This window comes from Lampetra planeri, chromosome 40, assembly GCF_965212315.1.
Source record: "Lampetra planeri chromosome 40, kcLamPlan1.2.h2, whole genome shotgun sequence".
Lineage (NCBI taxonomy): Eukaryota > Metazoa > Chordata > Hyperoartia > Petromyzontiformes > Petromyzontidae > Lampetra > Lampetra planeri.
This window is the reverse complement of record NC_136146.1, coordinates 5,622,413-5,689,244: the sequence shown is the minus strand read 5'-3', so window position 1 is coordinate 5,689,244 and position 66,832 is coordinate 5,622,413. Positions and strand designations below refer to the sequence as shown.

The window sequence follows — 66,832 nt, the reverse complement described above, 5'->3', positions numbered from 1 at the left end:
AAACGTCGTGAGAATTATTTTATTGTGTTTTATTTTTATTATTTTATTACTTCCCTTCTACGTGACTTTACCGAAAGAACCAAGAAGATGAATCCCTGCAGTCACGAAAGCTTTAAATCGAAATTTATACACGCAGTTATGGACTCACACACACAGACATCGACTTTAGATACACACACATGGAGTTACATGGAGTTACATGGACTAACACACAACACATGCACCTACACACACACACGCAAAGAAATGTGGTATGAAGAAGGATAATTGCCCGAAACCTAACCAGTCACATAGTTTGACCTTTTAAGGCAGTATACTCTTTGGTTCTTTCGGTAAAGTCACGTAGGTAGTAAAAAAATAAGAGATCACGCACGACGTTTAGATCGCAAAACAAAGACCGTCATCAGGTGAGACAATCACAGCCAATCAAATGAGACAATCAACTGCCTGCTTCAGCAGTTTCCCTGCTGTGATTTTCTCACCTGATGACAATTGCTTGTGTTGCAATCATATTCTTAGGTTTTTTCGGTAAAGTCACGTAGGTAAAAAAATTTATAAAAGTAATTTTACTTTTATTAATTTAAAATTTTTACCTACGTGACTTTACCGAAAGAACCAAAGAGTATGGATTCCTGCAGTTACGAAAGCTCCAAATCCAGATTTTAAGGCAGTGTTATTGACGAATGTGTTGAGTTTGATTAGACCAGACAGTCAATTTTATTGAATCTCAGAGGTAGCTCTGTGATGTCCACCTTTGTAGGCCGTTCTCCAACACGAAGGCTCTTGCGAGACATCGTAATGGATACCTGTTCTCATAACATAGCTGGTTGTGATGGTCCATTGGGGCCACGTCGGTGGGAGTACCCACACTTTACCCCACCCCATGCGGAAATTACATTGAAATCGACCAACTGTGGTTGGGAGGGAGGGGAGGGGGTGATTTAACAACGTAAATGGAAACATAAGTTGACTAATATAGATCAATTATTACTTAGCAGTGTAGCTTGTACGCCAGTGGAAGTGCCGAATGCTGATGATCCTTACTCCAAAGCAGCTGAGCAGCGTTCCGGAAAACATCTCGTGGGAAATAAAGCCATGCATGTGTGTATGGTGGGCTTCTTTCGCACCGTACATATCCAACCGTGCTAATCGGATATGCGGCTTTAGGGCAACAAACTAAACACAAAAAGCAGTTTCAAAGAAAAGAGTCTGTAACCTAGCTTTAAAAGTGCCCACGCACTGCGTAACTCCCAGCGCATGTGTAGAATGTTCTTAGAGTGAACATGCCGGGAGCAGAGAATGCGTATTTCGTGATTAAAGCCGAAGTTGCACCCCCTGGTGACATTCCTGACCACACACGAGGCCTCGGCAAGGTAAAAGGTAAAAACAACGAGCCTACCTTTACCCTACCTTTCACCTTACCACAATACAATCACTCTACCCTTACCTTTTATCTTTTAGCAAGGTAGGGGAAAGGTCAAAAGCAACGTGTCTCCCTTTACCCTACCTTTTACCCTTACCCCATACAAATTACCCGATTACATGGTAATTACTGCGGCACTACACATGAGGGTTTATAACAGGTCAATGCTAGGTAGAGCGCTTTATTCATATATAATTCTCTCGATGATTCAAATTTTAAATGGAGGCGACGGACTGCACCACGGAGCTTTTAGCGAGCGGTAAACAATGTATTTACCGGGTAATACTTCACGCTACCTTTACCCTACCCTTTACCCTACCCCTTGGCATGTCGACACCTTTACCCTTTACCCTTCTACCCGGTAAAACGGGTAAATTACCTTACCTTGCCGAGGGCGGCCACACACCTGTCCGTCTGGTTTGACGAGAAAAGGGACAACATTTACGTAAATGCTTCCTGGTTTTCGTGTGCTGCAGAGGGCCTGCGTGTATGGGTGTTTACAGAGTTCGAGCAATACGATCATTTCAGAAGAAACGAAAACGAGCAAACCATTTAGAGGCGGGGGGTTTACTCAAAACTGTAACGAGTAAAACGATAAATATGATGTACTGGTAGGTGTCGGGTCTGTTTCATAGTCGAGTCTAAGTTGGTTATCAGCTTCACAGAGCCGGTCATGCTGAATCTGAGTCGGGCCTTCGTGTTTGCCATCAGCGCAATGTGCTTCCACCGCATGTGCGCGGTGACTCTTGATGCAATTCTTGATTCTTACGACTGCTCCAAGCAGGTAAGCTTGAAATGCACTTTTTCTTGGTTCTTTCGGTAAAGTCACGTAGAAGGGAAGTAATAAAATTAAAAAAATTAAACATAATAAAATAAAATAATTCTCACGACGTTTCGGCTACAACGCAGCAGCCGTCTTCAGGTGAAGAATGAAGACGGCTGCTTGCGTTGTAGCCGAAACGTCGTGAGAATTATTTTATTTTATTATGTTTTATTTTTATTATTATATTACTTCCCTTCTACGTGACTTTACCGAAAGAACCAAGAAGATGAATCCCTGCAGTCACGAAAACTTTAAATCGAAATTAAAATGCACTGTTAACCATCACGCACATCCCTCCCTCCCTACCTCCATATACAAACGTATGTTTATAAATAACGCGTAATATTGATGTGTGCACGGATATGTTTGTGCAAGTGTCTTCAAGTGAATGTGTAACCAACGCTGTTTCTGTCGCCTGTCGTTTGATCGCGGCTGGCAGGATGTCAACTGCACGATACAAAGTAAGTGAATTCGTATTTGCACAAACGCCATGTGTGTTGCGTCGCGAACCTGTGTAAGACGGGATATTGTTATTAGTATCCGTCGAGACACATTCAACATGTATACCCAGTCTAAACAACTACGTTCAGCCCGTTTGCCAGTCCACTGCTGGATGAGTGTCCCTCCCCACGTAGTGTAGGCAATGACCATACTTCACCACGCTTGTGACTGCGGGGTGGTGAAGGTCGGGGTAGAGTCGAGTACGTAACATTTTGCTCTACTGCCCTCCACCGTTGACAATGCCTACTGCACTTGCTTTTGGGAATGGTGATCACTCATCCAAGAATGATACAGGCCCCAAACTGCTTGGCATTCTGAGGGTTTGACAGGGTCTGGGATATTCCTGGGCGATTTGGTCATAATTCTTTAACAATTAATAATAGTTTAATTTTATTTCTAGTCCTTTACACTGTACCTCTAGTAATGGAATACTATGCAGCCATTATACTAATGGAAATAAGTGAATTCCGATTGGATGTGTCAGGACAAAAATAGTCATTGTGTCTACAAGTATTTCAAGATAGTTGTGTAACTACTCTCCTGCAAGACCAGTATGGTGACTTAAAGCTTTCGTGACTGCAGGAATACATATTCCATTCTTGGCTGAGTGATCACCAGGTGAGAAGACGATTGTTTGTGTTGCGATCTAAACGTCGTGATATTTGTATTATTTTTCTATCTACGTGGCTTTACCGAAAGACCCATAGAATATGAATACCAGTATGGTGGATATTGAAAGTACAACCGTCAAAATGTTATACCACACTGCTTTTGAGTGGTACCCTAAACAGCAAGGCCGTAATTATTATAGTATATTAAAATGTCCCCCCGATATATTGCTATAAAATAGATTTCTGTTTATATGATTGTGGTTATGGTTGTACTTTATTAATCAATAATCTCCAGAGGTGTGGACTCGAGTCATGTGACTTGGACTCGAGTCAGACTCGAGTCATGAATTTGATGACTTGCGACTCGACTTGGACTTGCATAACAATGACTTTGTCCCACCTATGAGATGTGGACTCGAGTCATGAGATGTGGACTCGAGTCATGTGACTTGGACTCGAGTCAGACTCGAGTCATGAATTTGATGACTTGCGACTCGACTTGGACTTGCATAACAATGACTTTGTCCCACCTCTGAGATGTGGACTCGAGTCATGTGACTTGGACTCGAGTCAGACTCGAGTCATGAATTTGATGACTTGCGACTCGACTTGGACTTGCATAACAATGACTTTGTCCCACCTCTGATAATCTCTGCCATTACATACAATGAAATAAGAAAAGGTAAAAAAAGAAAAAACAGAGCAATGTAATACAATACACTATTAGACATTATTGTAAAAAATAAATAAAAAGTCCATCCCGTGTGTTAGTGAATTTTTTTTATATTTTAGTCAGGAAATTCGTTTTCAAATTTAGATTTGTTTTTTTCTGGGGGAGACCCCCAGACCCCTGAAAGATTTGGTCCCCCCCACTGTTGACTCCATGGCTACGGCCTTGCCCTAAACAGTATTAACAAAAAAAGAGCACAACTTGCCCAAGTTCGCGGTGCTGATAATGCGAGTGCTGAACACTATCCGAGATGGCCCCATGTCTCCCCTCTCCACTACTTTCATCAAAACCCTCACCGATCAGTGGGGTCCAGATGTCTTGTGACCCCCCCCCCCCCCATTTAACTCTCGAAAACGTAATATATATTTTTTAAGTAAGGTTTCTTTAAAGCATAAATTAATATGTAAAGGAGAGGGAAAACAATTATTAAATTGTTAAGGGTGTTATTTAATTTGGGGGACTGGTCACAAGATATATGGACCACACTGTAGAGCAGGGGTGGGAAATCTTTTTTCTGCCAAGGGCCATTTGGATATTTATAACATCATTCGCGGGCCATACAAAATGATCAACTTAAAAATTAGCCTGTTATATTTGGTCAAACATTTAATTAACTCACCCCTAATGTGATGGCTGGAACTGCTTCTCTTTGGCGAGGCGTGTGATGATGTTAGCCGGTGTTGATGATGTTGCTACTCGCAACTGCTTTTCCAGGTTTGCTCCTAGATTCATTGAATTTCGAGTCCCGCCTGCGGTTGCCTTGGCAGGGCCACACCAAATCATTTTGCGGGCCTCACACGGCCCGCGGGCCGGACGTTGCCCCCCTCTGCTGTAGAGTGTGGTCAAACGACCTCCTTGAAATTATGCGGCCTTCATCCAGCAATGGATTAGCACAGTGCTGTTCTTAATTCTAGATTTGAAGCTTTCGTGACTGCAAGGAATCATCTTCTTAGGTTTTTTCGGTAAAGTCACGTAGAAAGTAAAATAAAATAAAAACAAAAATCACGACGTTTCGGAGGCAACACAAGTCTCCGTCATCAGGTGGGACCGTCACAGCCAGATTAGCTGTATCACTTGATAGACTTGTGTTGCCTCCGAAACGTCGTGATTTTTGTTTTTATTTTATTCTACTTTCTACGTGACTTTACCGAAAAAACCTAAGAAGAAGTGCTGTTCTTGTTTTGTAATGTTATGTATAAAGTGTTTAATACCATCGAGCTGAAATAATTATATAGCACCGCTAACGTTTCGTCTTAACACATCAGCTATAATAGTAATGTATTGCATTTACAAATTATGAACCCCTTTTTACACGCTTTTTATTAACTTTTTATGTCCGTTGTTGTTGTCGTTGTTGCATCCTCAAATCTTGTTACTCAATTTTTACCCACTTCCCAATGTGGTATCGACTGCAAACTTGGTATACTTATGTCATACTGAGGACAATACTATATTATATGATAAAAAAATATATATATTTATTTTAAAACATTCTTTTTTGTATGTTATATTTCGGCTTGGGTCTAATTGTCCACGCTCAACTGACGTTGGCTGTAAATCAGCACAGTCCCTTACGTTATGGCAAGCTTCGGGGCCACTTCCTGGAGTCGTGAAGTTCTCCCATTACTAGTACGGTACATTTAATTAAAGTTAAAAAAAATGTGTTTCCATTTGTTTGCCTTATAGCTCTTCCACCAAGGGATGACGGTTCTGTCTTGTGGACTCCTGGTCGACCATGGTTAGTGGTCCTTGAGTGGTCCTTGAGTCGTCAAGGGACAAACGCAAGCTTGGATGCCTACCCCACCATGCTGACTCCTGTCTTGAACATCACTTGGTGGCTGCCTTATGATGGTCGGTGCAGATTTATTTGTTCACATATGTATGTGTTGGAATTAATAGTGAATTTGCCACTTTTTAACTGAGAAATGTAGAAAATTACCGTAGTTCGATGCAATTGCATAGTCAAGGGTTAAGTCGAATGATTTAAGGAATGAGTCCTTCCACAGTTGTCAAGGCAATATTTTCTCTTCACCTGAAGACGGCTGCTTGCGTTGTAGCCGAAACGTCGTGAGAATTATTTTATTGTGTTTTGTTTTTCATTGTTTTGTTGCTTCCCTTCTGCGTGACTTTACTGAAAGAACCAAGAAGAAGGCAATATTTGTTTAACACGTCGGCTTTCGTGACCAATGTCATCCATGATAGAGTTTTTTTTGGGTTAGATCGCAGAAATATATAAATCGATGTAACCCCGAATAGTTGGCTGTGTTGGGTGGTGGTGGGTTTTAACGACACATTTATATATTTACGCGATCTAACCCAAAAAACCTCTTATGGAAGTCAAGATTCGTTTTGATTTACCAATCGGGAACTCAAGCGACTATGATTGTCTCATTTTCCAGAGTGACCTTGACCTGGGGCATGAATCTGTCAGTAGGAAAATTGTATTACTACGTGTAATCCCAATTGAGTGACGTGCGGGTCATTTTCACATTTGGCAAAAATGGACCCTTACAACGGCATGCAATGGTTTATTCTTGCAAATGACGTTGGGGAATTTTTAAGGTTCACTATGAAGCTGCTGGTGTGTAGTGAATGATGGTTATTTCACCCACAGTAATTACCAGGGTGGCCACTGAACCTGAACCACTAAGCCATGTCACCTCCCCAACCACTACAATTTCCATCGAGAATATTTAAGACAATGAGTACGATCTTGAAGTATCTCATGTAAAAACACACATGCCGTGCTGTTGTGGCACATCATTGACAACAGCATACATATATAGCACCTAAGTTGTTTCTGAACGTAAAAATACATGTTGTTATCATTTGTGTGCTGTTGCCAATATCATCTGAAAATCCAGCAGCAGTTGTTTAACAAATCTAACTCGTTTGATGAGACCCAGAAGGTTGAAAGTGGTCCAGAGTTTTTTGTTTGCTTAAGCAAATGCTGCTGGACATAACATGACTTCAAAGAAGGGTCATGGGCTGATGAACAAAACATTCCTACATTTCCGTATAGTAATGAATGTGATAGCTGGTTGTTGGGACTTCACATGCATTATTTATAGTGGCTTAAAGTGTGTGGAAATGAAGTGATATAATACGGCCGAATGTTTTCTGTGATATTTTCAGACAGCATTGTTGCGCTCCAGGGAACCGAAGTTTGTGTGACAACCGGAAATGAAAATGTAACCAGATGTGTTTGGTTTGTTTATTCCAGCACACCTACAAGGGTAAGATCATTGAGAGCTTCCTTAATGTAATTCACAAAATAGCAACAACATGCACTGAAATAGGATACGACGTGTTTACAAATCAATGTTTTACTTGTGGTGGCTTCATAGACTGGCACATAGTGACTATACGATTAGGAATTTAATAAAGGAATAAAATACAATTTGTGGGTAGGCCTTCATCCAGCAGTAAATATGCAATATCTGGGCTGATCATGATTATCACTTTGGATTCATGAACTCTCTACAAATAACCACATCTCAAATTTTTTGTACAAACATGGGACATGTGTACGTGTGAAAGAGTTTGAAATTAGTTTTTCTTTTAGAGCACAGAATTTATTTTTGAATTTCACAGGTCCGAGAGGGAATTGAGTCAACATTTATAGCAGCAGTGTGAATTCAGACACGCCGTGGAGAGAGAGAGAGAGTTATAGGCAGAAGATAAAAGTCTTGAGCTTCGACTTTAACATGTTCTCGGCGAGTACGCGTGGCCAGAAGAAAGGTATCCAAGGGAGGGAATGGAACGGTGAGGGTGATGGTGGTGATGGTAACGTTAACCATTTCCCACAACGCAATGATTTGTAGCGATTTTATTCAAGAAACTCTTTTTTTATATTGTAGATAATTTAGGGGCCCAAGTGCCTGTATGGGACAAGTGAACTCATGACATACTCTTAGGTTTTTTCGGTAAAGTCACGTAGGTAAAAAATAAAATTAAAATTAATAAAAGTTTTTTTTATTTTTATTTTATTTTTTACCTACGTGACTTTACCGAAAAAACCTAGGAGTATGAATCCTTGCAGTCACGAAAGCTCAAATCTAGAATGAACTCATTACATTTCACCTACATGAATCGAAAAACATTAATTCTGACATAAGTGATCCTAATGCATGTGACTCAAGCTCAAAAATCGATACAAATGGATGAATCCATCCATCATTACATTCCAAATATCAAGGCCAAACCTATCTTGCTTCATTCACTTTTTGTCCTCAACAATTGGCAGTTTGTCCTGGAACATCTTGATAATCCCAGAAGTCTTCTCATGGCAATCTCTATAGATATAAATAAAATATAACATACGTGGGTTATTGACTTTTTTCTGGGAAAACCCTTGAAATTCTCCACATTTCTTTTTGCAGTTGGAGAGTTTTTCATTTCACGGGTTTGCAGTGGAACCATACAAGCGTTACCGCGTAGACGTTTGTAACTTTCCCAAACCCGTTCCACTGGAGCCAGAAACCATTGTTCGGAGCTACTTCACCTTGCCAGGTAAAAACAAAACCCACCTGTAATCGCACCTCTTACAGCATGTCTCAGATGTTCATGAGCACTTCATACGCTTGGGGTGCCTGGGTCGATCAGAGGTCGGAGCGCTGAGCTGGCACCACGGAGGTCCTGGGTTTGAATCCAGGCAGCTGCCTGTGCTTAAGCCGGGTCCTCAATGTAGTGAGTTGGTGGTCTCAGCCCAGTCATCAATTGACTGCACACAAACAAAAACCCACCACATTAAATTTTGTTAATCATAATAATGGAATTCATAACGCGCCAGATTTTGCAGACAAGTCAACAACTCAGAGGCGTGGAGCCAAGCTTAGGGCTGCTCGAAAGCCTGACCGAACAGGCCTTTAGATCTACATCATGAGACCTCCTTTTCCAGTACCAAAATATAAGAAGAGGTTTTTCCCCTTTTTTCTGGCAACAAAACTGAACCCTTTTTACAAGGAAGCATGTGTACATTAACCACAATACTTGTGGTCAGAATGCAAACACAAAACACACTCTGATAATATATGCATTGTCTTTGAAACTGATTAGTCCACACCAGAGACAGCTTTCTTTTGAGCCTCGTCTCAAACGGTGTTAGACCAGAGGACGCCAAAAGGCGTACAGCTCAAAGAAAATGCGCTATCAAAGTAATGAGAGCTCGGGATAAGCATTACACCTCCTTTGCCAGTACCAAAATATTTGCATTCTGACCACAAGTTTTGTGGTTAATGCAGTCACATGATTCCTCGTAAAAAGGTTTCAGTTTTGTTGCCAGAAAAAAGGGGACAAACCTATTCTTAGGCCTTTAGATGTTTCTTAAAAGTCAGAGTGCATTTGATGTTGCGGACGTGCAAAGGGATTGAGTTCCACACTGAAGGGGGACAAGAGTTCTGCAGTTAATTTGACAAATTTGCGGCTCTGATAATGATAATATTTTTTGGACTGTCACGTGACAAAGCTCACTACAGAGGTCGCAATCGGGTACCCGATACCAGTACCCTACCCGATACTCGGCTACCCGTACCCGGTCGGGTACGGGTACCCGTTTGCGACCCTGGTGCGGCCGGGTACGGGTACGGGTAGGCCGTGAGTCACTGGTGAGTAACCGTTTGTCACTCATTTCCCAACGTCTTGTCTCTTCTCACAATTCAAGTTCCTAGAATCAACCCACCCGCGCCTGCAACATGGCCTCATCCCAGAGGTCGCAATCGGGTACCCGATACCGGTACCGTACCCGTACCCAGCCGGGTATGGGTACGGGTACAGTTTGCGACCCTGGTGCGGCCGGGTACGGTTACGGGTAAGGAATCAAAACCCGTTTGTGACCTCTGGCTCACTCTCACATGCAGAGTGAGGAAGAAAGTGCTGCCCCTTGTATTGTGTCGCCAGAGATCATTCTCAGAGTTTCCTCTTTGATATCCACTTCCGTGAGCCGTTTTCCAACACGAATGGTTGCACTTCAAGAGACCCGAAAGAATGCCCTGTGTCGTGAACTCACACCGAGAGCACAATCGGGATACCGTTGTAAAAATAAATAAGTAACAAACGTTACACACTAAATAGATGCGGCGGCGCTACGTGGAGTTGGATGGGTGAGAAATGCGGTGCAAATTGTAAAAACAATACAGTTACAGCGCATGGATTTGCAGCAAACATCACTGTGATATCGAAATACTACGTGACATAATTCGCTATACATACCACGATTATCACATCCGTTTTTCTGAACATTTCTATGTTGTGCTCAAATTATTTTCTTAAATATTTTATTTCTTGACGATCTATAAATAACTATAATCGATTAAACGAGTGCTTTGCTTAATGTATTTTTTTCAGAGTGTCCTACAAGGCATTTACGTGGCATTATCACTTGACATTTTTCCTTAAATATGTTCGTGTGGCCTTAACAGCGTGTTCATTATCAGAATTACAGATTGTATTAGCAGACATGTCCCAATGTTGGACCCTCTTGCCACACACACAAAAAAACCTCAGCAAGGTTCCCTTGGATAAATAAAGATTTACTTTCGTTATATTTACATGACCACACAGAGGCCACCAATGATTAATGTTTCACGTGTGAGTGTCTAGCCACTCAGAGCGCCATTGCCGTGCCAAATGCACGGGACTTGACCAAGGCCGAGTTTCAGGAAATCCAGTTCGCCGAATCCGGCTACAATGTAGCACCGTTATCGTGCTGCATTTCTACTTGGCCGCGATGGAATATTCTGTCGAGTTGAAAGGTGACGGTGGTGGTTATTGTCACAGTATCATTTACAGGCCCATCTGATGTTGGGTGGACAAGTCAAGGACAAATGCTCCATACGTCTACGTAAAAACCAACTTAAATGGGGGGAAATTCAGATGACTCGGTGAAACGCTTTCATAATTTTTTCTTGCCAACTCATACATTCTGCACGTGCCCCAATTGTGTGCTCGGCCACATTTTTTTTCTCGTTCCCGGTTATTGCTCAAGCTTGGGCTAGACTATAGATGACTTAAACGAGATAGGAATGCCTATACTTGTGTCGGGTTAACCATGGTTAATTACTGCCAATACAGTGAGGGAAAAAAGTATTTGATCCCCTGCTGATTTGGTACGTTTGCCCACTGACAAAGAAATGATCAGTCTATAATTTTAATGGTAGGTTTATTTGAACAGTGAGAGACAGAATGACAACAAAATCCAGGAAAACGCGTGTCAAAAATGTTATAAATTGATTTGCATTTTAATGACGGAAATAAGTATTTGACCCCTCTGCAAAACTTGGCTTAGCACTTTGTGGTAAAACCCTTGTTGGCAATCACAGAGGTCAGCCGTTTCTTGTAGTTGGCCACCAGGTTTGCACACATCTCAGGAGGGATTTTGTCCCACTCCTCTTTGCAGATCTTCTCCAAGTCATTAAGGTTTCGAGGCTGACGTTTGGCAACTCGAACCTTCAGCTCCCTCCACATATTTTCTATGGGATTAAGGTCTGGAGACTGGCTAGGCCACTCCAGGACCTTAATGTGCTTCTTCTTGAGCCACTCCTTTGTTGCCTTGGCCGTGTGTTTTGGGTCATTGTCATGCTGGAATACCCATCCACGACCCATTTTCAATGCCCTGGCTGAGTGTGCTCCTAATCTCAGCTCGTTACCTGTATAAAAGACACCTGGGAGCCAGAAATCTTTCTGATTGAGAGGGGGTCAAATACTTATTTCCCTCATTAAAATGCAAATCAATTTATAACATTTTTGACATGCCTTTTTCTGGATTTTGTTGTTGTTCGTCTGTCTCTCACTGTTCAAATAAACCTACCATTAAAATTATAGACTGATCATTTCTTTGTAAGTGGGCAAACGTACAAAATCAGCAGGGGATCTAATACTCTTTTTCCTCACTGTAGCTCTCCGACGTGTTTTTTTTATGCTTATGTAGTGGATTCAACCGAATCGCAAACGTACTTCTTAGAGGCAACACATTTATTAATACCAACACATAACACAAAGGGGTTACTGCCCCTTCACCAGATAACCTATTGTGGTGGACCACCAGGCTAGCTACGCTCGTCACTGGGAGTAGCTACAACGGACAGGACCCTAGCTGGGGTCCTCGCCCACGTGTTGGTGACTTCTTCTTGGCCGTAGATCGTAGATCTTCAGACGACGGCAGCAACGCTGAACCCCGGTCCCTGTGCGGACCCTGGTTTATACGCTGCCGAGTCGTGGCTGGCCCCGCCCTTGGCCACGACCACCTTCGAGAAACCTCTTTCAGTTTCTCGACCCTTCCCGTAGGATCTCACCCTGACACGTGACCACCCCCAAGCCCTCACCTGGGGCCCTTGTGTAGATCTTTCTGGTCACGTGCCATCCGGGGTCAACCAGAGTGCTATGGCCTAGGGCAGGGGTTCCCAACCCCTGGGCCGCGGACCGGTACCGGTCCGCGGCCTGTTAGGAACCGGGCCGCACAGCAGCAGGAGGTGAGAGCGGTGAGTCCGCGCGTGGCCCGCCCCCATTGTTTTATTATTTACCACTTCCATCCGCGCCACAAGCTCTAACCCCTAGCCACAATGAGTAATAAACAAACGTCGCTGGGGAGCTTCTTTGAAAAGGAGGAATGACTCAATGATGACCCCCCCCCCCCCCCGGTCCGTGAAAAAATTGTCTTCCACGAAACCGGTCCCTGGTGCCAAGAAGGTTGGGGACCGCTGGCCTAGGGTAACCTCATCCCATGGCTGATACTCCCACACTCCCTCCTGTAGGAGTCGGCACTACACGCCACGCGAGGTGCCACCAGAGGTCGCAACCGGGTACCCGATACCCACACCCTACCCGATACCCGGCTACCCGTGCGGCCAGGTACGGGTAGGCCGTGAGTCACTGGTGAGTAGCCGTTTGTCACTCATTTCGGGTAGGGTACGGGTACGGGTAGGGAACGGCTACCCGTACCCGGCCGGGTACGGGTACGGGTACCCATTTGCGACCCTGGTGCGGCCGGGTACGGGTAAGGAATCAAAACCCGTTTGCGACCTCTGGGTGCTACTGAGCGCTATCCCAGCGCTCACCGAGCCCCGGCTAGGGCTGGTACTACACCCACCTACGGGGTGTCCGTGATGACACGCCGTGCCTCGCTAGGACCGGCATTACACAGCGACATACACGATGTCACTACATCTTCTTGGTTCTTTCGGTAAAGTCACGTAGAATGGAAATAATATAGTAAAAATAATAAAAACATAATAAAATAATATATTATTTTATTTTATTACTTTATTATGTTTTTTAAATAAAATAATAAAAATAAACATAATAAAATAATATATTATAATATATTATATTATTTTATTATGTTTTATTTTTATTATTTTATTATTTCCATTCTACGTGACTTTACCGAAAGAACCAAGAAGATGAATCCCTGCAGTCACGAAAGCTTTAAATCGAGATGTCACTACACTTGGAGTAAAGCGTGGGTCATCACGCTGAACAATACATAGCACGACTATGAGACCGCATTGCAGAGCTATGCAGCACAATCGCGATTCTGACCCAGTGGAGAGACACGTTACTGGAATTATATCAAAGAAGAAAGAAAATTAATTTGGGAGACTGGGAGAGGAACCCATTGATCAAAAACTTTCACAGGCTTTAAGACGTAATTTTAACTACTGCATTCAGAAACGTGAGTGGGTTTGCGCAGAACGTGTAGCAAGAAGAGACAATGTCTGACAGTCAAGACGAACGATGGGGTGGCAGCTAAGGGAAGAAAGCTGCTATAGAGATCGTCCGCAGTGGAAATGGAGCGATGAACACAACTTGTGTGCGGGTGCTGGGTGGATTATGACGTTCAAGGAGCATGGAGGATGGCTACAACTTGGGAAGGCGTTCACCCTGCAATGGCCAACGACGATTTTTTATTTAGTTTTAACGACATTTTTTTCACTCCACTCATTGCATGTTTCGATTTTTCTGAAGAGACGTGAGTTATTTATTTAAGGATACGTGTGTAATGTTTTTTTTCTAATCAAATGCAGTGCCAGAAACATGTTGTTCTGGGAGGTTTCTGATCTGACACAAGTGTTAGCATATCCTTTTGATTTGTTTAAGCTCATGAATTCCACCAAATTCAAGACGGCAACTGCTGATAAATGCACTGTGATAAAGATGTTCAAAACAAATATCTTTAAAGTCGACGATTCACGAATGTCCTTCAATTCTATTAAACATTCACAGGCTGTGAGGATAATGTGATGAAAACTTCAACCCAGTGTATTCTGAACGGTGAGTAAACTGCATTTAAAACTCAGATTTTAAACACACGACAAGGAATTAAAGTATAACACTGTACAGTTTTAAAATTAACAATGAAATAACAGTGGGCTTAATTTGGTCTTTACTCGCTCTAAAACGTATCCAAAATGTAGGTTGTCACATATATAATCTCACATCACCATCATCATCATGGATGATTACATCACAAGATCTTGAGATGGTGGCGAATTGGGATGGCCTTCATGCAGTGGTGGATTGTCAATGGCTAATGCTGGTGAAATATGATGTCATAGTTTAATTCAGTATTCATTAAAACCTCAGATAAAATAAATGAATTGGGCTATCTGAATTTGTTTTATTAGTTTACAATTCCCCCCCCCATCCGCCAAAATTGTGGCCAAAATTGGAACAGTTTATAGGTACAGTAAACCCTTAATATTAGCACATTTTATAATCGCGGAGAATATGGTTTCGAGTATTTGGCTGCTATAAAGTTCCATGTGATGAGCCAATTCGTTGAGCTATCATCTGTAGCCAGGACGCTTCTAAAAATAATAACTAGAGCTCAGTGGGCCCTACCTGGTAAAATTAAAAAAAAAGTTTAGTTTTGTATATATAGATAAGAAGACTGAGATGGCATGTGGTTCATTCGAAGAGTAAAAACACATGACTGAAATTCATAATCAACGTTTTTGGGTTTAGATCGCGTTATTTATAAATGTGTCGTAACCCTCCACCACCCGACACGGCCAATCAGTAAAAAAGTGTCACGTTTCAAAACACCGGTGGGCTAAAGCAGTGAACTAATTGTCTTTTGTCAACGTGACACTTTTTTACTGATTGGCCGTGTCGGGTGGTGGAGGGTTACGACACATTTATAAATAACGCGATCTAAACCCAAAAACGTTGATTATGAATAATATTGGTCGCGAAAAGCCTACGTGTTAAACTGACATGACTGAAAATCAAATGTTTATGTGTTCCTCGTATCACTACCAGGGAGCATGTGGTCACCAAATATAAGCATCCACCTGAATGACAGTGGGGCATCAGTGAAATTCTCAGCAGTGAACCTATCGAGGAGGTATCACGTCACGCTGGAGAGCTGCGGACAAATCCACAAGGCGTCTGTGATCGGGGTGAGTTTTAAACGATCATGCCCAATTCGATGCGCTCTGTGAGTCTTGTACAGAGTGGCGGCTGGCCAGTTGGAGCCGGAGCCCCAATATTGAAAAAATTAACCCGTAAAAACAAAGTTTTTCACTATAAATCCTTTATATGCGTGGCGGCTAGAGTTCTCTCGTCCTCTGGCTTGAGATGGCTGCCACCTATGGGTCAGATGATTGCCTGCCACCATTAAGCAATTGGTAATTAAATATAATTAATTTTTTCCTAAAAAGTGTAACATTTTGGAAAAAAAATTCACGAAAATTAATTGTCACGCACAACGAGTCTGTGTGGCAAATGTCAGCTCGATTGGATCTCGGGAAGTGGGTTAAAAAACGACCTAAAGATTTGCACGGTCGTAAGCGCGCAAGCAAGTGAACTTAATATAAAGGATTTAAAAAGGATAAAAAGTAAACAATACTTTCACATTTTAAAAGTCAATAAACTGCGCATTGTTGAACTGTTTTCACCAGATGAAGTACGGTATTTACTAAGGTGGCTGATCATAGGTGTACTAGCTAGCCCCTGGTCAACACACGTGACTGATTGTGCTATTATGGGACTTGGCCCCCACCACCTAATAGTGGTGAAATGTTAACTCCCTCACCTAGTATACAGGAGCGCGTAGGTTCGATCCCGACCCTGACGCCCGTAATATTTGGAGTTTGCATGTTCTCTCTGCGGTCGTGTGGATTTTTATCTGGGTCCTCCACATTTAGAAACGTACATTTTAGAGTATTTGGCTGCTATAAATATACACATGATCAGCTACTTTGTTGAGCTATCATTTGTGGCCAGGTCGCTTCTGAAAAAATGAGCTGTCCAGGTCAGTGGGTCTTACCTGGTAAAAATAAAATAAAAAGGGTAAAGTCACGTAGAAGGGAAGTAAATAAATAATAAAAATAAAACATAATTAAATAATTCTCACGACGTTTCGGCCACAACGCAAGCAACCAGGTCTGTCGAGGCTTGCGTTGTGGCCGAAACGTCGTGATAATTATTTTATTATGTTTTATTTTTATTATTTTATTACTTCCCTTCTACGTGACTTTACCGAAAGAACCAAGAAGATGAATCCCTGCAGTCACGAAAGCTTTAAATCGAAAAATAAAAAGTGTAGTTTAGTTTCGTGATGCAGTGATTGCACTGCGCGCACTACACCAATGCGTCAGCCAGAGAGTGCTTGTGCAAGAGCTGTTATCTATCTTGGGTAATAAATGGACAAGCGAGCCCACGGGCCCCTTACCTGCTGTGCACACGTGCCGCACACGTGCCACACACGTGCTTTTCAGTAACAGCACTATCTGTACTTGAAGAAGATACATTCACACCTTCTCTGCCCCCCCCCCCCATTCTCACCTCCACAATCACAGGCTTCTGTGCTCCCCCAATAGGCGACATATATACTCACTGGCCACCACTGTATGTAAATAGCAAAATTCAATGATTGCCATTGGTTATTTTAAATGTCTAATTTATTGTTAACGTTCATGGCAATTAGTAAAACATTTACTGTATATAGCGCAATGTGGTTATGTTCCTTGTAACCAAACACACTTTCTGCTTGATGTTGACTTACAACAAAATAAAAATGCTTTCAAGAAGAAAATTTAAACATCAGCCAATGGGCGTTAGAAGATGCTTCGCACTCAAACAGTTGTCGTTTATGAAACATCGTTAGAAATGTGGTGTAGTTCTCATGTCAAAGCACAAATTATTTTTAGTCTGCTGTATAGCCTTACAATTGACAGCATGAACAAATCCCTTAACCTATCCAGCTGTAAGCAACAAATTAAACATAAATTACATCTGTTCACGGATTAACCCGTTTCAAAAGTGTTGGAATGTAGCATGATTATAATAAAAATGTCAATAACTCAGTGCTTAGCGGTGCGTGGGAATGAATTCAAATGTTGGCTGAAGATTATTTAAATATTGTGAGGGCATTGTACCCATTAATATCAGATTTGTTTACGATGTGACCTCAAATGACAAATCCCATCCGTCCATGCTGCTGACACCCTGCCCCTGTTCAAGTTTAAGTTCAAGACTTTCCCTTCTCCTCTTCCTTGGACTGTTTGTTCTCTGATAATACATTTTTTTTAAATAAAAAAAACCCTCCTTTCCCTGACATGTACATGTCCCACTTTGTGTCCAACATCTTAAACTGTGGCTGCATGTAGCAGCGCTATTAAGTGAAAAAAAATCGGGTCGCTGGATTGAGAACCGAGTGCCAACCACTTCCCCAATCGCTGAGTTCGATTCCCGACCATGACTAATATCACTGGCGAGTTATACCAGAACTGGCCATGGGCCTCCCCAACTTCATTAACCCGGCGTGGTGAGGCGGAGCCAAACAACCTTTCACCACTGGCAGGGCTTGGAGAGGCCTTCATCCAGCTAATATACGTCCGTCAATCTTCATGCCCTGTCGCAATACGCACTGTAAAAGGGTCACCGTGGGTAATGTCAAGGTGCGGGTGCGTCTTTCTGTTATTAGGCAGTGCTAGTGCTTCGAGTGTTTTTTTTTGTTAGTGTGTGCCTGAATGCAATGTTATATTTAATAGGGGATCGGAAAATATCGACAGGTGACCTTTCCCGGTGTTACACCGACACCAAGCTGTCGCACATTTGAAGCGAAGGTATGCAAATACACAACAGAGTACAGCATTGTCAACACCATACCACAACACTTTCACTTGCATTATCGATATGTATGGTTGTGACGTTATCATTTTTCGCTATATCAGATTTTACCACGTGACAACTTTTGCAATATCACTTCCCCATAACCTTGTAATTATATTTGTCAACACTATGATGCTATTGTGCATTTCTGTACTTCCAGTATAAATAAAGGGTTTAACATGTAGGCTTTCGCGACCAATATTATTCATAATAAAGGTTTCTGGGTTAGATCGCGTTAGTATAAATGTGTCAACCCCCCTCCACCACTGCAGTTCACGCAATTGAAGCCTGGCAATTTTTTTTTTAAATCATTACAATATTTTATGCTTATTTAGTGCACGCACTTTCTGTTGTACAAATATTGTTAAATACAAGACGAAATTCTAGATTTGAAGCTTTCGTGACTGCAAGGAATCATCTTCTTAGGTTTTTTCGGTAAAGTCACGTAGAAAGTAAAATAAAATAAAAAACAAAAATCACGACGTTTCGGAGGCAACACAAGTCTCCGTCATCAGGTGGGACCGTCACAGCCAGATTAGCTGTATCAAGTGAGGCAATGATTCAAGATGTAATCCCTTAAAAGCGAGTTGAGGGGGGAGGGAGGGGGGAGCTCATCAGACTATGGTAGCCAATGAAAGGAACGTATCGGGAGGGAGGGGGGGCGAGGCCAAAAGGGTGGGCGATGGACGTGGAAGCGCTTGTGCGCAAGCGGCCAATTACTGCACACGCCAACACAATGGAGCGATTGTGCGCAAGCGGCCAGCCACTGCACCCGCTTGCGCACAATCGCTCCATTGTGTTGGCGTGTGCAGTAATTGGCCGCTTGCGCACAAGCGCTTCCACGTCCATCGCCCACCCTTTTGGCCTCGCCCCCCCTCCCTCCCGATACGTTCCTTTCATTGGCTACCATAGTCTGATGAGCTCCCCCCTCCCTCCCCCCTCAACTCGCTTTTAAGGGATTACATCTTGAATCATTGCCTCACTTGATACAGCTAATCTGGCTGTGACGGTCCCACCTGATGACGGAGACTTGTGTTGCCTCCGAAACGTCGTGATTTTTGTTTTTTATTTTATTTTACTTTCTACGTGACTTTACCAAAAAAACCTAAGAAGATGATTACAAGACGAAATTTATAACAATATGCGAACAATGACTAATTTCTGTTTTAAATCCACACGGACAGATAAAACCTTACTTTGACATATGCAAAGATGACTGCACAGAAAGAACAATGTTGCTGACTCTTACAGGTAAACCCTTTTGCTTATCGTTTGCTCTTTTTGCCTGCTTCACCTGCTATTCGAGAAGTCTTAGTGCATACGCTTCGTTTGGAGGGAGTGACAACCTAATCGGTAAATGGACCAAATCTCAAAGCACCTGATCCTGTGAGATCTCTGAAGCTAAGCTAGATTTGAGCCTGGCTAGTACTGGAATGGGTGTGACCCCCACGACTTGCCAGGCGTTGTAGACATGAGTCTGTGAGGTGTGGTCAGGAGATGGAGAGTGCAGAAAGATCACCTGCCTCGGATGTGCGATGGTTTTACCCCCAAACTTTTTCTTCGGTTTCCTCTCACACGCCATTTCAACATTCATAGAATTGGCCAAACATCCCAATGCAGGACCCCCACCCCCCTCCTCCAGGAATTAGTCTTGAGAATCGGTGATGCTTTCCTGGGTAAACAATTGGACTTATTATAAATATCCACATAAAATCAATTGTCATTTTGCAATTTTTGGCAAATGCTTGATAAAATATAAAGGTGCAGCCTTACAATTGCATGTTCATGCCACTGCTGGGGTAGAACATCCATAATATGGAGCTATAGAGAGCCACACTAGAGGTTATTTTGCCTACTCTTCCCAACTAGCTAGAGTTGGGGGTCCTCTACCTCTGGCTAGAGGTACCCACGCAGTACCTATCGAACAAATCCCTTGTATCTAGTATACCCATTTATACTGCTGGGGCTGAACTCAACGTGACCATATATACAGTATGTCAGTTCATTCTAGATTTGAAGTTTTCGTGACTGCAAGAATCCATACTCTTTGGTTCTTTCGGTAAAGTCACGTAGGTAAAAAAATGAAATAAAAATTTATAAAAAATAAAACAATAAAAATCACGACGTTTCGGAGGCAACACAAGCTTCCGTCTTCAGGTGAAACCGTCACAGCAAAATATCTGTACCTTACATAATTTCATTTTTTGACCTATGTGACTTTACCGAAAGAACTAAGAGTTGAGGATGTAATTAACTCGGTAAAATAGACTAGTAGCCCGGTAAATAAGATGGAACAACTATGAACCGTTAAATTTTACTTTGTTAATAACATCTTTCCAATGATTGCTCAATTTGTATCCGTCTTCTCGGTTGAAGTTATGTCTATGTTTGTATATCTGGATGGCTTCATGAACAAATCTTTGATGGTAGCCAGACGGCTTGCAGAGCACCTTGGTCTCGGAGAAAACAATATGATGAGAGCCCACAGCGTTATAGCAATGATCAGCAACGGCGGAGGAATTAGTTATGCCGTGTTTCAGATCTGACTCATGCTCGCGGATCCGGTCAGAGACATCCCCAATGTAGTTTGTTCTATTTTTTGTTCTATTTTTTTTATCAGTATGTCAGTTCACCAATTTTTCTTCTGCCATGCTCTTTTCAGATCAAAACTCCACAACGCCGCCTCCTCCCACAAATAATATCTTTGCAAAAGTAGCCATTGCTGTTACATTATGTCTTGTTATGACATTTGCCATGGGTGTGATACTCTACTGCAAACGTGGTAAGTTATGGTAATCAACATGCTTTACTTTATAGCTGGGATATTTATCTTCACTTGTTATATAGGCGATGTTATCGCTGATGCATTGCTTAGTACACTGAACTGAACTACGAACTTGGCTACCTGAGGTCGATTCCTGGCCATGGCTATCATCGGTAATAAGACATCTAAATCAGTCTTGAGCCCCTACCTTTGTCAAACTGTGGTTATCAACATGGCAAAGTAAAATCAAACAACCCGCATGACTGACGCCGCATGGGGTGGCCTAGATACAGCAATGGTTTGACAAAGGGATGTAAATTATTCTTTATATTCGATTATTGTGCCCTTTGAAGATAAATAGTTTTTTATTCAGGGCCTCAATATGTGAAACAATCACTCGATGTGCTTTTATTCACGACTGGCTGATGCGTTTGCAACGTTGCAACTTGTCTTTCTAACCACAAACTCGTTATGCCTTGCTGTGTTGCATTATGGGTAAACGCATATACCGTATTGTCACACGTGAATAACCAACACGGTTGTGCTTATGTATGTTTTTGCCCGTAATGCTCCACAGCAATACATAATGAGTGTGTGTGTGTAAGTATTGCTTCTTTCATTGAATGGGGCCCCACAGTTTATATGGAGTGCTCTTGCCAATAGCATCTGTTATTCCAGTGACATTAGTTTAACAAGCCTGAATGCTAATGCTGCTTGATAATGTTGGTCTGGAAAGCCAAGAGGCTGATGGACAGTTAAATATGTATAATTATGTTAGGAGATAGAATGGAGTTCTGCTTATATTTGCCTTATTTCCAAACAAAGCAACCCATAAATTTTGATTTAAAGCGTTCGTGACTGCAGGGATTCATATTCTTGGTTCTTTCGGTAAAGTCACGTAGAAGGGAAATAATAAAATAATAAAAATATAAAACTATAAAAATTGTATTAAAGTAATAAAATAAAAAAACACAATTTTTATTTTATTTTATTATTTCCCTTCTACGTGACTTTACCGAAAGCACCAATAATATAAAGCAACCCATCTTCTCTTTTTGCAGATGCCATAAGAAATGGATTTTGCAGACCGACCACAACAGTGGAAGAAGAGAAAACTGAGATCCCTGTTGCACAACTGCCGCCAAAGCTGCAGCCCAGAAAAGTGTTCATCGTCTACTCGAACGACCACAAATTGTTCAGAGACATTGTCCTGCACTTTGCAGCGTTCCTGCAGAGCAAGTGCGGCATGGCGGTATCGCTGGACCTGTGGGAAGAGCAACAGGTAGCAAAGACAGGGAGGATGCAGTGGCTGATGCAGCAGTTGGATCAAAGCAAGGACTCAACGGCCAAAGTCATTGTGCTGTTCTCTCGGGGGTCGCAGATGAAGTGGAGAGCGCTGTGCGACTCCACACAAGTGGAATTTCGGGAAGATCTCAAATCCCTCGTCGGAGACATGTACAGTCCCGCCCTCAGCCTCATCTGCGATGGAATTCTGCGGCCGGCCACGTTCGAAAAGTATATCGTGGCGTACTTTGAGGACGTAAGCAGCGAGAGGGATATCCCCAGTTTCTTCAACATGACGCTCAAGTATAAGCTCATGAAACATTTCAAGGAACTTTTCTTCAGGATCCAGGACAAGGAGCAGTACGAGCCAGGAATCACGTACGGAACGCACGGAATCTCTGCAGAAGACTTTTTTGAAGAGCCGTGCGGGAGACGCCTGCTAGAGGCCATACACGCATTCAAACTATTTCAGAAGTCAAACCCAGACTGGTTTGAGAACAGCAAAGGTGACAAAGAACTGGATAAGGCCACATGGGAAGGAAACAATATGTATTTGAGTGCAGCAGGCATCAAGCAGAACATTCCTCTTTTTGAACCAAATGACGGATGCGATTTGGTTATCCGTAACAGTCCAAATTTAAGTAACGACTCCACTGACATGCTTAAGGCTAGCCTTACACAGTTTTCACATGACTCAGGAGTATCTGGGATAGAGAATACATACCCCAATGAACAGCTGCCATTGCTGTTTGTTTCTCCAGCTGAAAACGATATCCCTGAATGTTCAGCGCGTGTGCATTATTCTAATCAAGTTAACGATATCGCACCGCACACAAGTCAAGACCTGTTGATCAACCCTGATGATCTCGGTGCCAATGGTAGCGACCAGCAGTTTGGGGAAATTTCATCTAATGCCCTCTTTCTTTTGGAAGGTTTTCAGAGAAGCCTTGTCAATGAAAACAGTAACTCTGATCTGGGCGAGTGTGTGGAAAGGCCTGGTTTGTGTGAACCACAGCGTCACATAATCCCCGCATTGCAAACCAGCGATGGACCAATGTACAATTCATTTGACGGAAGAAATGATGTACACATTGACGTTTCCGTACCATCTTACGAATGTCCCGGAGAATTATGCAGTTACCCATATAATACAGAGTCGAACATGATGAAGGAACTGATTCAGCTGCAGCAGCAAGTGCTGCAAAACAGCATTGCCAATATATAACGAACTCCCAAAACTACGTGTCCACACTAGTTTATCCACCAGATTAACAACTGTACCTTCGTGAGCACACAGTAAATGTCTACCTTCTGTCATCTGTATGCATGTATGTTGAAGTTCTTTTGCATCATGCGTAGCCCACGTGCTAATCGGAGGTACTGGGGAAGGACAACAAATTATACACAAAAAGCAGTTCTAAAGAAATTAGTTTTCAATCGAGATTTAAAAGTCCATAGCTCGAGTGGATTCCTAATATCAGAAGGAAGAGCATTCCGGACAGCCGCAGAAACGCATCTGAAAGCGCGCAATGCAGCGACTGTCTTTTTCCCTTGAAATAAGAGTGCCACGGTGGTATACGGGAGGTCGTGGGTTTGATCTCGACCATGACGCCTGTATATTTGGATTTTGCATGTTCTCCCCGTGGTCACGTGTATTTTTCTCCAGGTCCTCCGGTTATTCCATCCACATTTAGAAACATTCGTTTAAAGTATTGGCTGCTATAAATTTCCACATGATCTGCCTCTTCGTTGAGCTATCAGTGGGTCTTTCCTGGTAAAATGTAAATAGTTTAGTTGAGTTCAATGGCTAGCCAAAAGCCACTGCGAGGATGACCGGAGTTTTCGTGATGGGGATGACCGGAGTGTGTGCGATGGCATTAATTGTGTCATAGGCAGTGGTGGCCACTCGTCATTCGGAGACGGTGGAGCCAGTCCTTACTGGTGGTTCCAGGCCTTACTCGTGCTGCCAGGCCTAACTGGTGATACCAGGCCTTACTCGTGCTGCCAGGCCTAACTGGTGATACCAGGCCTTACTGGTGGTGCCAGGCATAAGCAAAGAAAACAAATCCATAGGGCCTAAAGCAGCCCATGGGCCCCCAGATTAGCATTTATAACAATATTAGTCGTTTACATTTATCTGGCACTTAATTTCCTCAGAAACTCAATGTGCCTTGCATCACATCTCATCTCAAACATGTTAAGGGCATCCCCAGTGGCAGCTGTCCCTGTGTGGCAGAGAGGGATTCAGCACGGGCCTGCGAGTGGGCATTAGTATGCCAGTAGAGGGCGATGACTGCTGCTATGTGTAATCCCAATTGAGCAATTTGGATTCATAAAATATATATGTAGTGGTGAACCAGATGTGAGCTTGAATTCAAATCGGAGAAAACAGCGAGCTAATGAATGTAAAACGCCTATTAAAATATCTCTCACTTCTAGTCTGTCGTTCATCTCCCGTCTAACTACATCTTTGTTTCTGTCTACATTTGTCCTCGTCTCACTGCATCTCTACCTCTTGTCTATATCTCTTCTATCATCTCACGAGCAGCGTATATGTCAAAAGGACCGCTGCAGCTCACCCCCCCCCCCCCCCAACTATCATTTATTTTTTCAGGTGCTCAATGGGCAAGCGCCACTCGTGTAATATGCTACTTTATTGTCTCTAAGTTGGTGTGTGGTATTTAATATTTATGTGCATGTGAAAGGTGTTACACTTGTTGCTGCTAACCAATAATATTGATCTACATTGTTGTGATAGTTGGCAATACAATGGAATATTGCGGACTGCTCTATTTGAACGCATCACGAATGCATGTCGCTACGTTTTCCAGTTTAAAAGAAATACAGGACTGAATAAATTGGCAATAACATTTGAATAACATATACGTCCGGGTACGTGTGACTTCGCAAGCAAATGTGTGATCAGTAGGCTACTAATTACAAATACAGTACATGTGTAGCGTCGGTGTCAGGCATTGTAGATAGCATTAAGCACACTTACCTATAGTAGCAAACATGTGTCCATAGGGGGCGGTAACCCGGGATGGGCAGGATGAGCCGGGCCGCTGGGACACTCAGCTCTCCCAACCCCAAGAGAGGGGATGGGGGGAGATATTCCAGAGCCCCCGAGAGAGTTCCAGAAGAGGGGCGTGGCCAGGGCCACGGGTATAAAAGCCGGACCTCTGGACGAGTCTGGCAGTCTTCTTCAAGCGGAAGAAAGAAGACCAGCTAGGCTAGGACCCTGGGAACCTCTGGGACCCGCCGTCTTTCTAAGGGCCGGGGCTGTAGTGGGCCAGTGGTCGGGACCCGAGGAACTTGGCTGGGTCGAGTCAGATAGCCTCCCCCTAGGTCCCCTTAGCCGGAGGAACGTGAGTGTAGTCCCAGTGATTAGGACACGCTAGCACGGAGGCTGTACCTCCTTGGGTATCGGGTAGAGGGGCCGCTATTCCTCTGTTAGGGACCCGTGTATCCCGCAGTTGTATTGAATAAACGTGTTGCCTCAAGCGCTCTGTCTCCGGTCTCCCTGAAACCCACTACACATGCAACTCAAAAACAATGATCTTTGCATGCTTTGCGCTACAAATATATATGCCAAAAATGACAAATGTCGGTGGGTATTTATGATGCAGGTAGTAGGTAGGTATTTATTATGCTAGTACTTGGTAGGTATTTATGATGTAGGTACTAGGTGGGTATTTATGATGTAGGTACTAGGTGGGTATTTATGATGTAGGTACTAGGTAGGTATTTATGTCATACTAACCTGGTAAAGTAACCCGTCTGTGCTGTTGGAGATTGTGAATGGGAATGTTGAGGAGGTGTCACAGAATAACTAAATAACCCACTGTTAATAATCACCTTCAATAACCCAACCTAACTTCATTGATATTAGGTGCTGGAAGTAAAGGTGCAGCCCCTGAAATTCCTCGTCTCATTCCACTGCTGGCGGAAGCGTTGAGGTGGATGGATTATAAGAAACTTGCTCCATCGTTTCAGCTACCGAGCCGTGAGGTCGAACCAGCGACCTCTGGATTGCAAGTCCGTGACATAGTGGCACCCGCCCCCCCTATTGAATCACTCTAGAAGTCGCTTATGACAATATTTGATATAGTCTTGTATCATCTTCCCATAGATGGCTGGATAGTGAAGCTAATCATTCACTTGCTTAATCCACCTACTCCCAATGCAAACGTGCTCTTGAGAGGCTAGACCAGGGGTCGGCAACCAAAATAACAAGAAGAGCCATTTCTTTCCAATTCGGTACAAAATTCAGTATTTCAAGAGCCGCAATGCATCTGAGTACATACTGTACATACGTACATATCGTCAAGAAGCAGCCCGCAAAGAGCCGCATGCGGCTCCGGAGCCGTAGGTTGCCGACCCCTGGGCTAGACAATGATATAATGTAGGTTATGACGTTCTTTTCCAGGCTACCACAGTCAACTTTCCTCAGTGATGTCTGCCTGATATAAATAAAACGATTGTATTCCATTTATTACACTGGTGACTGGAATTATTTTCTGTAAATTCATACAAAATAAGGTACAGCACAAATCCATGCATTCCGAATGAATGTTCAGAAGTCATGTCCAAAGAGTTGCCACCTGCCCTGGTTTTCCCTGGATCGTCTTAAAATTTTAGGTCGTGTCCTGGAAAATATGCAAGTCTTCCCGGAACATTAGAGAACAGGGTTTTATCAGTTGTGAAATTATAATAAAACATAATAATACACCACCCAAGACAATGTGATGACAACCATTTGTGTTCCCTCTCATGGTATTGTGAGATATTCTTTCCATGATGTGTCCCAATGTGTTGTGTATAATCTGCCGAGAGGTGGCAACGCGAGATGTCCACCGTGGGGTTGGTTCGGGCTTATTCGTTAAACCTCGGGTGACACCCAAGATGGTTGCAACTCTTACACACTATCCAATACGGGCACTCAATATCTGCCATTTCTAAATGCACGTATGTTGAACCTATTCTGCAACCGTGGTAATCGGAGGTAAAAGGCAATGTAATGCCTCGCTCACACCACCCTGACAGAAGATCCTCCACTCGAAGGAGCTTAAAACAGCCCGTTCTCGCTGGCCAGATGTCTCGGAAGAGATGGGAGTCGGGCATATTTGCGGAATACACCACGCCACCGTTGACCCTGACCAATGACCGAGCAACCCAACGTTCCTACCAGCTCCCTCCGCAGGAATGTGTTACTGCTAGGTGGACGGAGGTGCCGGGTATTTAATTGGACACCTTGGCGAGATGTTAATTACCTCGTCTGGTATTACAGGAGGTCGTGTGTTCGATGCCTGCTGCATATTTGGAGTTTGCGTGTCTCTCTCTCCGTGGGTCGCATGGATTTTTTTCCGGTTCCTCCAGTTTTCCCCTCCACATTTAGAATCCACATCACGCATTTCGATGACTTAGCTGCCATACATTTCCACATGATGGTAAGCCACTTCGTTGAGCTATAATTTGTGGCCAAATCGCATCTGAAATAAATAGCTTAATCTCTCAGTGATCCTTACCTGGTAACATAAAATAAATGTTTATTTCTGGAAAAATCGCCTGATGAACCTGGTTGTCATCACCAGTACTCGAATTGCAAACAGCGTGGGTTTACAATCCATCACACCGGTGTGCTAAAATCGTAACTAATGTCACATTTTGTTGACGTGACAAAACATACTCATCGGCTGTGTCGCGTTTGGTGGTGGGTTAACGACACGTTTATATTTACGCGATCTACCCCAAACACACACACACAAAATAAGTAATATTTTAAAAAACTTTTTTTAAAAACACGCTTTAATGAACTGTACCGTACTAGTAATGGCAGAACTCCAGGAAGTGGCCCCGAAGCTTGCCACAACGTAAGTGACCGTGGCCAATTACAGCCAACGTCAGTTGAGCGTGGACAATTAGACCCAAGCCGAAACATAACATATAAAAAACAATGTTTACATATTTTTTTATGATAGAATATAGTATTGTCATGAGTATGACATAAATATACCAAGTTTGCAGTCGATGCCACATTGAGAAGTGGGTTAAAATTCAGTTACAAGATTTGAGGATACAACAACAACAGACAGAGCGAGTTAAACGAAATCGTGCAAAAAAAAATCCAACCTTGCTTACGAAAAAAAAATAGTTTAAAAAAGTGCTATTTAATTTTTGTTTATTATTTTTAGACAAATACACCCGCGGCCACAAGAGGGCGCAATGCCCTCAACTATCAGGGCAAAGATTTGAAGCTTTCGTGACTGCAAGGATTCATATTCTTAGGTTTTTTTCGGTAAAGTCACGTAGGTAAAAAGTTAAATTAATAAAAGTAAAATAAAAATCATTTTAATTTTTTACCTACGTGACTTTACCGAAAAAAAACTAAGAATATCAGGGCAAAGCTCAACTCGCCAGTGGCACGACCACGAAGTTTGACGTTCGCTCAGCAGCAGCAGCAGACGACGTCACTCTACCTCGCTTTGCATAGACACGAGGAAGTTTCCTCTTCGGTGCCGACAACAGCGTGGGAATAACCCACACACACACAGACTTCTCCTGATGCAAACGAACAATCCGAAATGTAGTGTGTCACTCCGCAATGCTGGTTTTTGTTTTAACTTCGTCTCCTATTCTAATGGACAACATCGTGACGGCGTCCCGTCGCAATGAACGGTAAAGCTTCTTCGCCTTTCGCGCTGTTAATGTCAGTCACTAACCCCACCACCACCACGTTAAAGTCTTCAACGTGTTGTTGTTGTTGTGCATCGTAATGTCGTCGCAACTGTGAATGGAGTCGACCTTCGTGCGTTGAACTTGACGAGATTTTCTGTTCGCGGAGCGAGAGAGGGAGGGACAGCCTTCGTGTTGCTGGACTTGAGGTCATCGCCGGCTTCTTCCTCATCATCATCATCACCATCATCACCACCATCATCATCATCACGCGGCCTTGCTCTTCGTCACGGTCGTGGTTTTGTGTTTGGCCATACTTCCCCACCAAGGTGCTGGTGGTTGCTGCAAGTCGCAAGGCCTAAGCCAGGGAGGGAGGTGAGGGCCAAGGTGGTCGATGATGATGAGGGGGTGAAGCTACCCGCCCAAATGTCGCGATGATCGGTGATGTTACGGTACTCTTAGGTTTTTTTCGGTAAAGTCACGTAGGTAAAGAAATAAGAAAAGTAATATAGCAATAAATGAAAAGAAATCAATCATTTATTATCGTATTTTTATTATATAAATAATAAAATAATACATGAAAATAAATCAATCATTTATTTTATTATGTTATTATTTTTTACCTACGTGACTTTACCGAAAAAACCTAAGAGTATGTGAATCCTTGCAGTCACGAAAGCTTCAAATCTAGAAGAGATGTTACGGATTTATAAGACTCACACTTCTCAACCACCCCACCGCGTGGTTTGTGTGTGGTGTGGTGTGGCGTGTGTGTGTGTGCCGGGTGGCTAAAGCACAACAAGTTGGCACAGTAGGGGGCACAGGTGGTCCATCAGCCACTCATCTCGGTCATCTCAGTTGACCCGTGGCACCTGCTGGGTCTGCCCCGTGACCTCCTGCCAGCGGGCGTTCGACACTTCACGTGGCCTCAACGTGCACCTAGCCTGGCACAAGCGTCTTGGTGACGTCACGGCCACTTAGTGTGCTTGCAAGCAGGCACTTGCCCCGTTAGTATGTCGAGGCTACGCGGGGGATCTGTGTCTTTGTTGCGACTTTATTGACACCTGGCACAGGTTTTTGAGGTGTTGCGTCTTTCTTTCTTTGAGAGCTCGTCACCATGTGGGAAAGATGAGCTGGGAGATACATAGAGCCTGGGGAGTTGCTGATATGGGTATCATTGCGTACAGCAGGTTGCCAGAGAACTTGGGGAATTCATTGTTGTACTGTCAGCCTATGCCCCCCCCCCGTCTTTACCAACCCCCGCACTCACCAGCGTGGTGAAGTATGGTTAAAGTACCTCACTTGATGCAGCAAATCTGGCTGTGACGGTCCCACCTGATGACGGAGACTTGTGTTGCCTCCGAAACGTCGTGATTTTATTATTTTATTAATTTCATTTTTTACCTACGTGACTTTACCGAAAGAATTAAGAGTATGAATCCTTGCAGTCACGAAAGCTTCAAATCTAGAAGTATGGTTAAAATACCGAAGGGTTAAACTAACCCCGTGACCCGTTCTGCGTGGTGAGATACATTTATTATAAATCGTTGTTAGTCATAAATTGTGTTTTTTTTGTTTCCGATGTTACTCATTGATGTGGTGATCGGTGTTTTTTGGTGACCCTTTAATTTGTATCAGTTTACCAGTGTAATTTGTTTAAAGAATGGCCTTGCAAGAAAGAGGATTTCACAAAATGTACTCTGACCTATGAACACAATTCGGAGTTGCACTTCCCAACACACACCTGCTACAGAGACGAATGCTCATGGCACTGTGATCAAACCGAAACGTTCATCCTCAAGAGCAACTACCGTACATGTGTGTGTGTAGTTATTGGTGGCCGGACTGACATCATAAACTAACTGCACTTTAAAATGCAGTTGAAATAGTCAAAATGTAAATTCAAATTAGAAATACAATCATTATAATTGCAGTACATGTGTTTACCCAGATTCGAACCCAGGATCTATCTACGCTCTTTTGCACTGGCACATCCGAGCCGAGCCTGTGCAGGGACCTCACGGTACGAGTGGTTTTCCACTGTCTCTTTGCTGATCTGGCCTTAACAACAAACCCTAAACCGGCTGGGGATTAACCAGGGCCTGGGGTGGAGCTAATACCACAGAAAGCCTTTCCCATTCCGATGACATACGTACGTGTACATCATCGGAATGGAATCGGAAGTAAAAGGTTAGCGGGAGGGCGTGTGGCGCCAGCTCTTGTTGAGTGCGGTCATGTCGCCACGGTTCTCTGCGTTGAGTGCAATGTCTTTTAAAACAGCGGCGCTACGCCTCTTCTTAATAAAATTAACGCTGAGCCGCTTGAACTTTTCTAGATTCAGCGGTGAACGGGACACCCACCTTGCAACTTGCAGACGTCTCAGAGCAGGAAAGGGTTAATTGCGTGTGGCGTCAGCGGCACTGCTCGGCTTCTGCGGTGGAAAAAACAACCACTTGGTGACCTCCTGAGCCACCCGGGCTCACTTGGCACGACCTTGGCGTGGCTTGGTTGTGTAGTGGAAAAAGAGGTGTTAGCGGTACCGGTTCAGTGCTCTTAACCCTGAGACAGCCGGCCAGCCACCTCCTGCAGGAGATGTTCGTGCACATTTTTTGTTAACTTCATCTCTCGATACCTGTGCGTTCAGATGGTGGTGCGGGACCTGATCCGGCAGACTTCAAGATGAGGGCTTCCGTGTCGCCCAGAGAGATATCTCTCGTCCTGCTGTGTGTCGTCGTTTTCCTGCTGCCTGCGAACGGAATCGCCGAGGTGGTCCTCCACCTGCAGTCCCTCAGCTGTTCAAATTCAGTAAGTGGTCTTCTTGTTGTAGAATATTTTCAGCTCAGTGGGCTGTACCTGAAAAAAAAAAATAGTTTTTCATTACAGATTTTTTTTGTGAGTTCCTTACCTTTCTTGTACTTTGCACTGCTGTCGTGTTTTGTAGTTGAAACTTTCTGACCCGCCCCTACTGGGCATCTGTGAAAAAGAGTTTCATAGCTCATCGGATTCCTCTTGCAGTATAAAGAAAATATTCTGATTATGCTGTATTGTTAGGCCATCGCTGGCTCGATTTGTCTAGCGCACTCACTGCATGCCAGGCACAAACCTTGCTCGTGGCAATTGCTCAGGCCACGTTTGACGGTGACTTCAAGCCTCACAACTGTAAGATTTTGACAGCTTTAGTACCATATTTCCCGGATTGAAAGACACTGCAGAAAGTAAGACTTAACTAAAACTAGATTTTATACAGCGAAATTCACACAAGGCCTCAGAGATGCACGTAAACTAATTCATCCCTTCACATATAAAACTGAATGCATGATTAGCTATGTACGGTACGTATGTATGTTGAACTTCTTTCGCATATACATATATCTGTATGGAGTTCTACGTATGTATGTTGAACTTCTTTCGCATATACATACATCTGTATGGAGTTCTACGTACGTATGTATGTTGAACTTCTTTCGCATATACATACATCTGTATGGAGTTCTACGTACGTATGTATGTTGAACTTCTTTCGCATATACATACATCTGTATGGAGTTCTACGTACGTATGTATGTTGAACTTCTTTCGCATATACATACATCTGTATGGAGTTCTATGTACGTATGTATGTTGAACTTCTTTCGCATATACATACATCTGTATGGAGTTCTACGTACGTATGTATGTTGAACTTATTTCGCATATACATACATCTGTATGGAGTTCTACGTACGTATGTATGTTGAACTTCTTTCGCATATACATACATCTGTATGGAGTTCTACGTACGTATGTACGTTGAACTTCTTTCGCGCCGTACGCAGCCAACCGTGCTAATGGGATAAATAAAACCCGACATAAAACTAAAATAAAACCAAACAATAAAAACAATATAAAAGGCACGTAATCTACGTAAACTGGAATGCAAATGACAATGTGTTTTATTATGGTAAGTTTTATGGCAAGAAAAATGCATCCCCAACTTTTGTGTCATCTATGCAGGGGTGTAAATGTACAATAATAGTACTTTTCTTTATGTAGAGTATTTTTTTTTTCTCTTGAGGGTTCTTCTTGTCATTTACAGATTTAATAAATGCGCGTTATGTTCCACAGACTGTGAGGATTACAGCATGCTGTACGAAAGACAGCACTCACATTGCACTACCCCTGCACAACCAATGCTCACACTGCCACCAGTCTCAGCACTGTGACAGTACCGACACTAGCATGCAGCATGCAGCAGCAGCAGAATTTTATTTCGTTAAATAAAATATTTTTACAATGGGTCTGTGCGCAGTAACGTTGAAACGCTTTCTCTAGAGTCATTACCTAAAATCCCTCTGGCTGACTGAGGACTGAGCGGTGTGAGACTTTGTGGCACGTACATTTGATGCCGAGCACAATTGTAAGTTGCATGTCCAGTTGACTGGTTACAGAACACGTACACATCCCAGTTATTCTCAACACTGCTGGATAAGGGCTTCCCCAAGCCACCATCACCTCTCACAATCACGCGGTGTAATAATGCACCGATCACCTGCATACAAACTGATTTCTTTGCTCCATCTCATCAGTGGACGTTCTCTTGGACACGTTCCATTGCTTGGCCATGTGCATCGCAGTTGGTGTGCGATATTATAAGTTTACTCGGCCACCTGAATGAATCAATGTTTCTTCACCGCTGGCAGCTTCGGGTTAGCATTGCTAATCATTAGACATTAGTAACGGGTGAGTCTAATCGCTGGGGGTTTACGATTAACTTTCATGGGTGGTAATGTTGAGGAAATATTATTTTTCACAGTGAATACAACCTCTGGGAAACAGCAGTCACAACTCAGTCGAAATGTATTATTTCATTGCATATTTTTTTTTATGTAATATTAATGAAGCCCATGGGCTACATACTGCAATAACCAGGAAATATCACCGTGGTCTCCGGATTGTAAGAAGCGCCGGAAAGTAAGAGGCACCCAAAATTTGTGGCCTATGTGACTTTACCGAAAGAACCAAGAGTATCTTCTTGGTTCTTTCGGTAAAGTCACGTAGAAGGGAAATAATAAACTAATAAAAATAAAACATAACAGACCTGTTCTTCACCTGATGACGGCTGCTTGTGTTGTGGCCGAAACGTCGTGAGAATTGTATTTTATAATGTTTTATTTGTATTATTTTATTATTTCCCTTCTACGTGACTTTACGGAAAGAACCAAGAAGATGAATCCCTGCAAGCTTTTAATCGAAACCAAGAGTATGATTATATGTGTCAATAAAGTAATGAATACTGGGGAAAACGCGTGCTTTATAACCTGGAATGTATGGTATATCTGGCTATCTGTACAAAGCCACTTCACATTTGTTCCATCAATCCCCATAACAAAATTCTGGCCAGTTGGTACATATTACAGGAAATGAAAATCCCAGTAAACATGGAACGTTGGGTCAACGCTGATCCAATGCTACCAACCATATGCCAATGTTGGCCCAATGTTAATTCATTGGTGTTCAGCACTATATTATTATTTCACTATTCTTTTATGTTTTTGTTGTAAAATATAGCTTTTTGCTTTGAACAGGGCCCCATAGTTTAGATGGAGTGCTCTTGCCAACATCGGGTAGCCCAGCAGAATTTTTTTTTATAAGCCGGAGTCTACCGATGGGACCCAGAAGGTCATAACTAGCAGCTAGTTTGCTTCCATGAACAAATGTTGCTAGATAATATTTGTCTTGAAAGCCAGTAGGCTGATGGACTACAACTTGTTTTATTTAAGTGTGGAGACAAGCGTAATGGAGTTCTGCTCTGTACGCTTTATCTGATAAATATGTTTTCGTGACAAACAGTCGTGTCAAAGTGAACCAGAATGGTCCTTGATAAGATTAGTAATGGAACACTGGGTATGTGTGTGATTGCCAGCAAATCCTAGGGGATTATGGTGTTTTTTGTTGCTATTTCATTTATACCTGATGATGATTGCTTGTGTTGCAATCGAAACGTCGTATGCTAGTATTTAATTTATTATTTTATCTTTATACGTGACTTTACCGAAAGAACCAAAGAGTATGGTGTTTTTACTTATGTTTAGTGGCTCAATCAAACTAATACTGGTAGGAACCTCCTGGTTACACCAGCCCACAGGGGATTATTGTGTCCGTCCGTCGTGCAGGGAGGGGCTGGGTGGGGAGGGAGGGGCTGGGTGGGGAGGGAGGGGCTGGGTGGGGAGGGTGGGGCTGGGTGGGGGGTGGGAGGGGTGGGGCTGGGTGGGGAGGGGCTGGTCACCCCGTGGTGCCCTTATAAAACTCAACGTTTAACCGGCTTGTGCCCGCCCTCACAGTCGAGCATATTTGCGGAATACACCACGCCGCCGTTGACCCTGGCCATTGACCGAGCAACCCAACGTTCCTACCAGCTCCCTCTGCAGGAATGTATTTAAGATTTGTCTTTCGAGTGTATAGTTTTCCAGGTGAATGACTTGATTATTCTTTCATTGTGGATGTGTATTTTAAATTCTCAATGCTTTTGTTTTGCTTTTCAGGATATGAATTGTTCAATATTTGGTAAGTGTTTTCAATTATTTGTTATGGTTTGGTGTGGGCTCGTATTAAAGTCAAATAAGGTTATATCACAGAACAAAGATTGAGGGCCGCTAAAGTGATCTCTTATTCACCACCAGAAAGCACTGCACTTTCCCACACATCCTTTCCCACACTCCCAGCTTACAGACATTTCATGAATACAATTATCACCTGATTAAGTGATAAACTAAACTTTATCAGATCGGATTTCTTGTGTGCAGTGTTAAAAGTATGGAAGAGCGGTTAGCACATTGCACTTTGAACCGAAGGGACCTGAGTTTAATTCGTGGCCATGGCTAACCTCGGAGGCGAGTGACATCAGAACCTGTCCTGGGTCCCCCATTCACCAACCAGCGTGGTGAAGTATGGTCAAACAAATCCCACAACCAACACAGCACACAGAAGCCTTTATCCGGCAGTAAATTGATGTTCTAGATTTGAACTTTTCGTGACTGCAAGAATCCATTCTCTTTGGTTCATTCGGTAAAGTCGCGTAGGTGAAAAATATAAATAAAACATTTTACTCAACAATTTTTTTTGTGTGTATATTTTTCACCTACGTAACTTTACCGAAAGAACCAAAGAGTATAGTAAATTGATGGACTGTAAATTATCGTTAGTAAGATAATGTATTATACTATGGTAATTAGTTTGTTTATCTATGGCCTTTATATTCGACTTTTTAAAATAATATGTTGATTAGCATTGTGGGTAAGTGTACTTTCTGAAGATCTGATTTAAAAAAAATATTTAAATCAATTATACCGTGTTGTCTTTTCCGAAGTGAAATAACAGTTTTTTTACATTCAAGTGCTCGTTGTTTAGTCTCTGCATTTCATTAAAGACTCATCCATTTTGAGTAAACAGCTTTCAGCAGAATTCACATGAACATTTATGTGTTTACGTGAGCAACATTTACCGGCCAAACATCCAGGGATCCCTCCGGCAGTCTGCGGAGCAGCGAATGCGCTTAATTAAATGAGACGCAATGCAGACTTGTCACTTCTCATTCGATTTATATTGGACTGTACCACCATATGGGCAGTTTGACGATTTTGGATGTACATTTCAGACACTTTAAACTTGTGCAGGATTTTCATGGTTGTGCCCCATTACTCTCTGATGCGTTTTGGGGTTACGCCGCTTGTTGTTCAACACGATGTCCGACGTTCCGCTCCACGTGCTGGCAACAGCGCAAAATGTTGAACATCATGCCAAACAACATAATAAGATATCATGGGACCGTTTTGCCAGTATCAAAGTATGAAGAATAAGTATAGGTTTTACTCCTTCTAGAATTAAAACAGGTGTTAAGATGTATAGGCTAGTCAGTTTCAAAGGACAATTCATAAATGATCAGAACATGTTTGTTTGCATGTTCATCTCAAGTACGTGTGGTTAATGCAGACATGATCCCTTGCAAAAAGTATCTGATTGGTGTTTGAATATCTTAACACCTGTTTCATTGCCAGAGTGGGTAAAACCTATTCTCATTTTTAATAACATGAATAACATTGTTATGCAAGATATCACTAAAACATGAATCGTAATACAATCTGCGACACCTACGTATTAAGTTATTTGTTCGATGTTTTCCTCCTCATTCCAAACCACATGGCCATACTGTCGAAATCTTAGGTCCCTCACTTTGAATCGACAACATTACATACCCCCCCCCCCCCCCCAAGTTGTTTTGATGTCTTCAGTTCTCTTCTCATCTCTCGGTCTTGCTCCATCGCAGCATGCGCACTACTGTTCCTTCAATCGTTTTTTCTTCCTCCTTCCTCATTGTCCGGCTCTCCGCTCCATACAATACCACGGGTCTGATTGCAGTTTTGTATAACTTGACTTTTAAGCGTCATCGGTCTGTTCCTGTCGGACACTATTCCGGTCAACAAACTCGACACGTAAGAATAGGTTTTACCCTTTCTGGCAATAAAACAGGTGTTGAGATGTTAAAACACCAAACAAGAAACCCTTTGCAAGGAATCATGTCTGCATTAACCACATATACTTGTGGTGAACATGTAAACTAAAACATGCTCTGATAGTATATGCATTGTCTTTGAGACTGATTGGTCCACACCAGAGACAGCTTTCTTTAGAGCCTCGTCTCAAACAGTGTTAGACCAGAGGACGCCAAAAGACGAACAGCACAAAGGCAATGCCGCTGTCAGGGCATGGAGAGCTCGGGGTGAGGTGCTACATCATGGGACCTCCTTTGCCAGTATCAAAATATAACACATCTGTCATCAGGAATGTGGCCTTCAAATAAAATAATAAAATATATAATGGATGACATTATGGAGTAATGGCCTTTCTCTCTGTCAGATATTTGCATCTCATCCAACCATAAATTATCTCTTTCCCTTTCAGCCTTCTCAGCATCTTCCCTCTGTACTGCTAATGACATGCACTCTGTGTAACCATGTGATGTTTCTTTTGCTCTTAGTGGGACCGGCTGATGTCTGCATTCATGGCTGGACCCCCTCGAATCCCATATTGGAGTCGATTGAGACCGCTTTACTGGATGTGGGCCAGGAGGGGCCTATCGCTGTCCTCAACATCACATGGAGGTTTCTTACAGAGGGTACGTGAGCATTTGTTGCATGGAGTATCAAAATCCCTTTGAACGTACACAAAACAAATCCTTATGAGTTGCTGTGGAGCAAAGTAGGAAAAAGCGGTTTTAAAGTAATGTTTCGCTTTCTCCTCTAAAACAATTGTTTTTTTTTACACGTAGGCTTTCACGACCAATATTATCCGTGATAGAGGTTTTTTTGGGGGTTAGATCGCGTAAATATAAACGTGCCGTTAAACAGGAGGATGTATCCACAATTCTGGCTGCCGCCTGATGATGCTGGCTGTAATTACCGGCGAAACGTCACGGTACTCGAATTGTAAACGCTGTGGGTTTACTCTCCAGCCTCGCTTGAGGATTAGCCGCGCTCGTGAGGAAACGAATATCTTTGCACTATGCCCTGCGGTTAAAACTCTGCTCTTCACTCATCGGGGGGGTCAGCGACTCAGTGCGGGCGAGAAAGCAAATTTCTATAAGAAGCAATAAAAACGGACGTCACGTTCTCCATCTTCACCACCCTCCTCTGTAGCTAAACAATTTCCATGTCCGTTTTACAGCTCGCGATTTACGTGCAGTTTTCATTGCTCGTGTTTTAGTTTTTACGCGGGCTTTCCAGTAGATGTGGCAGGTTGCGTGTGGTGGAGTAAAGTTGGGGTGCACCGTCACCTCTTCCAGCAAGTCTGGGCAGCGTGAAAGAGTTCACCAAATACCTCTAAAGTGTCCTCCCGTGGAGGCCATTCTGCCAGCAGTGGTGTGAGCATGCAATTGCAGGACTGCACCTAAACCTAAGCCACAATTACCCCCCCCACACCATTAACCATGGTAATTGAGAGTTGACTGCGTACAGGAGGGCTGTGGTTTTGGCTTGTGGTTTGCGGGGAGTGATTTTGTTTTACGATTGTGGACAGTGTGCGACCCGGGTGACGCTTGCAAATGAGGCTGCTGACCTGGGCTATTTTGAGTTTTTTCCTGTTTGAGCAAATGATACCTGAAACGTTCCGTGTGACCGTGCCTTGCAGCCAGCATCAAGTACCTGAACGGCACCGAAGTGTGCGTGAGAGAAGATGGCGTCAACGGCGCGCCCGTGTGTGTGCGGTACCAGTACCACACACAGTTTACCAGCCAAACTAAAGGCCGCACCCTGCAGCGGGTGAGTGTCTGTCCCCGACAACATGAACAGACCCTCTTCTTGGTTCTTTCGGTAAAGTCACGTAGAATGGAAATAATAAAATAATAAAAATAAAACATAATAAAATAATTCTCACGACGTTTCGGCCACAACGCAAGCATCCGTCCTCAGGTGGAGAGCAGGTCTGTCGAGAAGACAGAATTCAGACTCTATTATGTTTTATTTTTATTATTTCCATTCTACGTGACTTTACCGAAAGAACCAAGAAGATGAATCCCTGCAGTCACGAAAGCTTTAAATCGAAACATGAACAGAGTTGCAAAGGCCATTAAGCTAGAACAATATGCAGTATTGAGTCGGTGCTGCATTATTTTGCAACGGTTAGCAAAAAATTGCACATTGGACCCGAGTTCGATTCCTCGCCATGGCTGACACCTGTGACGAGCAATGTCTGAACCAGTCCTGAACTATGCCCTTTGCCAATCCGCACTGACCATCGTGGTGATGTATGGTCAAACAAAGCGTCCGACCAGCAGTGTGGGAAGTGTTGTGGTTTCACGCTTCAACACACCGGTGGGCTAAAGCAGTAAACTATTTGTCTTTTGTCAACGTGACACTTTTTTACTGATTGGCCGTGTCGGGTGGTGGAGGGTTACGACACATTTATAAATAATGCGATATAAACCCAAAAACGTTGATTATGAGTGTGGGAAGGACTTCATCCAACGGTGGATTGACATTGTCACCTGGCGTAAGAAAAGGGCTTGCTCGGCAGTTGTCCTTTTGCAGTGGTAGGCAATGATGGGTTTATTGTGCTGGTGAGTTCTAATAGCGATTGTCTTACGTGTGGCTAGAATTAAAAGTCCCATTGTTGGAGCTTGTTGTGGGAATATTGTGGGAATATTGACATGCAAACCATGCTGGGAATTCCTGACTTCCTGTTATGTTCTGTGGTCTAAAACACCCGTCTGTGTATATTATACTTCATTTAAACTCAGGTACCAGCTCAGTGCGATATCTGAGTTCTGAGCCACCCGGCGACCTCACGCTTCAGTTATTTCTTCTCGTATCGCGTTCTCACTGCTGGTGAGCACAGGCCCCGAAGGCTCAAAGTCCCAGGCAGTCGGCAACAAACAGCACCGCTAATACTCACAGTGAATGATGTAAGTGATAAAGAGTTGGGTGTCTTGAATTGAGCGAGGTTATAGTTTGAACAGAAGCAAATGCAAGAGGGGCATTGGAATGGCTTTGTTAAGAGCTAATGTTATAATTGTCTTCCCATGATGCTATTTGCACAAATTACCATCTCCCTTGCATTTCAATTAGGAAGGCAATTATAAAAACTGCAGGATTTACATTAAATTGCAATCGTTGGCATGAGGTTGTACTCTTACACTTTTCAAAATCAAATGGGATATTGTCTAAATGGCCACTTTATTTTGATTGCCTTGCACTTAAACATCATGCTGTTCTCTTTGCGTACAGTGGCAGTACAGCTTCACTGGATTTGAAGTGGAACAAAACAAGACCTATGAGATCAACGTCAAAAACCTGCCCAGGCATTGTGACCGAGACACAAATCCACGAAAGACGTACCTAGCCCCAGGCGAGTGCTGCACCAACTGCCAGTGTAGTCGGAGTGACTATTTAATATTTACATTTTATCAGGTAAGGGCTCACTGAGCTATGTAGCTCTTTTTTAGAAATGACCTGGCCACAAATGATAGCGCAACGAAGTGGCTTATCATGATGTCGAAATTTATATTCAGCTAAATACTCAAAGCGCATGTCGAATCTAAATGTGAAGGGAAAAACTGGAGGATCCGGAGAAAAACGTGCTAACTCCAAATTTACAGCAGGCTTCAGGGTCGGGATCGAACCCACGACCTCCTGTATACCAGGCGAGGTAGTTAACATCTCCTAGCCACCGTGGACAATCGCTTTACATCGTTGTCACGAAGGCTTTCCCAAGTTATCTGCATCTCTTATGGTTTTGTGATGCGACAATCCATCTAGCTGCTGCACATGAGCTGATTTCATCGCTCCATCTCCATGGTGGACGTTGTCTCAGGTGCGTTTTCCTCCTTTGGGTGCCATTCCTTCGCCAGTCTTGACCTCTGGGCATCATCCCTTGCTCAGCGTGATACAATTTGCATATCAACTTAGCCAAAGTGAGGGAAAAGCTAATTACAGGCAAAGACAAGATAGTTAACATAAAATAAATCTATTTGAGGGGGCAGTCAATTTGAGACCAACTCCGATCAACATGCAATAATCTGCAACTCCGGTAAATTATTTAGAACACTGTTTTCTCTTAACATTATGCACTTTTATATTTAATTAACACAGGCTGCAAAGAAACACCGATGAAGATGACCTTTTACTGCATTCACACGGGTATGGAACAACTGCTCAAGAGTTGCACTTGCGATAAATACCGGGCACACATATCAGTGCGTCACGTGTGAGAATGAATCAGTAGCGATTTGTGCTAATTTATATGCTAACCTGACATGATAGCTAATGGCGTGAACACAACTGTACCAATGAGACGACAAAAATTATAACACGAAGTGAGCTGTGCCGTGCCAGCCTGTTACGGCTCAGCAGGGACCAGGTCGTTTTTCCACTGCAGAAGCCAAGCCGTGCCACTTACGTAAAAAATGGAATGAAAGAGTCGCATGTAAGTGACGCTGCGACGTTGTGGACTGAGTTATGCCACAGGCAATGAACGTGCTGGTAGCCCCTCCTCTGGCCCTGCTTGGCCCCATGTCTGATCCAGATGTCTTGTGAGATCAGCGTATCACGGTTTGGTTCTGGATCGGCATGGTTAATAGCCAGTGGAAAATAGGATGTGTCTGTGGAAAACGTATACGGGAGATGAAATATATTTTTACGGCAACAAATAGTGACCATCATATTGCTGGGTTGGAGCAGTGAATCATTCGACATTATAGGCCATGGCCAATCCACTGCTGGATGAAGGCCTCCCCAAGCTGCCATCACCTGCCGCAAACCTGAAATGTAATGATCCACCTGGCACCTGAGTGAAGCATTCAATGCTCGATTAATACCAATGGTATGAAAGCTCCCCGTTATCAGTGAGGAAGCAGATTATGGTTGTTATTTTTTTTGTATATTGTAGCGTGCATATTTTGCATGTGCCAACCCTTCTATCCATATTAACCTTGAGGGTGCAAGCAAGTAAGGCCATGAAAGATACTGAATAACTATTAGCAGTACACTTCTGGTGTTATTGAAGAGTAATCCTTTCCTGTTCCAAGATGTCTGCAAGTTGCAGGCTGGGTGTCCCGTTCACCGCTGAATCTCGGAATGCACAAGCGTCAATTTTATTTAGAGAGGTGTCGCATCGTTTTTTTTAAAGACATTGTACTCACCGCAGAGAACTGTAGTGACATAACCGCACTCTATGATACATGTTACCAAATTGTGCTATGCGCCCTCCCGCACGGCCTTGTGGGAGCCTCGGTACCGTCTTCCGGCCTGAAGACGTACCGATTAAGTCATTTTATTTAGTGACGTTTACGTATTATCATCAGAACAGAATCGGAAGAAAAACTGCTGGATGTAATTTCCTTCGAAAGTCCGTACCCGTTTAAATGTTGTGAGGTTACTCTCCAACAACAACGCCGGTAGTGCTGCTGCTGAAGCAGTCATAGAGTTGACACGGATGATTGCCGTGGTGGAGGGTTTACGACACACATTTATTTTTTATAGGTCGTGAAAGCCTCCGTGCTAAAAGTAGATGCAATGTTGCTATTTGTTTTCCCGATTGAGTAATTTGTGGGTAATATTTCGAACGTGTACCATGACGCCGACACGAACGTGGCCTTGTCCTTTTCAAATAACAACGCGGGATCTGCAACGACCGCCGTGGAGCGGACGACGCGCGGTGTGTTTATGGCGGATACACCCGCAGTGTTAAGCAGGGCGGCCGCGGGGTTCGAACCGCATTTGGCTGCTATAAATATCCACGTGGTGAGCTACTGTATTGAACTACCATTTCTGGCCACGTCTCTTCTGAAAAAGAGCTTTATAGCGCAGTGGGCCATACCTGTTATAATAAGACATTGTTTATAGTTTGTCACTGTGAAGAGTGGAAACACTAAGGGAAGCCTTTGCCATGCAGCGAGATTTTAATGGATAACGAAGAATGTTATGATGATGATAATAATAGTTGTGCATCTCTGAGTGTAAAGTCGGGCGTGTGCTCTGACGTGACAGGCAAGAGCTGGGAGCCAGAAATCTCCGCTACTATGAGCGACGCTTTCCTGCACATCGCTTTCACAGCAAGCAACCACTCGCGAAACTACACGCTGCGGGTACAGGGCCATGGTGTAAATATACATCGGCAAATTACGCAAGTAAGCTCCTCACAAATTTGTTGAGTGCGTTTACACCGTTGTGCGAGTGTTGTGTCGCGCTTAAAGAATGGCCGTGTTAAAAAGTATCCACACACCAGGGGTTGCTGTACTTTTCCACACACCCTGCTACACACTCGTTACTTTTAAATTCAGCAGCTCCTATGTCGTTAGATTTCTTTATTAAACATGTTTTTAACGTAAATGTGTTTCTCTTTTTCATCTTTTCCCCCAGCTTGATTGCGATTCTGCTCTTGGTTTCCATGTCACGATAAAAGGTGTCAATTTGTATCTCTCAAAAAGCAATGTAATCATCCAACTTTAGGGAACGGGTCGAGGAAGGAGATATCACAGAACTACTTCTGAGATAAATTCGAGGGATCTCTTATTTATACTACGGAGTACGGCACTTTCCCGCACATCTTGCTACAGAATACTATTTGTCGAATGACACAAAAATCTAAATATATATAGATTTTTTCAAGCTGGATATTTTTTTTTTTACCAAATAAAGGGAAAAATCTTACGTGATCTAATGGGGTTTTTGCAAAAAGCATCAATGTATAGGAGATCACTGGTGGAGCGATACGTGCACTGGACTATAATCCTCCTGACCTGAGTTCAACTCGTAGCTATGGCTAATATTGGTGACAAATGGTATCTGAACTGGTCCTGTGGACCCCAATCCACCGACCCACACTGACCAGCGCGGCGAAGTATCGTCAAACAATCCTGATGACGGACACGACATGGTGAGGCCTTCATCCAGCTGTGGATTGACAAAGGGCTGCAATTACTATTGCTTTGAATTCGTCTAGCATAGCATGTTCCAGTACATCACAATTTCAGATGGCTCACTATAAAATTCACACGGTAACTTGATTCAAGCTTTATTTTTGGTCGGGTTCAAATTCATTGCCGCCGATGCCGTTGCACCTTCTGCCATATCCCATAGCGATTGCAAAGTTGACGACTGGCCTCTGTCTTCTTGGTTCTTTCGGTAAAGTCACGTAGAAGGGGAATAATAAAATAATAAAAATAAAACATAATAAAAATAATTCTCACGACGTTTCGGCCACAACGCAAGCAGCCGTCCTCAGGTGAAGAACAGGTCTGTCGGAAAGACAGCGTCTGAATTCAGACGCTGTCTTCACCTGAGGACGGCTGCTTGCGTTGTGGCCGAAACGTCGAGAGAATTATTTTATTATTTTTTATTATTTCCCTTCTACGTGACTTTACCGAAAGAACCAAGAAGATGAATCCCTGCAGTCACGAAAGCTTTACATCGAAATTTAACTGGCCTCTGAGGACCACAATTACAAGATCCCCACGAACCGGCTCTAATCCTTCCCTTCCCTTGGTCGCTCTGGTTGCCACGAGCTTGCCCTCCTCCATCCTGCACATGCTCCTCCCATTTCAACCTCCTCTTCCTCGTTGCAACTACTCTTTTTGGCTTGCTTACACTATCCCCTGCCACGGTATTCCCAGCTTCCTCTGCGTATGCCCGCATTCATCAATGCCAGCGGGGTCATTGCATAACATAGCTAGGAGTTAATATTTTCCGTTTGCAATGCAAACCGGTGTGAACTAAAGGGGGACATTTGACTTCAGTATATTGTGCATACTGGTCACAGATGTTTATTTCTATCGTTGCTTTGGTTGGTGCCATGCCCACATCATGTGCTCGAATTCACGTGTGATTACGCAACACCTGTTTTGGTAGGACATAGCGGAGCGGATTGAGATGAACATTACGGCTTTCAAGAAGCCACTTGAGTATGCAGAGTACACAATTACGGTAAGAGAATTAACTGGTTGATATTAAAATCGCCGATGCCACATGTAGTGCCTACTGTTGTGGCTAATGCTGTTTTTTTTTAAGATTACTGATAGGCCCCTTATAATAGCCAATCTGGGAACTCAATACAAACATGATACATGTTCATATACAGGCAATTACCATCTGGGTCTTTCTCAGTGCACTGATGAATGAATGCTGCTGAAATGAACTCCCAGAAGGCCGTAGGGCTGATGGGTTTCGTAAAAATAATCACATTTATTTTTATGCGGACACAGATATATGGAGGCAGTCTGCTTATCTATTTTTTAAATGATCTAAGTCTGATTCTTCATTCAGACCTGTTAATATTGTCTCATCATAGTCGTACTGTGGTCTTTGGTGGGCAGTCGTCATCTGTCACGCTTGTTGGTTTTAGTCCACTCAGTCAAAATTGACTAAAATAAAAATACGAAGAATACTTTTTAAAATAATATTTTCGACGCTAACTTCACGAACAAAATTAAATCTGCGAATCGCCTGACGGAATGAAGGCTTCTGAAATGGACTGGCTTAGCAGCTTGTTACTAACAACATTTATTGTTTCTTCACAGCTGAAGCCATACTTTGCACTCTGCGGAGACGCATGCGACGAGCTTGTCAAAACCTTTTCATTCTGTACGTATCTTGCACAGCAGCAGCTCATTTGCTAAATTTAACCTTTTCCCCTTCTGACGACGTACGTATGCGTCATCAGTTTTTATTCCGATTCCTTTCCGATGATGTCCGTGTACATCATCAAAACGAAAACGGAAGAAAAAATTTAATAGCTTTCATATTCTTAGGTTTTTTCGGTAAAGTCACGTAGGTAAAAAATTTAATTTAAAATTAATGAAAGTAAAATAATAAAAAATAAAATAAAAATCACGACGTTTCGGAGGCAACACAAGTTTCCGTCTTCAGGTGGAACCATCACAGCACGATAGCTGTATCAAGTGAGAGAAATTCCAAGAAAACAGTCCTTGTATATATACTGGTTGAGGGTGGGAGGAGCTACGGTAGGCCCTGAATATTATTTTTGTGAGGTTCGGTGCGGCTGAATTTTTTACCTACGTGACTTTACCAAAAAAAAACGAAGAATATGAATCCTTGCAGTCACGAAAGCTTCAAATCTAGAATCAAATAGCTTTGTTGGTACCGAGGCTCCCACAAGGCCATGCGGGAGGACGTGTGGCAGAGTTTGGCGCCAGCTATCGTAGAGTGCGGTCGTGTCGCTATGGTTCTCTGCGATGAGTACGATGTCTTCAAAAAAACAACAACGGCGCTATGCCTCTCTAAGTAAAATTCACGCTGAGCCGCTTGTGCGTTCCGAAATTCAGAGGTGAATGGGACACCCACACCCTGCAACTTGCACCTCCGATTAGCACAGTTGGCTACGTACGGTGCGAAAGAAATTTAGCACACATATAAATGGTTAATTTCTCACGCCCGGTTATGCGCTGGCCAGAAAGCACTGACGTTTGAAACGTGCTGTTTGCAGATCCACCTACACCAAGTCCGCCCCCGCCTTTACAGGTGAAGTCGCCGATCATCGTAATCCTTGTGATTTTGATTTTCCTCATGGTCTTCCTCGCCATGGCCTTGGCTTACTACAAGAAGGGTAAGTTGACGTCGTTAGTTTTGTCACCCACACCGCACAGATGATTTGCAGCCGCTGTGACGGCTGTGGGACCTGCCGTGGCATCACGGGAAGCAAAACTGCAGTGCAACACAGACGGGTAGCTGGTTTGATTCAATCTCCCGGCGTGCCAGTTGAAATGACGGATGGCCAAGAGAGTATAGATGTGTACACCACATTTTGTCAATCGGTGGGTCCGCGTGCGGTGGGGTAAAGTGTGAGCACTCCCACCTCTTCCAACGCATTCCAGGTTCAGCATGGAATAGTATACCAAGAACCCTCTCGAGCTCCCTCCAGTGGAGGCCCTTTCGCCAGCATCGGCATGAGCGAGCAATTGCAGGGCTGCACCTTTTAACATTACCACAGACTGGTACTATCTGTGTGTGGTGGCTCTTCACAAGGTGTGATTCCTGGTCATTTGTCGAGCGACGGAAAACCGACGGAGGAGCAGGGGGCCCCGTCTCTGCCTGTGATGGTCTTAAGTTTTGGTGCGAGTCAACGCTGGGACTGAAATCGGCCGGGTATTTGTGTTATCCCGTGCAAAATCTTGAGGCCAGAACTTGCTCTAAAGCACGAGTAAACATTTAATAAACATTTCGATTTAAAGCTTTCGTGACTGCAGGGATTCATCTTCTTGGTTCTTTCGGTAAAGTCACGTAGAATGGAAATAATAAAATAATAAAAATAAAACATAATAAAATAATTATCACGACGTTTCGGCCACAAAGCAAGCAGCCGTCCTCAGGTGGAGACCTGTTCTCCACCTGAGGCGTTGTGGCCGAAACGTCGTGAGAATTATTTTATTTTTATTATTTTATTATTTCCATTCTACGTGACTTTACCGAAATAACCAAGAAGATTTAATAAACAATTGGTATTCACACCGTGTCTAATTGCAACTGCGTTTCAAGACGCTGTACAGCAAAGCGAATGGGATAAGGGTGTCTATGGAAAAAGAGATGGTTAATAAACGGGAGGAAAACCTTGAGCCTGAAGTTGAACAGAGGTCGTGAGTCAACAGCGTGGCTAGCAAGGGATTTTCCGACCTTGGGGGCAGCAGAGGAGAAAGAATGACCTCACTCTTGTCATTCAATCATTGTATTACTTTCCTCTGCCTGGCTCTCAAAAATATGCTAAATGTATAAACCGTATCACATGTAATTAGTTTTATTGCACGCAGTGCACAATTGTAGTCTGCGAGTGTTTGTCTTGCATTTTATGTAGGGGTTACAATTATTAGTTTCGTCGTTAAGTGTTAACATGTTCTTGAATATTTCAGGTGAAACAAGATGCAACACACCGGAAGTTAAGTACTTCCCACCGAGGAGCCCCAGGAAAGTTCTGATCGTCTACTCCCAGGACCACGCGCTTTTCCGAGACATCGTTCACCAATTTGCAAATTTTCTGCAGAGAAACTGCAACGTTGAAGTGGTCCTTGACCTCTGGCAAGTGAACAATATCGCAGAGGTCAGCTACTTGCCGTGGCTGTCCAAGTATATCGATGACCCGGACGTGGCCATCATCATAGTGTGCTCCAAGGGAGCCCAGGCCAAGTGGCAAGCAATGTGCTGCCCGTCCGCGAAAATCAAACTCAAGGAGGACTCAAAATCGCCCCTGGGAGACACGTTCACCCCGGCGATGAGCCTAATCGCCAGCGACTTCCAACGGGGCTCGTACGGAAAGTACTTGGTGGTTTACTTTGACGATGGCAGCAGCAGCAGCAAGGACATTCCCCTTCCGTTACACGTGGCCGTTAAATACAAACTCATGAAGCACTCGGAAGAGCTCTTCTTTCGGATTCATAACATGGAGCAGCACGCGCCGGGCACCAACTACAGCATCCCTAGCGTCTCCGGAGATTATTACCACACGGACCGACGCGGCCAGGAACTGAAGGCGGCACTGGACAAGTTCAGGCAGTGGAAAGCAGAGCACCCACACTGGTTCGAAGAAGAGACCAGCGGTAATCATCACGACGCCCCGGGAGAAGACTGTGAAGACGCAGGTGATGACGGTGCTGAAGGCAATGGGTTGATGGAAACGAGGCTGCTGTATGTGAAACCAGATTGTACGTCTGCAAGCTACAGAAATGTCAATCTACAGCCCAGCGTTACAGAGGCCGTCAATATGCACACCGTTCCAGTGGGAAACGTTTGCCTCACTGCAGAGTGCAACATTCAGCCACCAGTAATGTTGGAAACCATGAATGATGATGCACAGGGACAAAACAACAGCTTGCAGCTTGTACCAAGTTGCGGCTGCGATGTTTCGGACCCACATCTTATGGTTCACGCCGTTACGTCAAATGAGGGTCCTGCCGCAATGTGGAATCCTGTTCACCAGCCGTTTCAGAGACCGGACATGTCCAATGGATTACTGCCAGAAGCCCAGTTCGTGCAGTTTCCAGATAGGGTCTTCCACCAGGATCTAGTATACCCAGAGATGTATCACGTTCACGCGGACGTCAATTTGCCGCCACAACTTGAAGATCAATGCTTGTCCATGTTTGGCGATGGACACGTGGGGTTACACGACGATCTAAGGAGGTCACATGGTTGTTCAGGTGGTGATGGTCTTAGGGATGACGATGCACCATTATCAGAAGACGCAATGAAGCACCTCATGCAAGTGATGCTCCAAAGACAGTAGAAATAACTGGACTTTACTGGGTTGCATTTCCCTTAAGTTACCAGAAAAGGTAAACTACTATTTAATGACACTTTTACATTTATAAGCCTTTTCCGATTTAGAAACGAATACTCATGCAAGATGATTTACACCGGATAATTATTTTTGCAACCGGTTGGAAATGATGCTGATGATCTTTGTCAAAGGAACTCATTTTTTATATCCAAATGCCCTTGCTTAGGAATGTTGAGGTACATGGACTGGTCACATCTCTTTCGATCTACAATGTGTATAACTTTGTGCACAGTTATCCATAATTATTTGATTTTAGTACCATAACTCTAGAAACACTACAAAACAATGTTGCTGAACATGATCACTTTAAGCCTTGTACTGTGGGGGGTAAACTGCTGCAATAAACTCTATAATGAAAATTGTAAACCACTCCGAACAACTTTATTCCCACCACAACAAAAAAAGTGTAAGAAACCCAATACGATAACCACTGTTCAATTTTCAGCAATATATATATGTACAACTTCTTGGTTCTTTCAGTAAAGTCACGTAGAATGGAAATAATAAAATTTAAATATAAAATAATTCTCACGACGTTTCGGACACAACGCAAGTAGCCGTCCTCAGGTGAAGAATAGGTCTGTCGAGAAGACAGAGTTCTTCACCTGAGGACGGCTGCTTGCGTTGTGGCCGAAACGTCGTGAGAATTATTTTATTATGTTTTATTTTTATTATTTTATTATTTCCATTCTACGTGACTTTACCGAAAGAACCAAGAAGATGAATCCCTGCAGTCACGAAAGCTTTAAATCGAAAAAATATATATACAACTTTTCATGTTTACACCGAAACACTTGTACACTGTAGACATTTACTTTTAATCAAAATTTTTTAAGCTAATCATACAACTTTAATTCATATATACATTTTATATCCTTAACATAGCATACTTTAAACAAATGACACGTTTATTGCATTTCCAAGCCTATGACCCCTCCTATAAAACTGCACGGAACAATCAACTTAGCGTAACATTCCAGGGTTTTACCTCTATCTCTTTCACACCCATACATCCGAACCTTGCCGGGGCTTTGCCGAGCTGGCACGGCTCAGGAGGGCACAGGTTGTTTTTCCACTGCAGAAGCAGAGCCGTGCCGCTGACCTGGCATGCAATGCACGAATATCAAGATGCATGTGGATGACGCAGTCACACAAACGGATATGCTGATAAACAAGGCAAAGATCAGCTGTATAGCCTTAGACTGTTGGGGCAAGTGCTGTTAGCGAGCACCTATAATAAACACACACACTTCAGCCCCCCCAAGGTTTCAAATTTCTCGATGTAATTTTGTTCATCCTCTTCATGTATGATGGAGTCACACGCAACGAGGGTCATTAGCCTCGCACCCCTCTCCACGAGCCAGATTCAGAGGCCAGCGTATCACGGTTTGGTTCCAACTCGGCATGGCAGTCAATGGAAAACCACCCCGTACCATGAGGGCCCCCCCCCCCCCCCCGCACTGGCTCGGCACGCGTACGTGGCAATGGAAAAGGTGCAACACAGTTCCCGATCCGTAAACTTGGGTAATCAAGTCTCCTCTGCGGTTCCAATGCAACAGCGGCTTCAGGCAGCTTCGGGGCAACAGCGGCGTTGGGCTTGGGAGTCACCAAACGAACGGCGCTCGCTCGCGCAGCATTCTAACTCCGAATCGCTCCCACTCGCGTCGGTGAATCCACAGCTCCTGCGCCGTGTCGAGGCAGGCCAGCACCACGCCGCCCTTCCACGCGGTCAGCCGCGGGTCCGTGTCCTGTCAAAGAAACGGAAACCATACGCGCGGCTTTATTAGCTGGCGGCGGTGGAGAAATTATTAAAATGTTTGTTGGCGGCGTTGGGGGACCTACGGCCTACGAGCAGCATATCCTTGCATGCGGCCGACTGGCGACGCCAACTGCTTATAACGAGCGTGGCGTGTGACGGCACCCTTTTAAAATGAATCGGCAAGTGTTTGTCAACCCTTTGATAAATGTGCCTCGTCTGTAGAGTACGTCTCTTTAGGCAACACAGATTTTTAATAAGATTTCCTTCACATTGAATCATCTCGACAGCCCTGCAGTGTAACAATCCACCTTCACACAAGCCAATTGCAGTTGGTGATTCGTCCTGGCTGACGACTGCTAAAGGAACAGTCTGGTTTCTCTCCGCCACAATGACAGTGGCCCGCTCTCAACCGTATCGGGCATGACGTTCATGAAACAAGTGGACTACCCCACTCAGGCACCACCCTGGATGCCAGAGAATGGCTTACAAAATGAAAAATACAATTGCAGCTTTTTTCGTTTGGATTATTTAGAAAGTTTTTTTTAAACGATATATGAAAAATTAAGACCGCTACAGGCCGGCCCAGCTGGTGGGTTGTGTAAAAAAATATTTTTTTTATTAACGTGAATGGAGAGGTGTGCGAAAGAACGTTTACTGGACAACAGCCACTAACATTTGTCTGGAACATTTGGTGCACCTTTGGTCGCGTGATGACCTCCACGGTTTCCACAAGGCGGCGGAAAGAGGGTGGCATCTTGTTGATGATGCGATGCTGGAGGAATTCCTGGGCTCCCGGGAAGAGAAGTCCCCCACCCACCACCAGGATACTGCTGTACATCTTCCTCTTGGTTTCCTCCGAGGCTAAGGAAGGTTAACGGGAACACAGGAAGTTTAATGGCTTCTCTTACATGTTACTGTCGAAGTTGGTGAGTGAGCCATTGGACGGCTTGAGGAGTGACCTGAGTATCTGAAATGCTGAAGCACATCGCTATAACAAACTTGGTAATGGCATTAAGCTACATGGTAAATTACATAGGGATTCATATTCTTGGTTCTTTCGGTAAAGTCACGTAGAAGGAAAATAATAAAAATATAAAACAATAAAATTCTAACGACGTTTCGACTGCAACACAAGCAATCATCATCAGGTGTGAAATCCACAGCAATCATCATCAGGTGTGAAATTCACAGCAATAAAATTTGAAAAAAGTGGCGGTTTATTTTATTATTTCCCTTCTACGTGACTTTACCGAAAGAACCAAGAATATGAATCCCTGTAGTCACGAAAGCTTTAAATCAAAATACATAGGAATTGTCCGAAGGGTTTTGTAGCTTTTGTGAATGTGTGGTGTCCTCAGCTTCAACAAGAACCGGAATGCCAATGTGGAGCTTGGAAACAACTGCTTAAAGGTCACATAAGCTAGTTTTGTAAAATTATACACGGTACCCTTTTATACAGTTGTACAAAAGAAATGCAACACTCCAGCCAGCAGAGGCGTTCTTATCGTTCGGTGGATAAAACCTACGTTGGCCTTTAAGAGCCCAAACGCATCATCCGCATTACACTACATCGTTAAATGTCGGCACAGATTAAATAACGAGTCCTCAACTTTTAAATTTCACAAGCCCCCAGCTGGCAAAATAACGTGACGGATATGACGGTGCGACAAGGAATGACGCTGAACAGAAAATGATGCGAGTGCGACCCAAGCAGTAAAGCTAGGAATGGGCCACACACGGTCGGAAGCCGGTGGGGGAGGAAGACTTCATTCATTCATTGGGGCCCCATCGCCGCTCTCGAGCTGAGGTGATGGAACGTGAGAAGAAAGGCTTCTACTTACAACAGCAGTCAATGCTGTGCAGCACAGCCTTGTCCAGGCCCAGGGCTTTTCCCTCGAAGTGCGGCGAGGCCAGCTTGAGCTTGCGGGAGAGCAGAGAGGGGGCGCCCGGCTGGTTCAAGTGGTGCGTCTCTACCGCACCCCTTGACGGCCCTTGATCACCATCGGGCGCGCGCCCGGCACCTTCCGACGCCTCCGCAGGTGCCCCCGCTCCTTCCGAATCGGCGGCACTGTGCTTGGCCAGCGCTTTCCTCTCCGCCACCGCTTTGGCGGCCTTTAACAACCGCAGCAAAAAAAGTAATTGAGCCGCGAGGGGTTTCGTTGTGAACGGTTCAATTAGAAAACACCGACCTAACATCCGGGGTAAGCTGTTGCACTGCAAAGGTGGTGGATCGCACGAGTGTTTGCGAAAACACTCCTCCCCGTAGGCCAGAGGTCGCAACCGGGTACCCGATACCGTACCCTACCTGATATCCGGCTACCCGTACCCGGCCGGGTACGGGTAGCCGTTTGCGATCCTGGTGCGGCCGGGTACGGGTACGGGTAGGCCGTGAGTCACTGGTGAGTAACCGTTTGTCACTCATTTCGGGTAGGGTACGGGTACGGGTAGGGAACGGGTAGCCGTACCCGGCCGGGTACGGGTACGGGTACCCATTTGCGACCCTGGTGCGGCCGGGTACGGGTACGGGGAAGGAATCAAAACCCGTTTGCGACCTCTGCCGTAGGCGTCTAGGTGCTATTCTCTAGTTCACCAGCAGATGGCTTGACTGCAAAGTGTAGACCGACATCATCTGTCCCTTCTGTGTGGGATGGTGTCGCCCCCTCGCGCGCGCACGGGTTTCCTCCCACGTGTATAAACACGAAACTATTGGCTGAAAACATCTTAATATATAGAGGACTGCAGAGGTTGGTCAACTGTTGGAGACGCCTCACTGCCTGACCGCCTTCCAGCTTGTCTATTTTCCTTGGCGATTGTAAAATGCTATATTAAACTAAAACATTATTTAAGTAAAATCCAACACAACCAAAACTCAATAACACATACTCGACACAGCTGTCACTGGGGGTCCCCTTTGTATTGATTGCACCAGGGAAATGGAATGGTTGAGATGAGGTGTGATGAAAGGCACTTTGTGTTGCAGAGGCATTAAAGTGCCCTATAAATGCAAATCCTTGACCTAAAACATCATAGACTGGAGGAAAGGTCATGTGGCTTAGTTCCCCCCCAGCCCCTCCCCCAGCCACCCCCCCTCCCCCACTTCATTCCTCTGTGCAACAAAACATACTCAAGAGCAGAAATAGCCCGACTCTCAGATGGACAAATTAAATGTATAAGATTGATTAGTACTTTTTTTAACAAACGAAAAATATGAATTCAAAGCTTAAGTGGTTTACCGCTTAATCACGTGGTAGTTTGCAGTCCCAGTTTACATCCCTGAACCATTGGTGGAGACTCGACATTACGATGGCAGGGCCAAGCACAGCCCATACTGAAATGTACATTTGAGTGCACAGAATACACACACCTGCTCCTGCTTGCTTTGGGTGGCCAAGAGGTAGTGTTCATCATATGGGTCCTCTGGGTCACCCTGTGACCTCTGCTGGGTCAAGGTCATCCTCTGACCCACGATCCCAAACACGGCCGGATAGAACATGGACATCGGTGCCTGCAAGCGCGCACACACATTGCGAAGGCAACAAGAAACCTCGTGTTCAGGCTGCCAATAATCACTTGACGAGTTTGCATTACTGCATTAGAATTGGAGACGCCCGTGTAATGTAGCGTAGTTTTCCTATGACCAAATCATCGAGCATGTTCCCAGATCTTGGCAGACCTCGGAAGCTAAGCTTGGATGAGTCTGCGGCGAGTGGGTGGATGGGCGGCCATCAAGCGTAACAGGTGTTACAGGCTGCGGCGCTACATTAGTGAGCGACCAGAGGGGGCAGTGCAGCACAATCCATTGTCATTTTCCCTCCACGCTCCTAGAGCGATGGATCTCAGCCTCGAGTACTCGCGCTGACCAGCGTGGTGAAGTGCGGTCAAATAACCCCATGACCCTGCAGAGTGCGGAGAGACCCTCATGCGGCAGTGAATTGACAAGGCGGCCGTGCGTGTGTGGGGCAGTTCACCTGGAGCTTCTCGTCACCCAGTTTGAACTGATAAAGCAGGGCCACGGAGTCCGGCTGCTTCACCTGGAACTCATGGTCTTGAAAACCTGAGATATCCTACAAAAATTGCACAAACATTTCACGTGAAACTTTCCTGTTGTTGTCCTTCCCTCGCACCTCCGATTAGCACGGTTGTCTACGCACGGTGCGGAAGAAATTCAATGAACATACATATACACTGTATTGATTTAAGAAAGGAAGTGGCCTTGGGCAGGACATGTGACAAGAAGGAATTATGGCCAATGGTCAAGACGAATGATGCAGTGTCAGCCAAAGGCGGGTCACACGGGTCATAGGACCTCCACCAGAGAGATGGAACGCAGAAATCAGCTTGTGCGCAGGAGCAAGATAATCGATCCACCGCAAGACCACGAGAGACAGCGACGGCTTCGGGACACCTTCATCCAGCCGTGGATAGACCATGGCTTTTGATGATGATATGACACTCAACGATATATGCAGGAACCCCAGCAGTTGAGTGTCCACACCTGGTCCAGGTGACAGAAGTTCTCCTTGAGCTGCTGCAGCAGCAATGCATTCATGCGGTTCGTGAGTTGGCACTCTCTGTAGGGGAATCCCGATCGCTGCATCAGCAAATAAAAGCAACGCGTCACGTCCGAGCCTCCGTATTCCAAGAAGAGCCTGCGTTTGGTCAGACATACACACGTATACAACGGTGTTAGCCTGGAGAAGCTAAGAACACATGCAAAATAAACGATGCTTAAAGTATATTCTTGGTTCTTTCGGTAAAGTCACGTAGAAAGGAAAAAAACAATAAAATAATAAAAAAATATTTTATTGTTTTTCCCTTCTACGTGACTTTACCAAAAGAACCAAGAATATGAATCCCTGCAGTCACGAAAGCTTTAAATCGAAATTTTGCTTAAAGTAATTAACTATGTATATGCACGAGAGGATGCCAATAGTTCTGTAACTGTTTAATCAGTTTTGCCTTCTTTTTGCAACAGAATAATGATCGATGCATCATTCTTTGAAGATCAGCATTTCAAATGTTCGTATGATAATTTTCTAAAAGCTAAAAAAATATAGTTTTATTTTTACCAAGTAAGGGCAACTGAGCTATACTGCTCTTTTAAGAAGCGATCTGGCCACAAATGATAGCTCAACGAAGTGGCTTGTGCGGAAATGTATAGCCGCCAAATACTCTAAAAGCATGTTTCTAAATGTGGAGTGGAAAACCGAAGGACCCGGAAAAAAATCCACGCGACCACGGGGAGCGAGAACACACGCAAACTCCAAATATACAGACGTCAGGGTCGGGATCGAACCCACCGCTGTGCACCTACGTCATTGGAACGGGAAAGGGTTAACAGCTTCCTGATTTAATGAAGTCCACACTGAATTTTTATTTAAACTTTCGTGACTGCAGGGATTCATCTTCTTGGTTCTTTCGGTAAAGTCACGTAGAATGAAAATAATAAAATAATAAAAATAAAACATTATAAAATAATTCTCACGACGTTTCGGCCACAACGCAAGCAGCCGTCCTCATGTGAAGAACAGGGCTGTCTTGACAGACCTGTTCGACAGACCTGTTCTTCACCTGAGGACGGCTGCTTGCGTTGTGGCCGAAACGTCGTGAGAATTATTTAATAATGTTTTATTTTTATTATTTTATTATTTCCATTCTACGTGACTTTACCGAAAGAACCAAGAAGTTGAAGCCCACACTGGTGAGGGAAAGAGCGCCGTGGCCACCTGGTGTGTCGGTGAGATATGCCATCCTCCACACAGCATATGCTGGTCTTCTGATCGCCGATATCGACCACGCACGCACAGCTCAGTCCGCAGCCGAAGGAGGCACACACAGACTCCTGGTGGACCATGGCACCTGCATGCAGACAGCAAGTCCACACACCGAGACGGGGAACACTTTCCTTACACATTCTCAGTGTCTATGCGTGTTGAACTTCTTTCGCACTGTACGTAGCGAACCGTGCTAATCGGAGGTGTGGGGGAAAGGACAACAAACTAAACAAAAAAAAATCAGTTCTAAAGAAATGACTTTCAATCTAGATTTAAAAGTGGCTTCTTAGTCTTCATCTCTCGCTCTCATTCCCTCATTTTAGCAAGCCGAAGGCGTGTAGATTTCCTGCTCGAGAGCCCTGAATTTGTATTGGAGTGTTGGTTACAGCCCTAATCTGTTTACAGTGTTGGAAGTTCCATATTACTATGACAGGGGCGAGTCTCTCCAGAGGATAACCAGCGTTGACTTCCCCACAAAGTGGTATATACATTTTATCGGTGCCAGAGAGATGATGGATTGAGTCGACCCCCAACCAGTGTTTGAACTTGCAAACATTCCGGTTGCGAGCCGTACGCTCAACCGCTCAGCCACCTGGCCAGTGCGTGAGCAATTAACCAGTAACCCCATTACATACAACTGTGCTTCACACGGATTCACGAGAGTTAATACGTGTTCACGTTGAATGATCAGGTGAATGATTACTATTTTATTCGTAACTTCATCAACGGTATTAACTTCTATGCACAATGCTATGCTGCGCCTAGGCACCGTTTGATACGCTTCCATGACATTGATCATCTCCTCTACATCCTTAGTTATTGCCCAGGTTGCGTAGCTGGAGAGCAGAGGCCGGGAACCTTTTCCTTACTGAGAGTCAAATACAGTCATACCTCGGTATACGACCGCTTTGGAATACGTCGAATTTGGTATACGTCGTGTTTTGACGAGAAAAAATGTCTTGGGATACGACGTCTTGCTCGGGATACGACGCGCTTTCTAGAACTTGTATGGGTCGGCATGAGTCACCGCGTACCCACGTAGACCCCGTTCACGACTCCTCCCCTTCCTCACCATCCTCGTAGGCTATCAACTCCAAGGTAAAGTGATGTAAAAAATAATCTTCTATTTATTTATTTATGCATTTATTTAAATTTATTTATGCATTTTAGTAATAAGTGGTGTCTAAATTATTTTATACAACCCCATTAATGTATAATATGCCATATAAAATATAATTTCTTATACTCTGGAACGGATTATTTCCTTTCCCTTTATTTCTTATGGGAAAAATTCGTTTGGTAGACGTCATTTTCGGTATAAGTCCTACCCTTCTGGAACGAATTAACGACGTATACCAAGGTACCACTGTATGGCTAACACATCTCAATGTTATCCAATAACAACCATGTGATGCCCACGCCTGCCTTTGCTCTCACAAGATGATTGTTCCACAAGAGCATAATATTCGGTGCAGCGGTTATCACTGAACAACAAAAGGAACGTGCGCGTCACCCGCGAAGTAAGACCGCTTGTCGTGATTTCGCCATCGTTCCTTGCGACAGAAGTGGCCAAGTACGCTACAATTAGAAACAGCGTTGTTGCTGGGTGGAAAATATTTCCCCCTAGTATCCAACCAGTGCATCTGATGGACAGAATATTGTTGACGGGTCATTTAGAGGTAGTAAAGCCACATGTGGCCGAGGGTCGTACGATATGAATTTGCGGTTCAGATGTGGTCTGTAGGCCACGGGTTCTCCAGCCATACATCAGGCTAATGTACGCAAACACTTTTCTCAACTAGCTGAGGCCATATCTCAAAAAAATTGGTTTAATCTCAGTAAAGTCACGTAGAAGGGAAATAATAAAATAATAAAAATAAAACATAATAAAATAATTCTCACGACGTTTCGGCCACAACGCAAGCAGCCGTCCTCAGGTGATGGTGTTTCATTCTTCACCTGAGGACGGCTGCTTGCGTTGTGGCCGAAACGTCATGAGAATTATTTTATTATGTTAAATTTGTATTATCTTATTATTTCTGTTCTACGTGACTTTACCGAAAGAACCAAGAAGATTAATCCCTGCAGTCACGAAAGCTTTAAATCGAAATTTAATCTCAGTATTTAATTGCCAGATTAGGAAATGTCACTCCACGTGGATCTACTTTTTTGTAAACAAAGCAAATAACAAGGAGGACCCTGCAATATTGGGATATTAGCCAATTCCTTTCACGAGTTTTGTGCATATGGGATGATACCAGAGTATCCTGAGAAAGCCCACACATACAAGGGATGCACTAAAAGCTCCGTACAGATAGATTTAAAAATCCAAGCCTACAACAGCCAGTATTTCTAATTTCCCATCCAAGTAAGAATCATGCTCAATCCTCCTCAAACTTCCGAAATCTGACCAGATTTGGGGCATTGAAGGCGATTTGCTTGTCGGCATGTGAATAGGTGGATTTTGCAATGTGCAAAGTCGTAACTTTCAATAAATACAATTTTACCTGCAAAGCCCATTCCTGTCAGCAGCATGTTCATCAATTCCTTTACATGCTGTCGGTTGTAGATGTCAGGAATAAGCAGGATGCACCTGTAATACTGAGACAGCAGAAAGACACGGGTCTTGCATTGGATCCAGAAAACTGTTTTAAAATATGGGTAAGATGTATGGTTTTTACAAATGCTTTTTCATGCCACTTTTGGTAGAAGGACCTCAACTCAAGAACTCGCGAGAGCTCCACTTATGGGTATTTGGCCTACTCTGCCAGGCTGGTCAGACATCTTGGAAGACCTGAGAATACCCAAACTTTACCCCACTGCACGCAACAGGCCGATTACCTGTGGTGTCCCCCATTTACACTGCTGGGTGGACAGAGGTGGCGGGGAGGAATTTAAGGGAACTTGCCAATTGTTTAACTACTACACCAGGAGATAAAAGCATTACACCATGGCAGCATCCTTCAAAACGCAAAATGTGGAGAAATGCATCAACAAAGTGGGGCATGATGCAGGGTGTAAGGAGCGTACCTTGACATCACTTGAAGAGATGTCGAGGTACCGGTGGATGGCCTGCATCCAGATGGCCTCCAGATCGGCCAGCACGGCCGACAGAGACCCTCCAGGTCCACCGTGTACGTTCAGCCGCCCACGCCGCATGGGCCAGTGCAAATCGTAGCCTTCGGCCTTGTTCACATGCAGTGCCTGGCATGGCAGACAGGATTGACGTACCGTTTCAATATCTTGCTTCCAACCCGTTAAGCATCTGCCATTGCATTTTTATTTATTCACATCACCTGTCAGAAAGCAATTTGAGCCGATTTAATTTACGTGACAGGAAACTGTATTTTATACCTCCGATTAGCACGGTTGGGTACGTACGGTGCAACAGAAGTTCAACATGCAAACATATTGATTAATACACTGCTGTATTTCTTCTTAGTCTTATAATACAGTTGTTCTGCTCTGAATTTTGTTTCATGTTTTATTCATTTCTGTCATTTTGGTGAACCAGGCCACCCTTAAAAATGACACTAACCTGGTCTCTCGTGTTCTCACCTGCTTGAACAAAACAAGTGAATCAACTCTTCTTGGTTCTTTTCGTAAAGTCACGTAGAAGGAAAATAATAAAAATAAAACATAATAAAATAATTCTCACGACGTTTCGGCCACAACGCAAGCAGCCAGCCGTCTTCAGGTGGAGAACAGGTCTGTCGAGAAGGCAGAGGAGCGAAAAGGCAGAGACTCTGCCTTCTCGACAGACCTGTTCTCCACCTGAAGATGGCTGCTTGCGTTGTGGCCGAAACGTCGTGAGAATTATTTTATTATGTTTTATTTTTATTATTTTATTATTTTCCTTCTACGTGACTTTACCGAAAGAACCAAGAAGATGAATCCCTGCAGTCACGAAAGCTTTAAATCGAAAAGTGAATCAACTCTTGGATGAATGCCTCCCCATGCTGTGTCAGTCATCACAGTTGTTTGACAACATTTAGCGGATCAATTAATTATCACTTGCCAGTGATAGTCATCGTCAAGATTCTTATTGAGACACAAAGCAGTGTACTAACAGTGTACAGATAGTCCCCGTGTTACGATGGTCCGACTTATGATATTTAGATCTTACGATGGCGATAGCGATACTACAAAATTGGAAAATATTTTTAATTTCGCGCGGCAGGCAAACGTTCAATGTATGTTAAAAATTTATACCAGATAAGATTGTTTCCTGAAAAAACTTTATATTAAATTGCAGTTCATATAGATAGGCTAATAATTGACCTTGGTTTTTTTACTTTACATTTTACTGTGCAATACAGTATTGTAATTAATATAGTTTATACTGTACGGTACAGTAAATTGCTCTGTTTTGCTCAATTATTACCATTTTTTAAGACTCCTGGGTAGGCTAGGCCATCTTCGACTTACGATATTTTTGACTTACGATGGGGTCGTCGTAACGCATCTCAATCGTAAGTAGAGGACTACCTGTATTCAATAATCGTGTCCAGTTTTACACATTCCTGGTGTCACAATGAGCGAAGTCACTTACCTCGTCCCCAATGAGCAACTCTGGTTTGTGGGATATGTTCGTCCATCTTGTTGAAGAGCTGGATTCCAGGGCTACTGGCTTTGCTCTGCCGTTGTAGGCAGCCAGCTGTGAGATGTATACAGATTCAAAGTTTAACCATTGCACGGCAGCATTCCGTAGTCATGGTTTTATGTTGATGTTAAATTCCCTTTGCACAAAGTATTCTAAAATTGCATTCGGATGGAGCGCGACACTCTATGCGGGGGAAAAAAACATGAAGTGAGAAAAACGATTAATAGGAAGTCTTGAAATGTGGGTATGGCGTAGAATGGAGAACATCAGTTGGATGGAGAGAAAGATCAATTAAGATCATGGGACCTCCTTTTCCAGTACCAAAATATGAGAATAAGTTTTGATTCCTTGTAAAAGGTTTCAGTTCGGTGTTTAAACATCTCAACATCTGTTTTGTTACCAGAAAAAATGGGAAAACTTATTCTCATAAATTAAGATGTTCTAAAGCAGATTCAGGAGAAAAGCCTGATTAGAACGATACAGGAAAGGCAAACAACGTGAATGGGGAAAGAGGCCAAGATGCAGTAAAACTAATTTCTTAATGTCGTGAAGGAAAGGGGCCTGTAACAATGGAACGAAGTTGAAGATCGGACATCATGGAGAGAGTTTGCACCCAAGAATTGCCATTTGCCACAGTTTCCAAGATAGACTGTAAACTATGTTATTACGCTCTCTCTTCACCACTGAATCACAAACTCTGCATCACCATCATGTTCTGCTGATACAGTAGAAGTCTTCCCCTCACAGCTGAAACGGATAGCCCTCTCTCTAAATAGGGGTGGCAAAATGTTAACTACTTCACCTGGTATACTACAGGTCGTAGGTTCGATCCCGACCCGACGCCTGTATATTTGACGTTTGCATGTTCTCCCCGTGGTCGCGTAGATTTTCCGGCGGGTCCTCCGGTTTTTCACCTCGACATTTAGAATCAACGTGCGTTGAGAGTATTTGACTGATATAATACACACGATACGCCACTTTGTTGAGCTATCATTTGTGGCCAGGTCGCTTTTAAAAAAAGAGCTAAATAAGTTCAGTGGGCCTTACCCGGTAAATTACAAGTTAGTAGTTAATATTTAGAACAATATGCACAACGTGTGCAGAAAAACTTGAAAAGCAGTTGCACTAAGGTGTTATATAAATTAAAATTGTATTGCGTTGTATAACACAAAGCCCGTTTACACTGTGGTCCTCTGAATTAGGTTGAGTATAAAGCAGTGGGGGGGGGTACAGCTGTGTGTCACCATCGGGTTAGTGGCAGAGGGCAACGCTCTCGCACTGCACCTGGTCCGGTTGGGTGGGGATTCGGCGAGCCCCGTTGGACATCTTGCGAGACCAGATTGCCTGCTCCACCATCTTAAGTCCATGTTGCCTCTGCTCTTTACTCTCTTGTCTCTGTGAAATATTGCACGACGCATCTTTACTCATGGCTCTTATACAGCTCACCATCAAAACAAAACATTATTACGTACAAAGCTCGCATTATTCACTCATTCACCTATTTTAACAGGTTCATGCATAATAAAGTTTTTTTTTGGGTTAGATGGCGTAAATATAAATGCGTTTATAATCCACCACTACCCGACCCAACCAATTAGTTTGGTTTGTCACGGAGCCAAAACATGACAATTAGTGACTACTTCAGCACACCGGTGTGTTAGAGAGTAAACCCACATTTACAATTTGAGTACACCGTTTCGATGGTGATTACAACCAGCTTCACTGGGCGATTTGCCAGAAGTTATGAGCTGTGAATCTCTTTTCACAGATGCCCAGTACCCTCTGCTGCCCACAATGCCAGTAACTGACTTCAAAACAATGCAAAAGGTTACTTCATGAACAGGCATGAAAAGATTCATCAACCACAACACATGCATCCAATAATGCTTTGAAGAGTTAATCATTTACTACTTTACTATTTATATAAATTATTTGTCACGAATAAAAAGCACAAGAATGAATATATGGCATATACAATGCAAAGCAGATGTAAAAACAGGCTTTAATAAGAATCAAATTGGAACACCGAATTGTGAAAATTAAAGCAGAGATTCTCAATATCAGACATCACAATCCGCGACTGCTGCCTTTCCGAGATTACCAACATTTTACATGCCTTGGAATATTAAGCCACTGTGCACTGCATCTGCTGGTTTGTAATCAGAGAATGGTGCACCATGAGCATACCTGTCAACCCATACGGTTTACCCATATTCTTGTACAGGGAAATTTAGTTTTCAGGTCGATACGGCGTAGAGCTGTTTCAATTTGGCAAAAAAATATCAGTCGTACTTTTGTCTGTGTTTCTCCCTTGTGATATGACTTTGTAGAATGAACGTTGAAAGTTACACGGGGTAACCAATAAGGTCTGAATTGGTCTGAATAAGGTAGGCAATGATAAGGGGTTGACAGGTATGCAAGAGGGTGGCCGCACGGACTGGAGTTGTTTAACATTGCATTAAACTCTCGGATGGGATTCTGGGTTGTACCATTTGTGTCGTTTCCCGCACCTCCGATAAGCACGGTTGGCTACGAACGGTGCAAAAGAAGTTCAACATACATACATGCGTTCAGCACGATGTCCGACGTTAGCGCTCCATGTGCTGGGAGCTTCGGTAGGAACTGAACAGAACTGAATTCAGTTCCTGACAAAAGCTCCCAAGCAAGTGCAGCGAAACGTCAGACATCACCCTGAATGAAAAAAAAATACACCCCGAGGGGCTAGCTACAGCTACAATGCAACCGCGAAAACCCCGCGTAGCCGCCACACTGCAGGTCGTGCAATAGCACCGACTCAAAAACGTGTCTCACATCCAGGCCATCCCTGAGCAACCAAGGGTCTTCGTAGCAGGGCTGCCCGGCGGATTTGTGCCTCCGTGCGATGCAGTGGGGCAGGCTGATGGGCAGCATGCTGGACGCTCGACCCAGTCGCAAGGTGGTGGAGCCGGGGTGCATGACCACGATGAAGTTGGTGCGGATTTGCTGGTGGAGAACAAGGAGAAAAAATTAACCCGTAAAAACAAAGTTTTTCACTCTAAATCCTTTATATGCGTGGCGGCTAGAGTCCTCTCGTCCTCTGGCTTGAGATGGCTGCCACCTATGGGTCAGATGATTGTCTGCCAGCATTAAGCAATTGGTAATTAAATATTTTTAAAAAATTCCCTAAACAGTGTAAAATTTTGGAAAATGACAGCTCGATTGGATCACGGGAAGTGTGTTAAAATTACGACCGAAAGATTTGCACGGTCGTAAGCAAGCAAGCAAGCGAACTTAATATAAAGGATTTTAAAAAGGCAAAGATACCCCCGTGTAGCCTAAAGTTGGGGCGAGTGTTGTCAATGAGCAGCAAAGCTACGAAGGCCGGCACTGTGGCACCACACGATGAAGGGGATGGGTGGCCAGCATTACCACGCCACGCACACACAATCACCGTAACATCACTTGCACGTTTATACTCTGTAGCGGCACAAAAGATGAAAGTGTTTGTGCGATGCACTTTGCCTACCAAAGGAATGTGGAATCAACGTTCTCTTCGGTCGGTGATAGGGGAGACTTTTTTAAACTTTCGTGCCTGCAGGAATTACTTCTTTGATTCTTTCGGTAAAGTGACGTAGAGAGAAAAGAGTTATCTCTGCTTGTGTCTGTCTGTGTGTCTGTGTTTTGTCTCTCTCTGAAATTTAGTTCTACCCGATGACGATTGCTTGCGTTGCAATCTAAACGTCGTATTCTATTATTTAACTTGTTTTCTTTCTACGTGACTTTACCCAAAGAACCAAAGAGTAGAAGATATTTATGTGAATTCCGATTATCTAGACTTATGGGATTTTATTCACCATTGAGCGTCAACATGTCAAAGCGATACGTTCAAAGTACCAGACGAACCCTTACCCTTGTGCGTGTTAGGATAATGTGCGAATGGATTTGTCCACGCAGAGTAAGATCAAGCCGTATGAATGGTTTCGTGTGGATCGATCAATGGGGCAAACCTCGATAATTCATTCGTACGTTGCAGTGTTAATCAGGCACGAGGCTCATAGAGCCAGACGATAGCACACCTAAGACTCATCAGGGTGCTGTCCGAGGGATTGTCGGGGTTTGAATGTTAATGAACAAGGCTGATAGATACACACTGAGGCACCCTTTGGATATTTGTGCGTTCGGTTCAACACCGGATGAGGCTGAATAATGCATCACTGAGATTCTGTTTCCATGTTAATACCTGTGCATGCGGCTCATAGAGGCAGACTAAGGCACTCTTAAGGATTCAGCATTGACGCCCGTATCTAAACTACATTTACAGTCGCATCACGATTTTACATTACAAATTAACCGGGCCAAAAAAAAATGAGTTGCTAGGCCACGCGAACCCCACGCCGCTCGCCTAGATTCCCTACCGAGGGAGACGCATCGCTCGCGGCAGGGTGACCAGGCTGAGCCGGCACCGTGCGTAGCGGATGGCAGCGCTCACCTCCGGCACGGACTCGGGGATGGTGGCGGGCACGATGGGCCTCTTGGCGCCTCGCTGCTCCTTCTCTTTGTCCTTTTCACGGTCGTTTTCCTTCCCGTTCTCCTTGTCCTTCTCAATGGGTGTCATCTCGGCCGCGGCGAGAGGTAAGCCACGCGTGTGCGTCGTCTCGGCCTGCGTGCCTGAGTGCGGGGCTCGTCAATAGGGGGCGCACGTGTGCAGCAACACGACAAATAAACATAATAATATATTATAACATTATAATATTATCATAATACTATAATCTTAGGTTTTTTTCGGTAAAGTCACGTAGGTAAAAAAATAAAATTAATAGAAGTAAAATAAAAATAAAATAAAAATCACGACGCTTCGGAGGCAACACAAGCTTCCGTCTTCAGGTGGAACCGTCACAGCACGATTGCTGTATCAAGTAAGATAAATTCAAAGAAAACAGTCCTTGTATATATACTGGTTGAGGGTGGTTCCACCAGCCC

General features: G+C 43.8%; 3 protein-coding genes across 6 annotated transcripts; 2 read left to right on the top strand and 1 right to left on the bottom strand.

Annotated features, from left to right (window-relative positions):
- The first annotated feature begins 1,729 nt into the window (after window positions 1–1,729).
- LOC144731797 (interleukin-17 receptor A-like) lies at window positions 1,730–25,755 on the top strand. The gene is made up of 11 exons (XM_078613042.1): window positions 1,730–2,207; window positions 2,686–2,707; window positions 5,775–5,939; window positions 7,224–7,324; window positions 8,471–8,600; window positions 14,310–14,357; window positions 15,348–15,487; window positions 18,083–18,157; window positions 19,388–19,454; window positions 20,866–20,985; window positions 22,029–25,755. The coding sequence occupies exons 1-11, from the start codon at window positions 2,097–2,099 to the stop codon at window positions 23,474–23,476; spliced, it is 2,427 nt and encodes an 808-aa protein (XP_078469168.1). The 5' UTR covers window positions 1,730–2,096; the 3' UTR covers window positions 23,477–25,755.
- Window positions 25,756–28,707: 2,952 nt separating this feature from the next.
- On the top strand, window positions 28,708–50,096 carry LOC144731796 (interleukin-17 receptor A-like). 4 transcript variants are annotated; one of them, XM_078613040.1, is made up of 14 exons: window positions 28,709–28,929; window positions 29,256–29,301; window positions 30,878–30,949; window positions 31,571–31,731; window positions 35,448–35,469; window positions 37,940–38,077; window positions 39,088–39,218; window positions 40,683–40,803; window positions 41,547–41,594; window positions 43,443–43,582; window positions 45,303–45,377; window positions 45,971–46,034; window positions 46,897–47,016; window positions 48,314–50,096. In XM_078613040.1, exons 4-14 carry the CDS (start codon window positions 31,606–31,608, stop codon window positions 49,681–49,683), a joined length of 2,355 nt encoding a protein of 784 aa, XP_078469166.1. In that variant the 5' UTR covers window positions 28,709–28,929; window positions 29,256–29,301; window positions 30,878–30,949; window positions 31,571–31,605; the 3' UTR covers window positions 49,684–50,096. The 4 variants fall into 4 exon arrangements, with proteins under 4 accessions (XP_078469163.1, XP_078469166.1, XP_078469167.1 ...); XM_078613037.1 differs by lacking the exon at window positions 29,256–29,301 and having other exon boundaries at window positions 28,708–28,929; XM_078613041.1 differs by lacking the exon at window positions 30,878–30,949.
- Window positions 50,097–50,536: 440 nt separating this feature from the next.
- ACTR8 (actin related protein 8) lies at window positions 50,537–66,540 on the bottom strand. Its single transcript, XM_078613036.1, has 14 exons — window positions 66,342–66,540; window positions 64,685–64,855; window positions 63,158–63,268; window positions 61,823–61,927; window positions 60,301–60,474; window positions 59,778–59,871; window positions 57,223–57,355; window positions 55,992–56,145; window positions 55,465–55,560; window positions 54,861–55,001; window positions 53,338–53,608; window positions 52,194–52,357; window positions 50,840–51,485; window positions 50,537–50,776 (listed from the first exon to the last, which is right to left on the bottom strand). Exons 1-13 carry the CDS (start codon window positions 66,465–66,467, stop codon window positions 51,342–51,344), a joined length of 1,884 nt encoding a protein of 627 aa, XP_078469162.1. The 5' UTR covers window positions 66,468–66,540; the 3' UTR covers window positions 50,537–50,776; window positions 50,840–51,341.
- Window positions 66,541–66,832: the final 292 nt, after the last annotated feature.

Bases quoted from the DNA above. Each gene is read 5' to 3' on its own strand.
- LOC144731797 (XM_078613042.1), top strand. From the start codon at position 2,097: ATGCTGAATCTGAGTCGGGCCTTCGTGTTTGCCATCAGCGCAATGTGC. The intron at 8,601-14,309 runs GTAAAAACAAAA...AAACATTCACAG, and splicing joins GAGCTACTTCACCTTGCCAG to GCTGTGAGGATAATGTGATG. The intron at 15,488-18,082 runs GTGAGTTTTAAA...TATATTTAATAG, and splicing joins ACAAGGCGTCTGTGATCGGG to GGGATCGGAAAATATCGACA.
- LOC144731796 (XM_078613037.1), top strand. The intron at 30,950-31,570 runs GTACGAGTGGTT...CTGTGCGTTCAG, and splicing joins GCCTGTGCAGGGACCTCACG to ATGGTGGTGCGGGACCTGAT. The intron at 47,017-48,313 runs GTAAGTTGACGT...TGAATATTTCAG, and splicing joins CTTGGCTTACTACAAGAAGG to GTGAAACAAGATGCAACACA.
- ACTR8 (XM_078613036.1), bottom strand. From the start codon at position 66,467: ATGACACCCATTGAGAAGGACAAGGAGAACGGGAAGGAAAACGACCGT. The intron at 56,146-57,222 runs GTGGCCACGGCG...GACCAAACGCAG, and splicing joins ATATCTCACCGACACACCAG to GCTCTTCTTGGAATACGGAG. The intron at 55,002-55,464 runs GTGAACTGCCCC...GCGCGCTTGCAG, and splicing joins TGGGTGACGAGAAGCTCCAG to GCACCGATGTCCATGTTCTA.